Source organism: Triticum aestivum, chromosome 5D (assembly GCF_018294505.1).
Source record: "Triticum aestivum cultivar Chinese Spring chromosome 5D, IWGSC CS RefSeq v2.1, whole genome shotgun sequence".
NCBI classification, from domain to species: domain Eukaryota; kingdom Viridiplantae; phylum Streptophyta; class Magnoliopsida; order Poales; family Poaceae; genus Triticum; species Triticum aestivum.
In genome coordinates this window covers 1,683,904-1,755,992 of record NC_057808.1, presented here as the reverse complement: position 1 = coordinate 1,755,992, position 72,089 = coordinate 1,683,904, and the positions used below count along the sequence as shown (strand labels likewise).

At 45.5% G+C, this 72,089-nt stretch overlaps 1 pseudogene; it reads left to right on the top strand.

Annotated features, from left to right (window-relative positions):
* Positions 1-43,822: 43,822 nt before the first annotated feature.
* On the top strand, positions 43,823-50,944 carry LOC123124032 (disease resistance protein Pik-2-like; annotated as a pseudogene).
* Positions 50,945-72,089: the final 21,145 nt, after the last annotated feature.

Sequence of the window (72,089 nt, the reverse complement as noted above, 5' to 3'; positions counted from 1 at the left end):
CCCTCGAATCGAGGCGGTACTAGCACGAGACCAGAGCGGTACTACGGCTTGGGGCCACCAGCGGTACTCATGCTCTGGAGCGGTACTACCGCGCCCAGAGCGGTACTACCGCTTGTGGCACCCAAGCGGTACTACCGCTCCGTCCCGCGGTACCACCGCTGGGACCAGAGATAGCACACACACGGAGCTACTAGCGGTACTACTGCTCTGGGCGGTACTACCGCTCCGGAGCGGTACTACCGCTTGTACCACCCAAGCGGTACTACCGCTCTGGCCCGCGGTACTACCGCTGGGACCAGAGAGGGACACAAAGTAAGGAGAATCCAAGCCCATCAATGAAACGGAAAGGCTCGGAGGGAGGGGCAAAGGAAGTGTACGTGATGATTCCGCCCTAGCCTTTCCAAAGCGGACCCCCTCTTGATAGTACGGTGATCCCTATGAAACTAGTCCACCAAACTAATCCGAAAGGACTACACCGTCTTCGCTTTAAGTTCCGAGGGGAGGATATCGTCTCGTGCCCAAAAGAATGAATCTCTGAAAAACACTCAACGCACACGATTAGTCCGCAAAAGCATTGTCATCAATCACCAAAACACCTTAGGGATAAATATGCCCTTACAATCTCCCCCTTTTTGGTGGATTGATGACAATACGGGATTTGCACAACTGGGAAAAATCAAATGGCATAAGCAAACCCCAAGTCTCTAAAATATAGACGGGCTCCCCCTAGATGTGTGCCATCAAGATAGGTGCTTTGAGCTGCACGACACACATACTAGGATCAACACTCCCCCTGTATTTTAGAGACCAACAACCTAAGCGAGAAACAAGATAGCAGGATATATAACATAATTAAGCATATCACTCGCAGACGCAAAACCAAGCAAAACGCAAGCTCCAAGCAAAACACAAGGTATCACATAACGAAAGCACAAAGGCAAAGACACACTCGCAGACGCAAATCCCTAAACTCTCTCCCCCTTTGGCATCGAGACACCAAAAGGGGCAAAGAGCTAACCTACGGCTCCAGGTGAGAGCATCAGGACTCTGCATGATCATCTGCACTGCCGTCCGCGCCCGGAAACTGCTCGGCATCGGAGTCGGTCCACGGACAGTGCTGCTGGATCCACTCCTCCTCCTTAGTAATCTGACCCTCTGAGCCGCTAGTGACTGTCGCACCCATCTGACGCATCAGTTCCTTGTGTCGTCCTCTTGCCTTCTTCTCAGCCACATGAGTCATGTACTGACCATGAGACTCCATGCAGAACAGCTTCTTCATCTTGTGTTTCAGCTTCTTTGCCCAAGAGGGCTCTGCTACAGAAGGCTCTGTCCCAGGTGGCACATACTCCTCATCATCATCCCCGGTACCAGCCTCGTCCTCGGTCTCCATGGCAGCAGCAGAAGATGGAGCTCCAGATCTACCCCAGTTATCCTTCTTCCTCAGACGCTTGATCTCATGAGAGACCAACTCTCCAGTCTCCAGCTGCTCATCAGGATAGGTACGTCTCCAGGCCCTCTCAATAAGCAACATGATGAACGGACCATAGATTGGGCACTTGCGCTCAGAGACAGCCGCCAAAAGCTCAGACCACATGACATGAGAGATGTCCAGAGACTCGCCGGTGTTTACGTCCTTCTCACGCTGGCAGAAGAGAAGCATGTCCACAAGGTAAGAGTGCACCATGTCCAGATTCCCAATGCGAGGGAAGAGAGTCTCGCGGAAGATGCGGTGAAGGATGTCCAAATAGGTAGACAACTCATAGGTTTCCTTCCTGGTCTCAGGGTGGACCTTCCGAGTACAGTAGGGCCAGAGGGCTTGCTTGTGAGTGGAGGTGGTATTCTGGTGAGGACGAAAACCAACTGGAGTCTCAAGCCCTTGATCTTCCACCTCAAGCAGCCCCATGAAGGCCTGCCACTTGACAGCTAGCACCTTTCCATTTGTCATCCAAGTCAGAGTCCTGTCTGCGTCAGTCCCTAGGTGAACAGTGGCAAAGAACTGTGCCAGCAAATCTGCATCAAAGTCTTTGTTGAACTGCATGATCCTGAGAATGTTCAACTGAGAGCACATCTGTAGAGCATCACCAAAGTACTCAGGGTCCTTCTCCATGGCATCCGTGTTGATGGAATGAACATTGACATAGAGATTCTTCTTGGCTTTGATCACATCAAAGTATGTGGAATACTGAAACCGGTTCCAGAACGGGCGGTTGACAAGATTGGGTTCTTGTTCTTCCTCATAGGGGTTGCGCCTTCGCTTGTCCCAAAATTCCCTGCTAGACATCTCAGTCACTTTCCTGCCACTTGGCTTTGGTCGGCTGGCAATCTTCTTTGTGCGAGGAGGATTAGCACTTGAGGAAGCACCCCCTGCCGGCTGTGGAGCACTGGAAGAACCACCTGCAGGCTCAGATGAGCGGTACCGCTTCGACGTTGAACGCCCAGGGTTGACACGACGGACTTGCTGCTCAGGATGTTCATCACCTGGAACCAAACACACGGACACAAGAAACAACCAGTAGAAACGATCAAAACCAAATAAACACAACAAAGATGGATCAACATGTGGTAGGAAACAATGGAACTGGGCATCCAGCGGTAGTACCGTGCCTGCTCAGCGGTAGTACCGCTTATCCTCATAAGCGGTAGTACCGCTCCTTGGAGCGGTAGTACCGCTCCAGCGGTAGTACCGCGCCATATGGGCGGTAGTACCGCTCGAGACGGGGCACGGCGGATCCCTACTGCCGTGGTCAGATCCGGCACTACCGGGGATGCCAAATTCAAAAATAAACCTACCAAACATCAATCCAAAGAGTCTAGTTGCCTTCTCCAACCTACTCAAGCCTAGATTTGGCCAAAAATCTAGAGATGCAACTACTATTGCCCCTAAAACGCAAGATCTGAAAACTAGACACGAAGAGAAGAGGAACGGGGGCAATACCGGCATCCATGGCAAGAGAACGAGGTGGGGATCGACTCCACCGAAGGAAATGGAGAGGAATGGTCCGGAGACGGAGGGCCGCCGGAGCCTTCCCGCGGCGAGGTGGCGCTGGAGAGAGGAAGAGGAACCAGGGGACGAAGCAAATGGGTATGGGGTGGAGGAAACCACCCCTGCCCACGACTTAACCCCCTGGCCCCGCCCCTCAGCGGTAGTACCGTGGTGAGGGGCGGTAGTACCGCTTAGCCGAATAGGCGGTAGTACCGCCCTGTTGAGCGGTAGTACCGCTCCAGCGGTAGTACCGCTCCTTCACAACGGTAGTACCGCCCAGCGCAACACAAACTAGACTCTACACACATGGTGCAAAACGAAAGACGGGAAACAATGGCAAGAAGACCAACAAGAGCACTAGCAAGAGAACAAGAATCACACACCTCTATACGAGAGGGCGGTGGCCGAGGCCACCTATGTTTGAGTCACTTGGTATGGCACCGCGAAGAATTATCCTTGGGCCCATGACCAAAGCTCGTCTATGAAGCACTAGTACCATCAAAAATGGCTAATGTGGAAGAGTGAGATTAGTTTATGCATTGTGGGGGGAGGGAAAGTTCATTGAGAGAACAACACTCCCCCTACGTCCATGCCTACACCTAGACAAGAAAGCACAATGAATGTGAGGGGTGTGCAAAGGTTCAAACCACATTGCTCGAATCAATGATATTTAGCTCATGCCTTAACTCGCGAAATCTTGCTTCATCCAATGGCTTCGTGAAAATATCTGCAAGATTATCATGAGTGTTGACATAGTTGAGCTCGATCTCCCCTCGCCTAATATGATCCCGGATGAAGTGATACCGAATCTCAATATGCTTTGTCTTGAAGTGTTGCACCGGGTTGAGAGAAATCTTGATAGCACTTTCATTGTCACACCAAAGAGGCACTTTGTCACAAATGACACCGTAATCCTTTAAAGTTTGCCTCATCCATAAGAGTTGTGCACAACAACTTCCGGCCGCCACATACTCCGCTTCAGTGGACGAGAGAGACACACAACTTTGCTTTTTGGAAGACCAACTTACCAAAGAGCAACCAAGAAATTGGCACCCTCCGGAAGTGGACTTCCTATCCACTTTGTCTCCCGCCCAATCGGAGTCCGAAAAACCTACAAGCTTGAAGTTTGCTCCTCTTGGGTACCATAGGCCAAAGTTTGGGGTATGAGCCAAATATCGAAAGATTCGCTTGACCGCCACAAAGTGGCTTTCCTTAGGTGAGGCTTGAAACCGTGCACATATTCCCACACTCAACATGATATCCGGTCTAGATGCACAAAGGTAAAGCAAGGATCCAATCATAGAGCGATATACCTTTTGATCCACCGCTTTACCATTGGGATCAATGTCAAGTTGGCACTTGGTGGGCATTGGAGTGGAAGCCAGCTTGACATCACTTAGCTTGAATCTCTTTAGCATGTCTTGAGTGTATTTGGATTGGTTGATGAAGGTTCCTTCTCTTCTTTGTTTGATTTCGAATCCGAGAAAGAACTTCAACTCTCCCATCATAGACATCTTGAACTTTGAGGTCATGAGAGCGGCAAATTCTTCATTGAATGCTTTGTTAGGGGAACCAAAAATAATATCATCAACATATAGTTGGCACACAAACAACTCCCCTTTGACCTTCTTAGTAAAAAGAGTGGGGTCGATTTTCCCGATTTCGAATCCACGATCTTGTAACAACTCCGTAAGATGCTCATACCACGCACGTGGGGCTTGTTTAAGGCCATAGAGCGCCTTGTGGAGTTGATACACATGATCGGGGAAATAGGGATCTTCGAACCCGGGGGGTTGTTTGACATATACCAACTCATTTATGGGACCATTAAGAAAGGCACTCTTCACATCCATTTGTTGCAAAGTGAAATTATGATGAGAAGCATAAGCAATCATCAAACGAATAGATTCAAGACGAGCAACGGGGGCAAAGGTTTCACCGTAGTCGATACCCTCGACTTGGGAGTAGCCTTGTGCCACTAGACGAGCCTTGTTGCGAACAATGATTCCATGAGCGTCTTGCTTGTTCTTGAATATCCACTTGGTTCCAATGACATTATGATTCCCGGTTGGCCTTGGCACTAACTTCCACACTTGGTTATGTTCGAAGTTGTTGAGTTCTTCATGCATGGCGTTGAGCCAATCCGGGTCCTCAAGCGCTTCATAAACCTTTTGGGGTTCGACACAAGAAACAAACGCATGATGTTCACAATAGTTTGCTAATTGTCTACGAGTGCTTACCCCCTTTCTTAGGCTTCCAACCACATTCTCCATGAGATGACCTTTGGTGGTGAGCTTGGAAGCGATCTTAGCGGCACGACGCTCCAATTCCTCCTCGGAAGTGAAGTGAGGAGGGGTAACTTGATCATCTCGAGCATCGTCTTGAGCTAGTTCTTGATCTTGAACTAGCTCGAAGGGAAGAACTTGACCTTGGGCATCATTTGGTGGATCACCACCATCTTGAGGTTGATCTTGTTCATGAGGTTGAGGGCCTTCACTTTGTTCTTCGGAAGCGTGTGGGTCTTGGGTTGGTGATGGCTCCACTTGATTGGAGCATTGTCCTTCTCCTTCGGCCACAAGGGGTTCCTCAACGGGTAGGATATAACCAATACCCATTCTTCTTATGGCTTGGGGAGGAATTTCATCACCTACATCACAAGTACCACTTTGCTCCACTTGGGAGCCGTTATTTTCATCAAACTCCACGTTACACGTCTCCTCAATAAGTCCCGTGGACTTATTGAGAACACGGTAAGCATGGGAGTTTGTAGCATAACCAACAAATATGCCCTCATGAGCTCTAGTCTCAAATTTAGACAAACGAACACCTTTCTTGAGAATGAAACACTTACACCCGAACACCCGAAAGTACTTGAGGTTGGGCTTGTTCCCGGTGAGGATCTCATATGGAGTCTTGTTCAAGCCTTTGCGAAGATAGAGCCGATTTGAAGCATGACACGCGGTGTTGATGGCTTCGGCCCAAAAGTTGTATGGAGACTTGAACTCCGCCATCATGGTCCTTGCCGCATCCATCAACGTCCGATTCTTCCTCTCCGCAACACCATTTTGTTGAGGGGTGTAAGGTGCGGAATATTGATGCTTGATCCCCTCATCACTGAGAAACTCATCCAAGGTGTAGTTCTTGAACTCGGTGCCGTTGTCACTTCTTATTGTCAAGATCTTTGTATTGTGTTGACGTTGGGCTTCATTTGCAAAGTCAATGACTGTTTGTTGGGTCTCACTCTTCCTCTTGAAGAAATACACCCACGTGTATCTAGAGTAGTCATCCACAATTACCAAGCAGTACTTTCTACCCCCAAGACTATCAAAGGATGGAGGCCCAAAGAGATCCAAATGAAGGAGCTCCAACGGCCTCTTCGAGTAAATAAGAGTCGTGGGAGGGTGAACCTTCTCATGAAGCTTTCCTTCGATACAAGCACTGCAAGCACGATCTTTGGCAAAACTAACGTTCGTTAGTCCACGGACATGGTCCCCCTTGAGAAGACTTTGCAAAGATCTCATATTGACATGGGCTAAACGGCGATGCCACAGCCACCCCACGTCAACTTTAGCCATTAGGCATGTCGCGGTCTTAGTGGGTTGCTCCGAAAAGTTAATCACATAGAGACCGTTCTCGACATGCCCAACAAAGGCTACTTTAAGAGTCTTGCTCCACAAGAGGGCCACGGTATCAATATCAAAGAAGGTGGCAAAGCCCATGATAGCAAGTTGACGAACGGAAAGTAAATTGTATGCAAGGGACTCAACTAGCATGACCTTCTCGATCGTGAGATCATGAGAAATGGCAACTTTGCCGAGTCCCAGTACCTTAGAAGACGAGGCATCACCCCACTCGACATTGGTGGGCATAGATGGATTCTTGTGCACGTCCACCACCAAGTCCTTGCTTCCGGTCATATGATTTGTAGCTCCACTATCGAGCAACCATGATCCCCCACCAGAAGCAAATACCTACAAGAGATCAATGCTTGGTTTTAGGTACCCATTTTGTAATGGGTCCTTTGATGTTAGCAACAAGGGTCTTAGGAACCCAAATAGACCATTCAATGTACTCATGAGGAGAACCAACGAATTTGGCATAAACATGCCCATCACTAGCACGGCATAACACATAAGAAGGATTAAAGTCGCCGGCTTTGTTGGAAGGAGTGGCATTGCTCTTCTTGACACCTCCACCCTTCACATTGTTCTTCTTCTCCTTGGAAGTACCCTCTCCCTCCTTCACAAAAGTTTGCTTGAGAGGAGGAGGTCGCTTGGTCTTGTCATTCTTCTTCTTGTTCTTGGGATTGGGTGCGAACCCAATCCCCTCCTTGGCCACAACTTCCTTTTGATTGCTCAAGAGGTCGTTGAGGTTCTTCTCACCTTGTATGCATGACATGAGGCCTTTCTCAAGTTGCTCCTTTAGCTTAGCATTCTCCTCAACAAGATGCACATGCTCACAACACGGGTTAGTAGCATTTGCATTATCAATTAACACCATATGAGGAAAGGTGGCTTTCTCCTTTGTTAGCTTCACTTGGAGTTGATCATGAGACTCCTTGAGGCTAGCATGAATGCCCTTCAAGACTTTGTGAGCCTTGTCGAGGATGCCAAACTCCTCTTTGAGTCTAGCAAGATCAACCCCAAGTATAGCCTTCTCGGAGTTTAGGACACGAGACACAACAAGAGCATGATCAAGATCCTTCTTTAACTTAGCATGATCATCGTTGTATGACTCCTCAAGAGCCAAACGAAGACCACGCTCTTCGTCAAGAGCATTGGAAAGATCCGAAATCTCATCGGCATAGTCACGACTATGCCCCTCCATCTTAGAGATGGTATCTTCGTGAGCCTCGATCATGTCATTGGCTTCACCAAGTTGTTCCAAGAGAGCAACGAAGTGCTTCTTGGATTTTCCCTTGAGTTTACTCATAAAGATCTCAAACTCATTTTCCTCCACATTTGTTCCCTCATGTTCATCAATACTATCCGTCGAAGAAGGATGATTAATGATGGTAGTTTTGATGTTGGAGGTTACCTTATTGGTGGCTTTAGCCATGAGGCACTTGGCGGTGATGTTCTCATTGGGTGAGTCGAAGAGAGACACCCGTGGAGTCTTGGCAACGGCAACGGAGGCCATGGCAACCGACTCACTATCTTCATCATTGTCATCATCCTCATTGTACTCTTCTTGAACCACCAACGCCTTGAAGGGAGTCTTCTTGGTGAAGTTGCTCTTGTTGGGGAACGACTTGGCCTTGTCTTTTCTAATGAGCTTGCCACCATTGTCTTCCCTCTTCTCGTAAGGGCATTCCGCAACAAAGTGGCTCACATTGCCACAATTGAAGCAAGTCCTCATCCGTTGCTTGCCCTTTGCGCCACTTGAGTTGCTTTTGTTGAAGTTTGGCCTCGTGTTCTTCTTGCTCCAAAATTGCCTTGACGCAAGAGCCATGTGTTCATGATAGGCATACTTCGTATCTTCGAGGTTGCCCTCCTCTTCTTCCTCTTCATCCTCTTCCTCCATACTAGCCTTGGCCTTTAGAGCAAGGTTGGGCTTCTTTACTCTTTGAGAGCGAAGGACCGCATTGTCGGCGGTCTTGTCCAAGATGCTCATAGCAACAAACTCATCCAACACTTCACTTGATGACAAAGTGTGGAAGTCCGGCCTTTGACGAATTACAGAGGACATGGCTTTGTGGTAGGGCATCATTGCCTTGAGGAATTTGCGCTTGATCCAATTGTCATCCGTGTCCTTACTTCCATGATCTCGGAGAGAGACCGCAAGTTTGGTCACTCTCCGAAAAAGCTCACGAGGTTCTTCATCTTCTTTCATTGCAAACTCGTCGGCTTCATCTTGCACCACTTCATAGTTGGAGCGTTGAATGCTTGCGCTTCCCCGATAGAGGGAAACAACTTGGAGCCAAGCATCTTTGGCCACGGTGTAAGGCCGGAGATGAGGAAGATCTTCGGGCGGGATTGCTTCTTGGATGATGAAGAGAGCATTCTCATTGAATTGATGATCCACCACTTCTCTAGGAGTGAAGTTGCTTCGGTCATGCGGATAAAAGCCTTCTTCAATGATTCTCCAAAGGTTAGTGTTCACATGATTTAAATGACGCTTAAAACGATAGACCCAAGAATCAAAATCTACATTCTTCTCAATCTTAGGGGCCGGGCCGGCATGATTCAAATGAGTGGAAGGAAGCGGTCCACCATAGACGGGTGGAGGTTCCACATGGGCAAAGATGCCGGTGCCATTTTTATCACTAGAACAAGGAGCCTTCTCGCTCGAAGCTTCCCCCTTGTCGGAGGTAGCATCCGTCACCTTGTTAGCGGGATCACCCACTTTCAACGGTGCGGTTGTAAGTTTAAGCCCTTCTAAGAATTTATTCAACATGCTTTCGACCTTGGTCGTCATGGAAGTTTTCAATGTGTCCAACGCCACATTGAACTCCTCACGAGAGACCGCGGTTCCCCCATCTCCCGTAGACGAGACAGGATTTTCACCGGAGTGCTCCTCCGCACCGTCTACGACGTCAACCATACTCTTTGGACGGTAAAGTCCTTAATAAAGAGACGAGGCTCTGATACCAATTGAAAGGATCGATATAGTTGACTAGAGGGGGGGGTGAATAGGCAACTAACAATTTTTAGCTTTTCTTTACCAAATTAAACTTTGCATCAAAATAGGTTGTCTAGATATGCAACTAAGTGAGCAACCTATATGATGCAACGACAACAAGCACGCAAGTAAGTAAGAGAAACAACACAAGTAAACTAGCGAAAGTAAAGGAACAAGATAACCAAGAGTGGAGCCGGTGGAGACGAGGATGTGTTACCGAAGTTCCTTCCTTTTGAAGGGAAGTACGTCTCCGTTGGAGCGGTGTGGAGGCACAATGCTCCCCAAGAAGCCACTAGGGCCACCGTATTCTCCTCACGCCCTCACACAATGCGAGATGCCGTGATTCCACTATTGGTGCCCTTGAAGGCGGCGACCGAACCTTTACAAACAAGGTTGGGGCAATCTCCACAACTTAATTGGAGGCTCCCAACGACACCACAAAGCTTCACCACAATGGACTATGGCTTCGCGGTGACCTCAACCGTCTAGGGTGCTCAAACACCCAAGAGTAACAAGATCCGCTAGGGATAAGTGGGGGAATCAAATTTCTCTTGGTGGAAGTGTAGATCGTGGCCTTCTCAACCAATCCCGAGCAAATCAACAAGTTTGATTGGCTAGGGAGAGAGATCGGGCGAAAATGGAGCTTGGAGCAACAATGGAGCTTTTGGGGGAAGAGGTAAGTCAACTTTGGGGAAGAAGACCCCTTTATATAGTGGGGGGAACAAACCAACCGTTACCCCCCCTCTGCCCCGAAGAGAGCGGTAGTACCGCTGTGCCAGCGGTACTACCGCTTGCAACACTAAGCGGTACTACCGCCCAAAAGCGCGGTACTACCGCTTGGTCCACAGCGGTACTACCGCACAGGAGCGGTACTACGGCCCCCCACAGCCGCGGCCAGTACCGTAAAACCCGACACGAAAAATGAGCCCTCGAATCGAGGCGGTACTAGCACGAGACCAGAGCGGTACTACGGCTTGGGGCCACCAGCGGTACTCATGCTCTGGAGCGGTACTACCGCGCCCAGAGCGGTACTACCGCTTGTGGCACCCAAGCGGTACTACCGCTCCGTCCCGCGGTACCACCGCTGGGACCAGAGATAGCACACACACGGAGCTACTAGCGGTACTACTGCTCTGGGCGGTACTACCGCTCCGGAGCGGTACTACCGCTTGTACCACCCAAGCGGTACTACCGCTCTGGCCCGCGGTACTACCGCTGGGACCAGAGAGGGCACAAAGTAAGGAGAATCCAAGCCCATCAATGAAACGGAAAGGCTCGGAGGGAGGGGCAAAGGAAGTGTACGTGATGATTCCGCCCTAGCCTTTCCAAAGCGGACCCCCTCTTGATAGTACGGTGATCCCTATGAAACTAGTCCACCAAACTAATCCGAAAGGACTACACCGTCTTCGCTTTAAGTTCCGAGGGGAGGATATCGTCTCGTGCCCAAAAGAATGAATCTCTGAAAAACACTCAACGCACACGATTAGTCCGCAAAAGCATTGTCATCAATCACCAAAACACCTTAGGGATAAATATGCCCTTACACACGTCGGCAGTGCATTAAATGCATTTGTCCGACGGTGCCAGAGGATAGACTCATTCACTGTACACCTTTCCACCTCCTGTGTGCCACCTTGGCAACCCCTTTTTTCTATAAAAGGAGGCCCGAGGCGACCAGGAGGAGGATTCGGATCTTTTGGGCAAATTACACCCTGTAGCTAGCTCAAGAACACAAGAACACTCAAATACATCCACCAAAGCAGGACTAGGGTATTACGTATCTCCGCGGCCCGAACCTGGGTAAACGATCTGTGTGCTTCCTGTCAGACCTGCTCTTTGCACAACCCCGTGCCCGCCAACCGTAGAAGGGATCCCAGTGATTCCATAGGTGTTGATTTCCCCCGACAGCCGAGCGTTTCAGGAAGGAGACCTTGTACTCCAAGTGCACCAGAAACGGCCTCACAAGCTTGCTCCGTCCTGGGAAGGGCCCTTCATCATCACCAAAGGTGCTCCACAATGGGGCATATCACCTTTACAACGTAGCCAAGAAAGAAGACGAGCCATGCTCGTGGAATGCGGATCTGCTCCGCCGTTTTTACACCTAAGCACTCGGAGCGACGAGTTGTAATAAGAATCCTTCAGTTTGCTTATCAAAGACATGATTTTTGTAGTACCTTAATGATTGTCATCAAATAAACACGTGTGGTCAAATCCCCCAGTGGGTGGCTTAGCCGTGCATCCAATTCGCCTAAGTTTCAAAAAATACTCCGAGTTAAGAGCAACCTTCTCACTCGGTGGCTTAGCTGCGATCCCGTACTCGCCTAAGTTTCAAAAACATACTCCGAGTGAAGAGCAACCGTCTCACTCAGGGGCTTAGCTGCGATCCCGTACTCGCCTAAGTTACAAATAATACTCCGAGTGAAGAGCAACCTTCTCACTCGGGGGCTTAGCTGCGATCCCGTACTCGCCTAAGTTTCAAAAAATACTCCGAGTGAAGAGCAACCCTCTCACTTGGGGGCTTAGCTGCGATCCTGTACTCGCCTAAGTTACAAAAAAATACTCCGAGTGAAGAGCAACCCTCTCACTCAGGGGCTTAGCTGTGATCACGTACTCGCCTAAGTTACGAAAAATACTCTGAGTGAAGAGCAACCCTCTCACTCAGGGGCTTAGCTGTGATCCTGTACTCGCCTAAGTTTCAAAAACGTACTCCGAGTGAAGAGAAACCCTCTCACTCGGGGGCTTAGCTGCGATCCCATACTTGCCTAAGTTTCAAAAACGTACTCCGAGTGAAGTGCAACCCTCTCACTCGAGGGCTTAGCTGCGGTCCCGTACTCGCCTAAGTTTCAAAAACGTACTCCGAGTGAAGAGCAAGCCTCTCACTCGAGGGCTTAGCTGCGATTCTGTACTCTCCCAAGTTACAAAAATCATACTCCAAGTGAAGAGCAAACCTCTCACTCTGAGCTGCGCCACAAGTACAACGTCTTGTTGCACTCTGAGCTGCGCCACAAGTACGACGTCTTGTTGCACTCTGAGCTGCGCCACAAGTACAACGTCTATCCGAGTGGAGAGCAACCCACCCACTCGGAGATACAGTTGTGATCCCAGGTTCGCTTAAATCAAGAAATCAGAAAGCAATACGGACAAAGAAACTGCATCCAATTAAAGCAACCAAGTTCGGATAAATCCACGAAGGTTCAGAACCACCAGCGGAGGTACTCGGGCATTAAGCCCGAAAGAGTTTAATGATTACAAAATCACTCGGCATTTCGAGGCAAATAAGAGTAAGGTTATCAAGTTTTTCACTCAGCGAAAGGACTTGCTGGCTCGACGAAACTATACAAGTCAATGCCGTCTGCAATGCGAGTAGCTGCAGAGATAAAGGTCTCCATGAAGGATTGGAATTGAAGCTTCTTGGTGTTGGCAACCTTAAGATCCGCCAGCTTCTCTTTCTTCACTTCCTTGCAGTGGACTCGGATAAGTGATAAAGCAATATCAGCACAGCAACGAGCAGCTGACTTCTTCCACTCCTGCACTCAGTTAGGGATGCTGTTGAGTCGAGTCATCAGGGACTCGAGATCGTTCAGAAGCACAACCTCTGGCCATAGCTCCTTGTCAGTCTTGGACATTGCGACTTTCAGTCGAGCAATGTAATCCAAGACACTAGCAAGGCGAGATTCCTGTCGTAGCACGTTCATTGCGGCTTCATCCTTGACGGGGGAGTTGATGGGATCCAGACTCGTCTCAATCTGCCCAGTTTCTTCCTCGAAGTTTTGGCAGAATTCTACACGCACAGAAAAATAATGAATCGACAGTTGTATGGTGAAGAGGTTTTCTGCAAATCAGTCGGACAAGGAAAAGTACCTTCAAGCATAAGGAGCATCTTCTTGGCAATGCCACCCAGATAAGTCTCCACTTCGTCTCTCTTCTGAGTGAGAACTTCGACTTTGTCGGTCAAAACCACCTTCTCCTCCTTCAGTTGCACAACTTCTTTGTTTGCTTCATCAACGACAGTCCTCAACGTGGAGTTCTCTTCTTCCAACTTGCCGACTGAAGTCAGCTTCTTTTTAGCAAGTTCAGTTTTCTCTCACGTCATCTTCTGCGCCGCTGCAAGGTCGAGGTCCTTCTGCTCCAGAGCCTGCTTCATTTTTTCTAAAGAAATAACATTCTTCACACGAGCTTGGATTTACCGGTTTTCACTACGCACATCTGTTCGAGTTGAGCCACTCGGTTCAAAACTACATAAAAGAAAAGATGACAAGGAGAACAGTCGACAAGTCATTACCTCCCATGGCAGCTGCTTCATCCTTAGCCTTCTGTAGATTCTCCTTGGCTAGCTCCAGGTCGAGGTTGAGACTGATCTGCTTCTTCTCCAATTCAGCGAACTTGGTTCCGAGATAACAGGATTTCTGCAATGAACAACAAGAGAAGTCGATCGACAGAAACTAGATTCAGTCACTTCCGAGTGATAAGATGCAAGATCGGATTATTATGACAAAAAGTTCTAAGACTACTGCCGAATCAAATATTCAACAGTAGTTTCAGGGACTACACCCAGTGGGTGCACTTGTCATGCCCCCACTGGTTTGATTTCCCACTCGACATGGTCTGCCCAGTACGAGTGGAAGGAGTAGAAAAACAACGACAAGATTTGTTTTCAGACCACAGCCGACTGCCCGCAGTCGACCGCGGTCTCGGGGACTACACCCAGTGGGTGCACTCAGCGTGCCCCAACTGGTTCGGAGTTCACTCAACAAGATCCGTCTAGACAGAGTGGCAGTATTACAAAGAAACACTTCGCAAAAGAACCGCGCCTAATCAACATTCGACGGCGGTCTCGGTGACTACACCCAGTGGGTGCACTCAGCGTGTCCCCACTGGTTCAAGAGTTCAATCGACAAAAGCTACACAGCAAAAGTTAGAACACCCAGTGGGTGAGCGATTGCAAGGTGCAGACTCATGATAGATGCACATTAAAGGTTCCAAAACGCTCATTCATGGACATCTTACGAATAATAAAGCAGCAGTTCTGAAGTGGCATATCCTAACAGAGCAAAGATCAAACTGAACACCGACTCGGAAATCAAGCATTTACTTGGACGTTAGCTTGGAGGGCAGAGCTGGCATCATAGGCGGCCTTGCTGGCCTCGTACTTACCTTCATTCGGTCCATCATTAAGCCTGCTTGGGTTATGGCCTCCTTGGCAGCGCTTACCTGGTCCTCCGGGACCTGATGAGTGGCAAAAAGAGGTGATGGTGGAATAGTCGAGGTTGCTGGAGGAACTGAAGCATGAAGTTGCATAGTCGGAGCAGAGACCTGAACAGTCGACGCCGAAGGATGGACAGTCGACACAGGACCAGCAAAGGAAACAGAAGTCCGAACTGGATCGCCAAGTTGCGGGACGACTGGGTCTGATGCTGATGCCGTGTGGGACGCTTTGCTGGCAAGCGCCTTCTTGCCCAGAGTCCTGCCTCTTCTCCCTGTGTTCCTTTGAGGCACTTCTTCGTGATCATCATCATCTGGTAGTTCAATAATATTTGGCGGTGCTACAAAACAGTCGACCGTAAAAACATTCAGTCGATCGACATAATAGTTGACAAAGTAAGAACATGGTTGTGGAGCTATACCTGCTCGAGAGGTGGTCGCGTCTGCAGTTTCCTCGTCATCTTGCTCCTTGTCAATGTCCATGGAGGTCACAGAAGTAGCGGCACTGAAAGCTCCAAAACTCACTCGGTCAAGCAGGCGAATGAGTCGACAATAAACATAGAAGTTCCCGAGCAAAACAAAAACAGGGAGGAGAAACACTTACGCAGAAGCAACAGGAACGTCCACCTTGATCTTGGGCAGGGCCTTTTGGGGCTTTGATAGCGCGACCTTGGGCTGCTTCGCGGCCTTCTCTGACGGCTCAGGAGTAGACGTCCGAGTGCGCTTTGGGACCTGCGTACTCGGTGGGGCCGCTTTGCCACGCCCACCCATTGGGTCATGCGACTGCTTGGAACGCCTCTCGGAACGAGGTGCCGAGTCGACCTCCTCACTGCTACTTGAGTCCTCACTATCTTCATCACTTTCATCGTCAGATTTCCAGTCGGCACTGCCGCCTTCGCTCTCCATTCCCTCCGGGACTTGCTCCCCGTTTGGCATCCAGTACATCTCAGTATAAATCTGCAAGACAGGAGTTAGACAAGCATCAGTCAGATTCAAAAGCAATTGCAGATTCGGCTCATGGTCGGTGTCGAATGGCAAAACTCTCCTGGACCCGCTGGGGTTATCTTTGTTCCCAGTAATGCACCGCAGCCACTGTGCCACCATCTCCTCGGCGACCTCCTCCGGGTGGACCCGAGTGGTGTCATTAGTGCCCGAGTACATCCACATCGGATGATCGCGGGCTTGGAGAGGCTGGATGCGTCGATTGAGGAACACTTCCAACAAATCCATGCTAGTCACACCCTCGCGGTCTAATTTAACGACCTGGTCGACTAACAGAGACACCTCGCGTTTCTCTTTTGGAGTTACAGTCAATGAAGAAGGTTGGCGAATCGCTCCATGGTGAAAGGGGGAAGACCGGTCGACTGACCAGGGGTCGGAACATCACGATAATAGAACCAGGTCGACTGCCATCCCCTAACTGACTCGGGGAGGGTCATAGGGGGAAAAGTGCTTCTACCCCTCATCTGAATCCCTAAACCCCCGCACATTTGGATCACGTGCGTCTTTTCGTCAGTCGGATTTGCCTTCTTCACAGTTTGAGAACGGCAGGTGAAGATGTGTTTGAACAAACCCCAGTGCGGTTGGCAGACCAGAAAGTTTTCGCACAAAGAGACATACACAACAAAGTATGTGATGGTATTGCGAGAGAAGTGATGCATCTGAGCACCGAAAAAGTTCAAGAAACCCCGGAAAAAAGGATGCGGAGGCAGAGAGAAACCACAGTCGACATGGGTTGCGAGGACACACTCACCCTCACGCGGCTGAGGTTCAGACTCGTTCCCCGACAAGCTCCAAGATCCGTGAGCAATCAAGCCCGCACCGGCTAGATCCTCCAAGTCATCTTTCAGGATCGTGGATCGAATCCAGTCCCCCTGGATCCAACCAGGCGATAGACCGGACCTGGACAACGACCCCCGAGCCGTCGTCTTGCCCTTCGCCGCCGTCGCCGCCTTCTTCGAGCGCTCCAAGGCCGCCGTCTTGTCCTTCCCCATTGCGCCGGAGTACGCACGGGCCAAGCGGAGACGACGAGAGTAGAGGAGGATGCGGTGGAGGAATAGAGGAGGAAGAAACCGATTGGGGCGCACTGTGCATCGCATCGACCCGAGTGCTATTTATGAGGCCACTTCCGAGTGGCTGACGTGTGGGACCGAGTAATCTTATCGTGTCATGCAACAGTCGCTCACCCGATACGTGCCGAAAAAGGTGGCACAAAAATCGAGGCGCCCCTGTCTACTCTCTTCGACTAGAGGGGCACGCTCCGTCCCGCGCGCTTCTCCAAAATTTTGAAACCCCGTGAGATCCGGGAATCGCAGAGTAATCAATCGCGCCGGAGATTTCGCGCTATAACCCACTCAAAGATCATCAGCATAATTCACTCGGCGACCTCTGAATCGATCAAGGCGACTGAAACAAGGTTGAAGCTCCAGCATGATTTCTAGACTGTTGTGAAATGCCTCTGAAGTATGGAATCGAGTCGGAACCAACTTCAACCCTTCTTCATTCGGACCTCAATCCATTCGGGGGCTAATGACGATGACACATACCTAGGGTAGGGGCATAGGCCTGACCTAGACGCCCTACCCAAGGACAAAACCCTAAGAATCAAGGACATTCAATGCACAACAGGAGATACCGACTGAAACACCTTGGAGTACGATCCACTCGACCAACAATCTCACTCAGATATCCCAATTCCACTCGACGAGGATATAATCACTCGCCATATAAAGAACCACTCGGGGTACAGAAGATCTAAAGCCATCCCAGGATGGCAACGGTCAGACGTTCACTCCGTAGTGTTAAAGATCATTTATAGTCATTCATAACTAGCGTTACCTGTAATGCTCCTGTCTTAATCAACATTGAACCCTGTATAACGGGGACGGCTGGGGTCCTGGCGCACTCTATATAAGCCACCCCTCCTCTGGTACAATGGTCCGCACCCCCTGTAACACACACACCCATATTCTAGTCGACAGCATTAGGGCACTGAGACGTAGGGCTTTTACCTCCTCCGCGAGGGGCCTGAACTCGTAAACTCGTGTGTACAACCTCGCCGTAGCTAGGACCTTGCCTCCTCATACGTACCCCTATTCTTACTGTCAGACTTAGTACCACGACAGCGACCATTTGCATTGAGCACAACTGCGTCTTCTATCAGGGCAAGTGAAGTAGGGCAACTTGGGCTGGCTCAACTCAGGCCAGCCGGTCGACTTCACCAACCAATTCATGCATGGTCCTGCTTATAGGAGTACCCTGCTACCGACGGATCCTGTAGGGCGCGCAGGTCGCCCTCAGGAAATCCTATTCGACGCACTTTCCATCGAACTATCGACCAGTCGCACATAGGAAACAATCGAAGCGAGCGATTGGGCGAGCCCATCTATTGGACACGCTTAACTAAGAGACGTCCTCTTCAGCGCCGGTTACGACTACTAGCGCCCGCAGAACACGCGTAGCGGGCCGGCCCAGCAAACGTGGGGAGGAGAAAAAAGTTAATGTGCCTGTACTTGTAAAAAGAAACGGAAATCTAGGAGAACCAGGATTCGATCTGTAGATGTCAACGTACGTAGCGGAGACAACAACCAATAAGACAACAACCAATAAGCCAACTCATCTGACTGAGCATTCAGAGGACAAAAACGTGATACAAACGAAATGATAGTTCACAATAAAAAAACGTAAAGTTGAAGAAAGTCCATATATTTAAAAAGGTTTGTACAAACTGAAAAACGTACTTCGGTTTTGAAAACAATTCGGAAAATTGAAACGTTCATCTATTTGGAAAAAAGTTCATCGATTTTGAAAATTTTCATAAATTTGGAAAAAGTTCATCAATAAATATTCAAATAAAGTTCATTAATTTTGACAATAGTTCATCACATTTGAAAAAGTTCAGAAATTTGAAAAATGTTCATCAATTTCGAAAACAATAGTTCATCAATTTTGACAAAAAGTTCACGAATATCATCAAAAAGTTCATCACTTTTTTAAAAAAAATTAGAAATTTGAAAATTGTTCATCAGTTTTGGAAACAATAGTTCACAAATTTAAACTTAGTTCATCGATGTTGAAAAAAGTTCAGAAATTTCAAAAAACAGTTCATCACTTTTGAAAGAAAGTTCACAAATTCGAAATGTTCATCGATTGAGAGAAGGTTCATCTATTTGAAAAAGTTCATCGGTTTTGAAAAAAGTTCATCGATTTAGAAAAGTTCACGAATTTGAAAAAAGTTCAAATATGTTGGGAAAAAGTATATCTATTTTGAAGAAAATAATCATGAATTTGAAAAAATAATAGGAAAAAGAGACAAAGAAAAACGGAAAAATAAATGAAGGACAAAAGAAAAAAATCATTTATGTAATTACACCTGGTGAGGTGGCCTGGTGGTTATCCCATGGTACTCTGGTCTGGTTCTTTGCGTGTTCGAATCACAGCTCACACGAATTCCTTGTAGTTAGGAAGAGAAAAGAAACAAATGAAATAGGCTGGCCCATCGCGTTGTGGGGGTGTGCGCCCGTTTGTGGGAACCGAAGAAAACGGCGCCTCCAGCGCCGAATAGCATTTGGCCTTAACTAGGCTGGCCAGTCAACTTCACCAACCAATGCATGCATGGGCCTGTTACAACCGTACCCAGCCAATTTTTCACACATTCGTTCGCTCGGCTGGTGGGATACTATACAGCGCACAAGTCGGTCGCAAGCGATCTGGCACACACCCCCCTCACACGCTGAATATTCGTATGGGCCGACCGATTTTCCTATTTTTTTTCCTTTCGTTGTTTCTTGCTTTTTCTTTTTTTAATTTTCTTTGTTTGCTATTTTCCTTCTTATTTACTTGTTGTCTCATCGAATTCGCGAATATTTCCTGATTTCCTCTTTTCCTTCTTCTTTACTTTTTTTTTTTTCAAATTTGCGAATATTTGTTGTCTCATCGAATTCAAAAAATGGTTTTCAATGTAAAAAAAATCAACAATTCAAAACAAACTCATCAAATTCAACTTTTTCCTCATCGGATTTAAAAAATGTTCTTAAACTCAAATTTGTTCATCAAACTAAAACAATGCTTCTCAAATTCCAATTTTGTTCGTCGTTTCAGAAAGTTATCATCAAATTAAATATTTGTTCATCCATTTTCAAAAAATAAATTGCTCTTGAATACAAATTTTGGTCATCATGTTGAAAAAATACTGATAAGAAATTGTTCATAAAAATAAAAACCAATCACTAAAATTAGAAAAAAAATCATTCTTTTGAAACCAATCATTTTTTAATTCAAGAACTGTTTGGACAATTCACAGTATTATTAAATATTAGAACCTTTTTGTAATCTCGAATTATTTTTAACAGAGAATAATACAAAAAGTAAAAAGGAAAAGGAAAAGTAAAAATGAAAACCAAAATAACAGGGAGCGTCCCGCCGCACGCATGAGCGGGCCCAACAGGGCACGTGCTTCCACAACATCCGGCGCCAGGTCGCCAAATAGGGGCACCCGTTCAGTTGCTCCATGGCTGCGCTCGCCTTTGGTTTTCTTCAGGTCTCTCTTTTTATTTTATTTTTCTGTTTTTGTTTATTTCTTCAATAGTTTTCTTTTGGTTTTCTGTTTTTTCCTTGCTTTTGTTTACCGGTTTTCTTTTTTTCTTTTCTTGTTTATCTATTTTTCATTTTTTTATTTTTGCTTGGTTTTCTTTGTTTCTTTTTCTTTTCTGTGTCAGCTTTTCTTTGGTTTTTTGTTTTCTTTTTTCCTTTTCTCTTCGGTTTTCTTTGTCTTTTTTCCTTTTCTCTTTTCTTTTTTAACACAAAATCTACGTTTTTCTTACACCTTTAATTTTTTTTTATGTAAGACCATTTGATTAGTATAGGTTAAAAAAATTCAAACATGTGATTAACATTTTTTAAATGTATGCTTTGATATCTATTGTTCTGATACACATTGTACGTCTTCGGTATACATCTAAATATAAAGATAATTATACAAGTTTAACTTTTTCAAACATATATTTTGTGCATTTTTTATACATCCGAAACATTTTTGTACATGTTTTATTTTCCCGGCAGTCTTTTCTCTTGATGATGACGACAACAGTGAGTGAATGGAAACGAAAGTAAGAAAGAAGAAGACGACCAGCGAGAGAACAAGTGACCAATGCTGCCTGCCTACCAGTCGGCGGTAGTCGGCACAACAAGGACCCCGTCTTCTATCTGGATAGAGCAGCATGGCAACCTGGGCTCATTCAACTAGGCCGGCTGGTCGACTGCACCAACCAATGCATGCATGGGGATGCTTACAACAATACCCACAACTACTGCTTGACCCGACGACTATATATCTCACTTAGCAAACCCTAAGGTTGGCTCACCTAAAGCTTTCTCCTCTTCCCACAATATTTGGGTCAGCCAATTTTCACATGTTCTTACGCTGGCTCGGTCGCTCGATGGCTGCATTCGCCTACTTTTCTTTGGGTCTCTTTTCATTCTCATTTTTTTGTTTCTCGTTTCATCACTGGTTTTCTTTGGTTTTTCTAGTTTTTGTTTTTTACTTGTTTTGTGTGTACTTCTTGATTTCCCTTTTTTCATTTTTCTTTGGTTTTTATGTTTCTTTCTCGGTTTTCTTTTCATTTCATTTGTATCTTCATTTTTATTTGTTTTCCCTCTTTTCTTTTTTCCCTTTTTTGCAACGCATGTCTACATGTTTTTACACATTGTACATTTTTCATATACGTCATGGTCATCTTTTTACTGTACACAGTAGGGCAAAACCCCACTGCAATTTTTATATTATAAAAAGGGACAAAAACAAAAAGTTCCACTGTACATAAGGCTTGAGATAAGCCAAAAGAACAGAAAAGAAAAAGAAAAACAGGGAAAAAAACTAGCTATTATAATTACAACACAAGATTATCAAGCCACGAACAGTAGACAGCAGCATAGCTTTTCTTAATTCTAAATCTGAGTAGGTTTAGCTCCTCCAAGAAGATAGCTTTCCATCTCTGAATGCTAGGATTAATTGTTTGGAAAATCAAGTTGTTCCTTGAGATCCAGATAGCCCAAGAAGCAAGGATGATTATTTCCATGAAAAATGGCACATGAAGTTTCTGCTTGAGATCAAGAAAAGCTTCCAGAACTAAAACATTTGCCTGTCTTGAGGGGCATATCATGTCCCAACACTGAGCTGCAAAAGGACAGGTCCAGAAAAGATGCTGGAGAGTTTCCTCCTGTGGGCAATTGTTGACAGCACAGTTATAGTTTTCCAGATGGAAAGTTTTCCTTCTCAGAAGATTCCTAGTATTGAGCCTGTCATGAAGTAGCCTCCAAAAAAACACCTTGTGTTTTGGCTGACAGGAGCTGTTCCAGATCCAGTTGAATTGTTGTGGCACAATTTTAACTCCCATCAGAACTTTATATACTTTAGCAACTGAAAATTGCTCATTTCCCCAAATGTAACTCCAGGTGTTAGTGCAATCTAGAGTGTCAGAGGCCCTTAAAGCAATGCAAATGTCTTCCATAGCTTCAAATTCCTAGAAAGCTTGCACAGTCAGAGGTAAATGGAATAGATCCTCCAAGTATTCAGTGTGAATAATGGTGTGGACAGTAGGAGTCTTGTTCTTCACAAAGGAGAATAAGTGAGGGAACATGTCTTGCAAACAAGCTGAGTGCCAAAGATCAGTCCAAAATAATGCACTTTTGCCATCACCTATGTTGCATCTGGCCAAGGACTTATAGCTATTAATAAGCTTAAGCTTTGCCTTCCACCAAAAGGATCCAATCCAGCTACTACCAGGCAATGTATCATTGTTGTAATATGATTCCCATATCAAGTTGACCCAAGGAATACGGTGTTTGTTATAGAACTTGTGCAGGTTCTTAAGAAGCAGGGCTTTATTCTGAACAAAGATATCGATCACCCCCAAACCACCCTGATTTTTTGGTCTGCAAACAGTGCTCCATGCCACCATGGCAGGCCTATGGTCCTCCAGGTCAGGGCCTCTCCAAAGGCAATGCCTCAAATACTTGATGGCTTGGGTTTTAATAGTGACAGGCACATCAAGGCATCCCATGAGATAGATCAACAAAGATATTAGGACAGATTTCACCAGCAACAATCTCCCAGCCATTTTCATGAAGGAAGACAAACCCACAAGCTTCTTCTGCAATCTTGTGACAAGAGGGAAGCATTGCTCAACAGTAGGCTTATGGAGACCTAAAGGTGCTCCCAAATATTGGATTGGGAAAGATTCCTTTTTGAAGTGAAAAGTGTTTATCAAAATCTCCACCTTCTCTTCTGGCACATTTATTGGGATCATACTTGATTTATTATAGTTCACTTTAAGGCTAGTGGCATTGGAGAATTGGAAAATCAGGACATGACTCCACTTGCAAGGGGGAGTTTAGCAAACCCAGGTGCATGGCCTTATTTAGAACTGACTGAAGTAGGTCTGCAGCAAGCACAAAAAGAAGAGGGGACAGAGGGTCCCCCTGCCTGACACCTCTAAGGCAATAAAACTTCTTGCCAGGAACACCATTGAGCAAGATAGCAGATGAAGCAGAGGTGAACAGCATTTTGATCCATGTAATCCATCTGTCTCCAAAACCTTTTGCCTTTAAAATATCCAGCATTGCCTGGTGTTCAATGGTGTCAAAAGCCTTTTCAAAATCCAATTTAAGTACAATGATTTCTTCCTTAGACTTATGACATTGGTGTAGATATTCATATGCCCAATCCAAACAATCATGAATGGATCTTTCTTTAAGAAAACCATATTGATTGATGTGAACTAACTTGAGAATCACCTTCTGTAACCTGTTTGCCAGCAACTTAGTAACAAGCTTCAGACAGCAGTTCAGTAAAGAGATTGGCCTAAAATCATTTGCTGTCAAGGGGGTACTCCCTTTGGGAATGAGAGTTATGAATGAAGTATTTAAGCTCTCAAGTGAAATTTGCCCTGCATGAAAATCATATATGAATTTGAGCACATCTCCCTTAATAATGTCCCAGCAAGACTTGAGAAATTCATTGTTAAAACCATCAGGGCCTGGTGATTTGTCAGTTGGGAGATCTTTGACCACAACCTCAATTTCTTCTTCAGTGAAAGGTAATTCAAGGTTATCAAAGATTTCAGAATCCTGTCTCTGTCCAAACAAGGAAACCAAATCAAAGTGCATAGAAGTTTTGTGAGATGTGCCCATTCTTTTCTTATATGTATCCAAGAGAATTGCAGCTTTCCCAGCATGGTCAGATATCTCAACTTGGTCATCATTTTGAAGAACAGCAATATGGTTATGCCTATAGTTGATTGAAGCTTTAGTGTGAAATTTTTTGTGTTTTCATCCCCAAACTTCACCCCCTTGATTTTCCCCCTTTGCTTCCAGTAAATCTTCTGATTTCTCAACAGAATGAGCAGATGTTCTTGAAGAATAGCCCTGCAATTCCATTCATGAATGTCCAACTCCCTGAATTCCTCAAAGAAATCCCACAGAAATATGAGCTCATTTAGCTTTGTAATTTGAGTTTTGAGACAGGACAAAGATTTTGCCCACAGCTTCAAAGCTCTTCTTAAGTTTTTAAATTTAGCATTCAAAGTTTTGACAAGATTTCCCACAGGGATATTCCAAGCAGCAGCAACTACCTGCTTAAAATCAGAATGTTGGAGCCAATAATTTTCAAATCTGAACACTTTTGCTTTTGGGATGGAAGTACCAACTTTTATAACACAGGGCAGATGATCTGATATAGGCTTTGCAAGGGGGAGCACAATGGTATTTGGAAAAGATGTCATCCATGAAGCAGAAGTGAAAAACCAGTCAAGCTTTACTAGCAGAGGATCATGTTGCATGTTACTCCAGCTGAACTTTCTACCATGCAAAGGCAATTCAACTAAACCTTGATTACTAATTGCCTCATTGAACATAAGCATATCATTAACATCTCCACCAGGTCTGTTTCTATCTGAAGGTGCCCTCATAGGGTTGAAATCTCCCATTAGAATCCAGTCAACATCATCAGGCATGTGAATATTCAAAAACCAGTTAATAAATTCAATTTTCTCTTGTGGATCACATGGCCCATAATATTTGAAACAATCCAAGACTGATTAGAGAGCAGACTGGTAAACTGTACTGAAAGAGAGAACCTGTTATGTGCAATAACTTCTCCAGAAAACTGAGAACCATTCCAAGCCACAAGAAGCCCCCCAGAAGCTCCAACAAAGGGGAGGAAAGCAAATTTATTAATTCTATTAGGGCATAAGTTTTTAATGTAGGCTGTGTCAAAAGTCTCTCTCTTGGTTTCTTGAAGACACAAAATATTGCAGTCACTCTCATCAATTTTCTGCCTTAAAGCCATCCATTTGTCATCAGAATTCATTCCTCTAATGTTCCAATTGAGAATATTCTAGTTTCTGTTTGTGTTATTCATTGAAACACATGTTGGTTTTGTACCAGAGATCAAGCACCAGCACTTGATCAACCAAATATAAAAGAAGATGGCACAAGGCCCTGATCCACATCACACCACATGACCAGCAGAGCATCCAACCATATATCACATAAGTACTATTAAAAGAGTACATCACCAGACACACAAGTTTCATAAAGTGCCAGAATTCAAGTCTTACACCAGTCATAAATATTTCCAAAATAGAAAGGGGGATACCACACATACAACCCCACAACACATTACTCCAACTTAAGGCCTCAAACATCATGAAGAGTTGGGGGTATGTCCTTCTCCTTTGGCCAAGGACACCTTGTCCAAAACATCCTCTTGCCTTCTCTTGGGCTTCTTAGCCAGCTTGTCCTCCAGCTCCCTCTCAGCAACCTTACAGAAAGAGGCAGTGAGATTTTTAACAACTGATTTTTGTATGATGGGAGGGGCAGCATTGCAAGGTAGACAGTTATTATTAGAGCAGGAGTCTCTCTTGTAACTAGCATTGTCCTTCTTAATTCTACCACTTCTCCTTACCTCTGTTTCAACCAGTGGAGTTTTTCCACTCCTTCTCTTCCTAAGGTTATCTTGGCCAAAAGGATGCAGAAGGGCCTGGGACTCCACATCCTGCATATTGGCAGTCACTCCAATATTTTCTTTGCCCTTGTCCTTATCACATTCCTCCATGGCCTGACAAATAGGTGCATGTAAGGTAGGACATTTATCAGGTATGTGAAACAGAATGGCTTGATCCATATTCTCCACAGTAGTGAAAAGTTCCCACATTCCAGATTTTAACATATTGACAGTCCAGGCAAACTTATCAGGGGACAGAAGAAGGTGGACAATAAAATCAAACCAACTTACAGGAATGTTGGTAGAGAAAGAACTCTTGTTTTCCAAAGATTGCTCTTGAAAGTGTTGTTTCCATAGCAGCATGCCTTCTTCAGAAACAGTATGATCATTGTTAGCAGTTGCAGCCATCTGAATGCTTTTCAAACCAAGTAGAGAAGGTGCTATGCTAAAATGTTCATTTATTTGGTTAACCCAATTACCTTGGAGCCCTGATTGAAGATCCTCCAAGTTCTCAACTGGCTGTAGGCTTCCTCTAGAGGTATTTATATGATCAGAACTGCAAACCAAGACTTCACTGGAAGATCCACCAGCAAGGGAGGATTGAATTTGCTCAGCAGTTGCCACAGCATCTAAAGGTAAAGCAGGGCCCAAAACAGACTCCAATGTATACTTGCAATACAAGAGGAAGGGGATCCACATCTTGATCTGCAGAGACATCTGTCCCATGAATAGTGGGTGCAACATGTTGCAGTTGGTCTGCAACAATTTGATTATGCAGGTCAACATCAACCATAGCAGCATCCTGGATCTGCTCATGCAACAAAGGAGGCTCTTCATCATCTGACTGATAGGCCTGGATGATGTTTTGCAGGCCATTGGCAGTCACAATAGCAGGAGGAGGTAAAAAAGCAGGTATTGCAGCCCTAGGAATCAAAACCTCCACTGCAACAGGAGGCAAAAGCATATTTGTGTTATCTCCTTCAGAGAAGGACATGTCTGAAGATAGACTACTGTTGCTAGGTGCTGGAAGCAGTTCTTCCCCATCTGCCCAGGCCAATTCCTCCTGCTGCACAGCATCCAGGAGGTCCTCAAGATCTGCATTCTGGTTATTCTGCTGATTCACTTCCCAGTTATCCCAATTCTCTGCAATCTGAACATCCATAGGATTGTTGTTGACAGCATCATCATGAAAACCATCACCAGGCTCAGCATTTTCAGGCAAAGGGTGCGGGTCAAGGTCATTTTATTAATACATGTTTACTTTTTAAAAATAAATAATTAACATTATTGAAAATGCATGTTTTGATGTCTATTGTTTTCATACAGATTGTAAGTGTCCGTTATACATCAAACATTTTTTATACAAGTTTAACATTTTTCATATACATGACTAACAGTTGTTCAAATATATGTTTTGAGGTCTGCTTATACATCGTTTATTTTCTTATACATCCAAAATACTTACCATTTTTCAGAATTACATGAATCTTTTTTTACATTTTATAACTATTTTTTGAAAAGTCCTTGTACATTTTTTTGAAAAGTCCTTGTACATTTTTTTGAAATGCGTGAACATTTTTTAAATGTCACAAAAATCATATATGTCAAAAACATTTTTAAATACATGCTGAAAAATATTAAACACATGATTAATATTTGTCCAATATATAGGTTTTGATGTCAATTATTTGCATACACATTGTATATTCTTTGTATACATCTAAAACCTTTTCATATTTAGTTTTAACATTTTTTATATACATGATTACCATTTTTCCAAATATGTATTTTTGTGTCTACTTTTTTTACACATCGTTAATTTTTCTTAGACATGTCACATTTTTTATATATGTTTAACATTTTTATATACATGATTATTATTTTTGAATATATATTATGGTGTCTAAGGTTTTTCATACACATCGTATATTTTTCGTATACATGTGTAACATTTTTTTAAAATTACAGGAACATTTTTGTACAATGTATCTGTTGAGAAACGTAGCTTGCAATTTCAAAAAAATTCCTACGCTCACGCAAGATCTATCTAGGAGATGCACATCAACGAGAGGGGAAGAGTGTGTCCATGTACCCTCGTAGACCGAAAGCGGAAGCGTTTGACAACGCGGTTGATGTAGTCGAACTTCTTCTAGCTCCGACCGATCAAGTATCGAATGTACGGCACCTCCGAGTTCTGCACACATTCAGCACGATGACATCCTTCGCCCTCTTGATCCAGCAAGGTGACGAGGAAGTAGATGAGTTCCGTCAGCACGACGGCGTGGTGACGGTGATGGTGATTTGACCCGCGCAGGGCTTCGCCTAAGCACTATGAAGATATTTCCAGAGGCGTAAACTGTGGAGGGGGCGCCGCACACGGCTAGGAATAGATGTTGTGTATTCTAGAGGTGCCCCCCACATATATATAGGTTGGAGGGGAATAGAGGCAGCCAAGGGGGCGCCCCAAGTAGGAGAAATCCTACTTGGGGTCCTCCCCAATTCGGCCTCCCCCCTTTCCATGTATGCATGAAGGGGATGGAAAGAGGGGGGAGGGGGTGAGGGAAGGAAGTGGGAATCCTAATTCACACTTTCCTTTCCCTTCTCCCCTTTCCTTCTCCTCCTATAGCCTTATAGGGTGCACCAGCCCCTTGTGGGCTGGTGTGTTCCTTCACAAGGCCCATATGGCCCATAGGATTGCCGGGGTTACCCGAAACACCTTGCGGTGACCCGATAAGTACCTGATACCCTCTGGAACACTTCCCGTGTCCGAATACCATTGTCATATATATCAATCTTTACCTCTCGACCATTTAGAGACTCCTCGTCATGTCGATGATCTCCTCCGGGACTCCGAACAACATTCAGTCACCAAATCATATAACTCATATAATACTATATCGTCATCGAACGTTAAGCGTGCGGCCCCTATGGGTTCGAGAACTATGTAGACACTCTCCGTTCAATAACCAATAGCGGAGCCTGGATGCTCATATTGGCTCCTACATATTCTACGAAGATCTTTATCGGTCGAACCGTAATGACAACATACATTATTCCCTTTGTCATCGGTATGCTACTTGCCCGAGATTCGATCGTCGGTATCTTCATACCTAGTTCAATCTCGTTACTGGCAAGTCTCTTTACTCGTTCCGTAATACATCATCCTGCAACTAACTCATTAGTCACTTTACTTGCAAGGCTTCTTATGATGTGTATTACCGAGAGGGCCCAGAGATACCTCTCCGAAACTCGGAGTGACAAATCCTAATCTCGATCTATGCCATCCCAATAAACACCTTCGGAGATACCTGTAGAGCATCTTTATAATCACCCAGTTACGTTGTGACGTTTGATACAAGGTATTCCTCCAGAATCCGGGAGTTGCATAATCACATAGTCAAAGGAATATGTATATGCCATGAAGAAAGCAATAGCAATAAAACTTAACGATTATAATGCTAAGCTAACGGATAGGTCTTGTCCATCACTTCATTCTCCTAATGATGTGATCCCGTTCATCAAATGAAAACACATGTCTATGGTTAGGAAACTTAACCATCTTTGATTAACGAGCTAGTCTAGTAGAGGCTTACTAGGGACACTATGTTTTGTCTATGTACCCACACATGTATCAAGTTTTCGGTTAATACAATTCTAGCATGGATAATAAACATTTATCATGATATAAGGAAATATAAATAACAACTTTATTATTGTCTCTAGGGCATATTTCCTTCAGTATCGCGTTCACATATTTTAGATGTCCCAAAAAGAGCTATCAATATTTTACAAGTGATGCTAACAAAAACTTTACACTGCATTAACATTTTAAATACAATCCAAGACTGTATATTTTAAATGTTTGTATTTACTAAACATTTCAAAACACTCATGGCTTATATTTGAAATATTGTTTTTCAAAAAAGTAAGTGAACATTTCTACAAAATTGGACAACCATTTTATTACATACCTCTATATATTTATTTTGTGTGCACACAAATATTTGTGTGCCATGAGGTTAATATTTATGTACCACACATATTTATTAACCTATAGCATGGCATGGGGCCTGGTTTACAGATTTTTTTTAAAACAATACATGCACATGAATATTTGTAAACTACGAGGTAATTATTTGTAACACATGAATATTTGTATACCGAGGTAATTATTAATAACAGATGAATATTTGATTTTAAATTTAATTATTTTGATTATCATTTACATACATTTAACTTTTTTTAATAGGCCATTGGCTGGAGCCCATTTAAACACGAGAAGCCTATATATCAGTAATAAATACATAAATTATGAGGGGTCATCTTTATCATTGAAACCGCTAAAAAAAAACCTCTTCGTTGGAGTGGCAAGACCGTGCGTCCTCAAAGCAGCAGGTTGCCTGGCGGTTCAAATTTTGTCAAGATCGATTTTCAATTTAAATTTTCATTCTGGACTGACAGATGGGACCCACTAAGCATACATACATATAATACTCAAATAATCATATTTCGTCATTACAAAGTGGACCCATGCCACATCAGCATATTATACGTTTATGGATGTGTTTTGTACTGTATTTGCACGCGACGGCCAAGTTTTAGAAGCAATTCGATGTATTTTTCAAGTTATGGCATTAAAATGAACATTCATGGCAAGTTCAAGCATCAGCTATGTAAGTACCTCTATTCTATAAAACCGATACGCATTTGGAGTGAAGGGAAGTTCTGACTTGAGAATTGCCTCAAAGACACGCATGACGCGGCGGAGGAAGAGGACAAGGCTGCGTGGAACACGTGGTTAGCCAACTTCAAAATTGTATCTTTTCGGTTATGCCGTGGGTGAAAAAACAAAACGAAACAAATCAAAATACTCCGTCCATGGATATACCGATCATTGGAGAGACAAGCTAAAAATACGGTAGGAAACAAAAACCGTGGTTGTCCCCACAACCCCCTCCCCCCACCCCTCCTCGCTGGGTGGTAGGGTACGGCGGTTGCCCACTGTGGATGGCAGCCACGTCCATTTCATCCCGCAAAAAACTATATATTTTCCGTTGCCACGTTTATCCCTACCCCTCCCGTCTCCTCCGTGGACTCCTCCACTGTACCTTACCGGAGGCCAGTCATCAGAGGTGAAAGTGATAGGGAAAACCAGTACAAGTTCCTCCAGCGACAAGTATTGTGGCACATAGGGAGTAGATACTTTGCTACCCCCTCCCACCCTTCCTTCCCTCTCTCTCAGGTCAGGTCAGGTCTTCCGGAGAATTTAGTCAAGGAAACACCTAGAGTCCACCCGTCCAGATGCGTAGGGGGAGCAGGCAGCCAGGAAGCCGAACACCACTCCGACGATGCTGTCGCGGCGGCCCCACCCCGGCGGGGGCAGGGGCACCTCCTCCGTCGCTCCCTGCCGCTCAAGGTCCCGCTCTGCTCCCTCCTCCGGGCCGCATCGGTCCCGTGCGGGCTCCAATTCCGGTGGGCGCTGCAGCTCTCGCTGTTAATGCCCTACATCCAAGAACTCGGCATCCCGGGCGTCAAACGCGTTAAGCAAACGGTTCATGTTTTTGCGAGGTCATTACGAAAAAGGGTTCCCCTCCGCTTTGTATTACAAAGCAACCACCGATACAACCAACGATAGGGGTTGGGGCCGCAGCATAAACAAGCCCAAAGAAAAATAGAGAAAAAAGAAAGAGAAACTAATGCCAACAACGGCAGATCAACGAACGAAGACGACCGGCGACCGCTGCACCCTCCAGAGAAGTACCACCACGCTCCCAGCACTCTGAAGCGCCGCGTACCAAGCAACACCTTCAAGAAGGAGACGACGACGACGCCGCTGTTGCCCAGACTAGTCCTAGGGTTTCCCCCGGTACGCGAGGGGGGGGGGGCAGTGGGGGGAGGGTGTACCCGACGCCCTTCAGGAAGGTCCGGCGGCACCCACAGGCGTCGCCGCGTCGGGGCGGACGAGCCGCCAGAGATTTCTCCCAACCCAAACCCCCACCACCACCCCAGACGAATCATAGTGCACCGCCCATCACGCCGCCCACCAACATGTGCCACCACGGTCACCGAATCAACAAGAAAACGACGCGTGTCTATTTTTTACTCTTAGTTCGGCTTAAATGTAGCAGAGTACGCCTAATTATGTAAGAACAAGAAGATAAAATAAAGGCAAAGGAGATTACGTATAAGGTGGAAAGAAGAACGGGCCGACTAAGAATCGATAAAAGCTAGCTGGATGATCAGGTCTGACTTCTAAATTGTGCAGCTTGCGTATGTTGTGGCACACATGTGCTCACTGATGAATCTCAAACGTGAACATATAATACTAGCAGCTAATTTTGCCATCATGCCAAGAAAGGCCTCACATCTTCCTAAATTTTGGTTAGAAATGAAGACTCTGTAGACCAAATGCAACTAGGCATATGTTTATGGAATATCAACTTCTCAAGGAAGTACGAGGAGCCTTTACCCACTTGACCATCAACTTGCGAATTTGTGGTTACAAGATACCCTGCTACTAGATGTTTAGTCTATATATCTCGTCGATCTCGAGATGAGTTTTTTTAAGATCAAGCACGATGACGAGGAGTACTGTGGTTAACTAGCCAGACCTAGATTTACTTAATAATCAATATATTATATTGAAGGTATCCTGCTATCTACGTGACGTGACATATTACATGTATATACCGTCTCTCTTTGTGGGAACCGGCTCCTCTACCGTGCCTTTGAGCACGGCACGGCTGCCGTGCCTTCTTCGGACGCTCGTGGGCGCATTGGCATGGGCCAGAAACTTACCAAAAACTAATCAGCCCAGTCTAGCCGTTAGTTGTACACACGTCTGAATTAATTAGCTGTCTAAAAAAGCTGTTTGGTTTTCTCGACAATAATTCCGAAGCTCACAATGACCGCTAGGCATTCGCTTCTTGGCTACTGTGTAATTTTTGCCCTAAAAAACTAGTCCATCCCATTTCATATTATCTGTCTAGATACGGACCATAAATCTAAGACAAATAATATGGGTAGGTAGCAGTAGTTATTTTTAGTGGAACTGATTAAGTAATTAATTATAATTAATACATGACCAACACTGTAAAACAAAAGGCGAGCGATAGGCGCTGGTGCACCGGCTGAAATTTCGGTTGGTCGCACCATGGACATCCGATCTGGCGTCCTCCACGTTCGTCGCCGCGGCTCGCCGCAGCTCGCCATCACCACCGTCGTATGCCCTTCCAATCTCACCGTCTTTCCCAACGCCACCCATGGAGCTTGCGGCCAAAGCCGGTTCCATCAGCTTGCGCATCCCATCGAAGCACGGTGTCACTGCCTTCGGCTCACCATCGTCGTCGATTTTGCAGCACTATGTTCCAGCAAATAAAATTCTGAGCAACTAAGAAAACCATGGACCTTCGTCGCCGGAACGTACCAAAAATTTTGGTCGGTCGTAGCAAAAATAAAAGATGGTTCCAGCGCACACTTCATGAATGTCGTCTCTGTCGTCTTCACCAACACCCTCATCTAGCGGTGAACATGGTTATTGAAGTAATGAAGATTACTGCATTTTTTGCGGGCGGTCGCAGACATGTTGGATCCGCCTCTCGTTGAGGACGTTGGTGAAGACGACATAGGCCGGAGTGATTTAGAACAGCGGTGCTCGACGATGGCGTTCGTGAAGTGGGCGCCGGATGGAGGGATTTAGCGTGGTGATCCTCGCTGACGGCCCAGTGCACACCTGGATTATTTTCGTTTTACAGCGTTGGCCATTTATTAATTATTTTTAACTTAATTATTTAATCAGTTCCGCTAAAAAGATAAAAAATTGAGCAACGCTAAAACGACAAATAGTTAATCAGTTTAGGCGTGTGCACATCTAACAATTGGACTGGGGTGACTAGTTTTTGTTCAATTTCTGGCCCATGCCAATGCGCCCATGAGGGTCCGAAGAAGGCACGGCAGCCGTGCCGTGCTTAGAGGCACGGTAGAGGAGCCGCCTCCGGCAGCCGGCATGTTAATTGTGCAACTTGCGTTGGTTCGCCGAATCTTAATTGTGAACACTTCGTACTGCCACTGCCAGTAAACTTAATTTAGTCACCCAGTTGGCCAGTAGTACCGGGAGGGAGGACCTCGTACTGCAGCTTCCTAAGACCATAGTTAATTTATTTTAGAATGTACACTCGTGAAGGGATTACACAAGACCATCGTTACACGCACCGAACCATAAAAATCCAAATGTATTCGGACCTTGCCAACTAAGTTAGCCACTTGGCCATCAGTGCCAAGAAAGACCCGACGTGCTTCCAAAATATTGTTAAAATTGAAGACTCTACAGACCAGACCAGATGACAGTAGGCATATGATCATCGAATCTTGAGGACGAGGAGACTTCAGCCACTTGTCCATCAACATGCAAATTTGTGGTTAGGTTGGTTATAGTGGGGAGTAACTTAGACTAGTAACATGCATATGTTACTAGTCTATGTTACTACCTCTATAGTGCATGGTATCATAGATTACTATTATAGATGGTCTCATTTATTGCCATGCATGACACATAGTAGCATCACATTTATTATGTTATGGTATCTATCTATGTTACTATAATCATCTTTTTTTTAATTCCCTACCACGTAAGCATGTTTGCGAGTCCCAAATGCATGATACTACTTATGTTACTCCCACTATGGCCAGCCTTAAAAGATACCCTCGTACTAGATGTTTATTATATGCATTTCATTGAATCTTGAGGATGAGGAGTCATGTGGCTGACTAGGAAGACCTAAATGTATAGCCTATATATTTTATTAAATAATTCAGTAGCAACTTCTTTTTACCATGCATGCATTCAAGAATATACATGTACATACACAACGTCTCTGTTTTGGCCGCTCCCGCATCGCGTCGCCTCCCACGCGGGCGGCTCGGGAGGGCTCAGCCGCCGCCGCCGCCTAATAACCCTCCAGCGCCCTTCTCCCCCTCCGTCGCTACCGATGGTCGGCGCCGGGCAAAGCCCGTGCGTGCGACGGCGGCAGCGGAGGGTCTCTCATCCCTCTCCCGGATCCGCGGCGGCGCGGGCGTCCTGATCTGCGGGTGCGGCCCTCCCGACGGTGTGGCGAATCCCGGAGGCGGCGGGCTCGCGGCGGTGCACGGGCGCCCAAATTCATGGGTGTGGGACTCCCGGCAGCGTGCGGGCTCCCGGCGGCGGCGAGATCTGTCGACGGCGGGCTTGGGCGATGGCGTCAGCCGCGCGGTGCCGGATCTCGTCGCTCGTGGCGGATCTCGCCACTCCGGCCATCGTGGAGGAACCTGGACCTGGGGCGGCGACCCCGTTAGGCATGGCGACGGCGCCCTCGGCTTGCGACGTTCACGGGGGGTGGATGGACGGCATCTTGACCGCGTGGGTGGTGAGTTGCCGGTGGATCTCCTCCGCGCTGCAGGCTCTCTCCCGCAGCACTTGGTGGCTTACGATCGCGGTCGGTGGCCCCGGTGCGTTCGCGGGGGCTGGTAGAGGTGACATTGGACCGCAGGAAACTCTGGATGACTCGTTCATCCCGACGATGGAGACGACCAGGGTCGCCGTTCTCCTTCTTGCAGCCGCCGTCGAGGTCCCTGCCCTTTACCCCAACCCCATACCCAGGTGAAAACCCAAAATCTCCTTAGATTGGGCGGTGGCGACACTGCGTGTGTCATACCCTTCTTGGAGGCGCCGCTTGGGGCGTTTGGGTGCTCGGTTAGAGGAACTGGAGGCGGAGGGGATGGGACAAGTGGCAGCAGGTGGTGTTCGCGACGGAGGAGCGGCGTGGCATCTGACACGTCGACAATAGTGGGTCTCAGCGGCATGGAACAGCGGGGTCTCGCCGGTGGGCGTTAGATGATGGACAAACGCAGGATGGTGGCGTTGTCTGCGTCATTGTGGCGTCGGCGGCAGCTAGACCGGGCAAGGTAGATGCAGCAGTACAACACTAAAGATGGATTGGTGGCAGGTGGCTGCGGCGGCCTCATACCCGGCAGGCGTCCTGGTTGAGGAGTGCGCCGGACTGGTTGGTGCCCCATACCCGACAGACGTCCTGGTTGGGACCTCAGGTCTTAGATGTTAGGTTTGGCTGCGAGGTCTGTTTGGTATTAGGCCCAGACTATCAACATCCCTTCATCTACTGGTTAGGAGTAGCGACAGATGTTGCCTAGACGGTGGCTTTAGTCTTACTGTTGTATGACTTTGTAAGGTCTTGTATGAATAATTAATAAAATAACTGCATGCATCGTTCAGATGCAGAGGCCGAGGATCCTTCTACTTTTCTAAAAAAAAAAAACAATGTCTCTGTTTCTGCATCTATTCTGTCCATGTAATGTGACTCTCTGGTTATTTTCTTTCTGCTGAAGACGTGAGTAGATTCATTGTTGCCCTCACGGGAGGACGTGGCAGCGGATTGCAGTACTACTTTGGAGGAATGGTAGAAGCAGTAAGCGTTGGCTTTCTTTTGAACATACTCCCTCCATTTTAAAATAAATGTTTTTGATTTAGTAAAACTTTATAATATTGATGGTGGTGTACAAAATGCAAGAATGAACAAAATAAAAATAAGGAGAAAGTAAAATCTACTTGGATGATCACTTGATCAGGTCTGAGATTTCAATAGTTTAACTTGAGCTAGCTCACTGAATTTCAAATGTGAACGGATCATACTGCCAGCTAACTTATAGCTTAGCCAATTGGCCATCAGTTCTAGGGTGGGAGGACCTCACAGCTTCCATAAACTTGATTAGCACTACAAATATATCAATCCAGACTCTGAAGACTGACTATATGTCGGTGGGCACATGTCGATCGAATCTCGAGGATGGCGAGATTTTAGCCACTTAACCATTAACTTGCAATTTTGCGGTTAGAAGTCAGGAAGTGCATTTCCAAAGCGACCCTCAAACCTTCATTATATGTTCAGACCGTAGTGTCTGTACTATCTTTGTCATCCAACATGGTGTAACGCCTCGGACACACCCGTCGGTGGTCGTTACTCCTGGCGGGATCTAGACTGGCCTCATAGATCAATACTTGTCTTTTCTGTGCACTTTGTCCTCACTCGTGCGCATCTGGGAGCAACTTTCCGATCAGTCAACCATCCTGAAATTACTTCAAGCTGAGCACGCTTAACTTTGAAGTTCTTTCCGAATGGGCTTCCAGAAAAGAAGGAATTCCTTATTGATATGAGTAGTCTATCATCCCTAATAAGCCTATCACATACACCCCCACTCAGAGAAACCGACGTCCTCGTCGGCCACATGAACGTTTCCTCTTGGCACATACGTCTGTGCATCCAGTCCGGCACATGTGCCATGCTGTGTGCCACGACGGGCCACAAACGTCATGCACAACATGACCGCGCACTTGTCTGCAAACATCCGTGTAACCGCGAGGGTCGGCTCTGATACCAACTTGTAACGCTCCGGACCCACCCGCCGGTGCTCGTTACTCTTGACGGGATCTAGACTGGCCTCACAGATCAATACTAGTCTTTTCTGCGCACTTTGTGCTCACTCGTGCGCACCCGGGAGCAACTTCCCGATCGGTCAGCCACCTTGAAATTACTCCAAGTTGAGCACGCTTATCTTTGGAGATCTTTTCGAATGGGCTCCTGGAAAAAAAGAATTCCTTATTGATATGAGTAGTCTGTCATCCCTAATAAGCCAGGCTAACACACATGGATACTTATAATTTCGTTTAGCAGTCCCAGCGTACATATTCCCACGCCCCGCCATGAGCGCCGAGCAGAACGTGACCGCCGGCCGGATCCGAGCGGCGCGACCGGTGGCTATCGAAGGAAAACCAGGACACGCAAGTCGGGGAACCCTAACTAGCGTACGTGCACGCGACGACGACTCGCGACCTGAGACCCCTTCATGCAACTTCGCCAGGCGAAACGAGCTAGGAACGGTGGGTTGGGCCTCCAGCTGGGCCATATGCCCAGTGCATTCGGAGTCCAACACCATCATGGTTACTGTCGGCCCGTCCTGGCCCAGTAACAAATTCAAACGAGCCCTTCTGGCCGCCTGAATGTCCCCATCTCCGATCACTACCGGCGGCGACGACGGCAACGCCACCCGCCCTTCTTCCCCTTCTTTCTCCGCGTGACCATCCTCCACGCCTCCGGTAAATAATCCGACAAGGTTACCGGCGACAGACTTACTTTCGGGATCGGACGGATCCACGGCTTAACTCGTGGCGATGGCAACGCACTGGAGTTGACTCGCAGCGGCGGCGACAAACTGTGGTTGACAGGCGCCGCCAAAATCATGCCGACGGCCGGCCGCATCCCGCGATCCAACCGCCTCCCGGCGATCGCCGCTGACGTGTTCGGCAGCGCCACGAGCGACGACATCTCCTTACACACATCCATAGCTTCATCATCTGCATCCTCGTCTTTGTCATCTACGAGAACCCAAAATCTGCCCCCAAACCGTAAATCCGACTTCACCTCATCGATTCGGACGTCAAGCCCACGATCTTGATCTGATCCGTCGCGATGAACTGAGCCTGCAAAAACTTAACGACAACAACGTCATACACATCAATCGTCAGGCGCATACCTTCTGAGATCCGCATGCCTTCGTCCAGGTACCGGCCGGTGAGGATGTCGTCTTCATGATCCCTCACCGTCGTCCAGCGAGACCGTGGATTCGAATGAAGAAATCCCTCGTGCCATCCCGCGGATCCCCGAATGTCGACGTATCGAATCCGCCACCGTGCCGGCTCCCCCCCTTGAAGCACCACCCCCTGATCGATTGCATCAACCACGGATGATCCGTCTCCAACCCCATCCCTCGGTCGCGCCGGCCCGCTGTGGATGCCGACGGTGCCGACGACGAGTGTGGCGGATCTGGTGGCCCTATGCGCATATACATATTTTCTTTGGAAAAGGATGCGCATATACATATACGAAAACGTATGATCATTATCCTTTGCCCTGATGTTAATACAACTTTATAGTAGTGATGATGGTGTACAAAATGCAGGAATGAACAAGACCAAAATAAGGAGAAAGTAAAATCTACTTGGATGATCACTTGATCAGGTCTGACATTTCAATAGTTCAACTTGCGTGAGCTCACTGAATTTCAAATGTGAACAGATCATACTGCCAGCTAACTTATATAGCTTAGCCAATTGGCCATCAGTGCTAGGGTGGGAGGACCTCACAGCTTCCTGAAACTTGATTACCACTACAAATATATTAATCGGGACTTTGTAGACTGGCTATGTGTCGGCGGGAACATGTTGATCGAATCTCGAGGATGGCGAGATTTTAGCCACTTAACCATCAACTTGCAATTTTGCGGTTAGAAGTCAGGAAGTGCATCTCCAAAGCAACCATCAAACCTTCACTATATGTTCAGACCGTAGTGTCTATACCACTTTTGTCATCCAACATGGATCCTTATATGTCCGTTTAGCGGTTCGAACATACATATCCGGGTATCCTAGTAACAGGGGCTTTGCCGGAGTCCAGACATGCACTTACCAACACAAAGCCTCTATGTGGTCCTCCTCTCTTTTCTTTCTCTTCACATGCATGATCCCCCTCGCCTCTTTTTTATGCCAATCGAATTAATTTGTGAATAGCGTTGAATGAATCTCTCCCAGATCATATCCATGGACCATGTCCGTACATAAAAACGGACATTTACAGTGTCCATTTGCATAACAACTTTGGAGATGCCCTAACCCTTGTAGTACTAGATGTTTAGTTTGTATATTTCATTGGATCTCAAGGACAACAAATATTTTTTTTCTTTAGACCAAGGACGTGAAGTATTTTGGCTGACTAGATAGACCTAGATGTGACGAAGTTGATCCCAAATGATAACTGACACACCTGTGATACGAAGCAATCTTGGCCTGACGTTTTTCACAACTAAAATTGCCATCCAAAAAAAAAACAAAGCCCAAAAAAATTGAAACTTGCAATGCTTGACAACTAAAGTTGTCATCCTCAGGTTACTAAACTTGCCATAAAAAATGTTCGGAGTTAGTATGTGCTCGTGTCACACGTGTGGCATCTATCAGGGTCCAAGTTGATTTAGTCAGTTGGATGTAGGCGAAGTATGTGTGAACATCAGAAAACTTGTGCACTGGGCCGTTGAAAGTGTCGGAGTATAATGTCCGACCCTCTCCCTCAGATCGGTCTTTTGATTGCATTGGCTAAAGCATGCATTTCTAAATGGTATCGGAGCCAAGAGGTCTTGAGTTCAAGACCCGGCTGGCGCAATTAAATTGCAGCCCACTTTCGATACACGTTTAGGCATGATGGAGCCACACGTGAGGGGGAGTGTTGACATACAATATGCTGCCTAGTCTCTTCCATCAGATCGGTCTGATGGGTGAACTGGTTAGGTGCATAAACCTACAACCAAAAGATTCAGGGTTCAACCCATTAAACGTAACAAATAATTGCGGCCCGCCCCCGCTTCCGCTTCCCGCGTCATATCCCTCCAAGGGAGCATAAACATGAGGGGGAGTGTTGGAGTATAATGTCCGACCCTCTTCCTCAGATGGGTCTTTTGGTTGCATTGGCTAAAGCATGCACTTCTACAGAAACACCAAAGAATAGCACAGATCAGAGGTGCGATTATAAGTAATTCCCTAGACAATGTTCTGCACGTAAAGTAACCTCTAACATGGACCCTCAAAACAGACACAATATTTATCCATAAACATGTCCGAAGACGTCTGCGAACAGTGATACGTTAGCGGGTCATCCAACACTTGCCCTAATGGTGTGCCTACAACACAAACAATTTATAACGGACGCGGATTTCATACGTCAGGTTGGCGGCACCTCCTTCATTGTCCGTGCCGTCGTCATCATCAGAGTGGTCCTTCCGACGACGGAAGGGCACCAGGACATGGCAGCCCTCCCAAGCCGCCTCCTAGCACTCGTGAAGGAGCCACACTGCTTCCTCTTGCACCATGCGGAAGGGCCGCCTCGGCCAACGCCTACCCTGGATCCATGCAACTTGGCGTTGGATGTATTACAACATCGCGCGTTGGTTCACTGAACCCGTGGCAGGGAGGGAGCATCTCTTACCGGAGTTTTTTCTTAGACAAAGTACATAGTACTGCAGCTTCCTAAACCTTAGTTAACACTGCACTGCAAATGTATTCGGGACTTCTGAACCATGCAACCAGCGTACGTTCCGGCATGCATGCATGTGCTCACTAACGAATCTCGAACGTGGGCATATCATACTGCCAGCTAATTTATCAGTTCCAAGAAGGACCTGACGTGCTTTTAAACATTGGTTAGAAATGAAGACTCTACAGACCAGATGACAGTAGGCATATATGATCATCGAATCTCGAGGACGAGGAGACTTCAGCCACTTGACAATCAATCAACATGCCAATTTGTGGTTAGAAGATTGTTACCTCTTAGTACTAGATGTTTAGTCCGTATACTTCATCGGATCTCAAGGACAACGTGTATTTCTCTCTCTTTAGATTAAGGCTACATAGACCTGGATGATAGTGTGCATATTTTATTTAAGATGAAGTTGATTTGGCCAGTTGGATGTAGGCGAAGTATTCAGACGTGTGTCTGTGTGGGTCCTACTTGTCAGTCTGGCATGGCGGACGCACCCAGGCACGAGGGCGGGCCTCCTCATATCCGCTCGAGATATAGGTTGGATATAAGGGGTTCCGGTTAGCCCAGGTGTACAAGACTGATACGAGGAGTGTGCGTCCAAATATACGGACGTATAGGGGCTGTTTAAGGAGCCCGGCTGTTGATACTCTAATAAGTAATAACATACCATTAGGAATGAATAAGAGAGCTGGGTAGTGCCGGAGTTGGAGACGGGGAAGTTCGTCGTCGGTCTCATTAAACATGGAATTTCCTTAGCAAGTGTGTAACTAGCTAATAGTGTTGCAAAAATACGCAAGAAAAAGCTCAGATAGCCAGATATTCCTTTTCGATCAAACTGCTCTCCTTATAGATACAGTAGAAGCGAGGCCAGCAATTGCCATGTACTACTACGTGCTACATGATTTTGAGAGAGAAAGCTTGTAGGATTGAGAACGCGGCGTCGATCACGAGCAAGTTCGGGCAGGCGCTAGTGGATGAGCTCCATGAGATCCGTGGGGTCGGCGACAAGGTGATCCACCCGAGGGACAAGCGCCCCATAGCACAATTAAATGGGCCGGCACTTTGAGAGCGCGCGTAGGGGTTCAAAGCGTTAATGCTCGCAGCGGGCGAGCGGGCGATACATATCAGTTGCACCCACTACTGCTGCTCCAGGATTTTGACAAGTAAAAAAAATTGCAACCATGCCTATGAATAAAGTACTTGAGGGTGTGTACGATGGCCTTGTAGTGAAGGTAGTTGTACATCGATAAAGTGACAATAATGTTTTTAGTTTGCATTTGGTCGACTCGTTAGAGCGCAACCTACATCCTATGAGGACAGTGGTTGAGAGTGGTGCTTGGCGCGTAGAATGCCTGGAACAATGTGGCTTCCAAAGTATCAAGACTCTCCATAGTCGAGGGTGCGAGCCGTCCCGATGTCTTAGAAGAGATGATTCGGGCTTCGGTGCCTACTCGGGGGTCATCCCCTCGACAAGCATGCTTCAACTAGACCTGCTGGAAACACCGTAATTCAAAATGAGTGTAGCTTAGATGATTATGTTTCTAGTGGTGGAACCTGGTCAGAGTTGAAGTCCTATATCTCATATCGGTCCTCGCATTCTTCTAAATTTATTTCAAATATTCCGACGATATTTGTGTAGTGAGAGAGGACCTCCCATCAATCCTACGAGACGCCTGTGGTGAGTGGTGACTTGAAAAGACTATACTATAGAGGCTGGCCAATGCGGACAGTTATAGCTAGAAGCTATCAAGCCAATCACCCATTAAAGAAGGGGAGATCGAGTATGCTGGTTGATATTTTTCATTAAACTTATTACAATGATGATTAGTTTCTACTAATCCCAAACATAGAAATTAGCTTTGTTTGGGAAAAACAAAGAAATCACCTAGCTAGTAGAAATTAGCTTTATGGAATTACTTAGCACCATATGACTGTCCACTAGTCTAAGAGTAGTACATTTGTTTTTAGGACGTGATTCGGTGGATGCATTGAATATCGAACGTGAACAGATCACAACGCCAGCTAATGTAGCCAGTTGGCCATCAGGGTAAGGACTCACGAGTTTTTTTTTTTTTTTTTTTTTTTTGCGGGAACGAGTTTCTAAACAATGGTTATAGACTTTAGCCACTTGACCACCAACTTGCCAATTTTTGTGGTTAAAAAATACACTCCTTTGATATCTAAGTAATTCCATAAAAAAATTGAAGGATTTGAATCCTTTGAAAGTTTTCCTACATTAGTCGTTTGATTCACAGTATTGTACTAGTTCTTAGAAATTCTTCTGAAAATCCATTTGCCCTCTGTTTTGGACGTTGGTTTCCATCCACTGAAACATCGTGTTGTTCGGGAAAAATGAATAGTAAAATATACTTATAAACCTTAGACGGTTAACAAAACGACTTGTTTTGGAACTTAACTTGTGGATGGAAGTATGTACCCCTCCTCGTCAGATGTTGGTCTCATGCGCACATGCTTCTGCCTAATACAACAAAACTGCTATGAAACTCAAATATAACTGCCCCTCTCTGTTAACGCGAGTCCCACCTCTGCATATGGCTCGAGAGGGGAATGGAAAAATCGTCGACGGGAGCGACGCTCGAGAGGGGAATGGAAAAATCGTTGGTGAGGTCAAACAAGATAGCAGTTGCAGAACCATGATATAAAGCACTAAGCAGCCGCTCCCACATGCTAGCCAACACGAATGGGCTCCACCCATGTGTGAACTACGTAGTAATCCCGCCCGTATTACACCATTATTATAGTAACTTATTGTTTCTTCTAATCACCAAACGAACAACAGCTATTAAGATGGTTGGACCGGAGATGGAGATGAGCAAGTTTCTCAGCTATAGGTACTTCCTCACCACCACTTGTGAGAGGCTCATTGCCGTCTACTATTTCCACTGCCCGTTATATGCAAAATCGCAAGCCCAGAGCAGCCAGCAGCCATCCACCGTCCTGAGATCTTGCTGTGAGAGAGCAAGCTAGCAGGATGGAGAACGCGGCGTCCATCGTGAGCAAGTTCGGGCAGGCGCTGGTGGAGGAGCTCCAGGAGATCCGCGGGGTCGGCAACAAGATCGTCCACCTCAGGGACGAGCTGTCCTCCATGAACGCCGTGCTCCGCATGCTGGCCGAGGCCGACGACGACTGCGTCGATCACCTCGTCCGAGAGTGGACGAAACAGGTGCGCGAGCTTGCTTCCGACGCCGAGGACTGTGTGGATATCTACAAGCTCCGCGTCAGGCGCCCTCTGCCACGACTGCCCGTCGACCCCGGCGCGCCGTTCAACTGCGCCAGGCGTTTACTCGGGCACGCCAGGCTCCTACCTGCCATTGTCCGGTACGGACCTCCTCCCCCTCCTCCCCCCTCCCTTTCCAACTCAAGGTCTCTTTTGGTTTACAGGAATTCTAGACGATAAAATTTTTATTTGGAGCGCTTTTGTGTGTAAGAATGGATTTCTATTACTATGTAGGAGAGGAATCAATCTTTCACATTACAATGTATAGCATTTGATTGAGATGCATGTCTTCTCACTTTCTATGATTTAGAAATGGAGTGATCTTTATTTCCTCGCTGCAGGCATCAGTTTTTGAAGCTTTACTTGAAGCGTTGCCTCGCCGCCGATCTGCCAGAACTCCTCGATCGGATGGTCATCATCAACGAACGGCGCGCTCGTTACGGCGTCGACCAGGAGGCACTACGCAGATCGGCCACCTTTGCCACTGTGTCACCGGCCACCGTGTCTGCCCGTGCACTTCGCCCGTCAAACGACCACGACCAGTTCATCGGCCTGACGGATCAGGTCAACGCCCTGGCCGACAAATTGAGGTCAGGGGATGACAAAGATATGAAGGTCTTCTCCATCGTTGGGTTTGGAGGGCTCGGAAAAACTACGCTCGCCATGGAAGTGTGTCGGGAGCTAGAGGTGGACTTCCCACACCAAGCCCAAGCGTCCGTGTCCCAGGCATTTGATGGTGGAAAGGACCTGGAGGGATTGCTTAAGCGCATGCTTCATCAGATGGCGAAGCAGAAATCCGATAACAAGGATGGCATCAAGGAAGAAGACGTTGCTGGCATCGACGGTATGGATGTGCCCGGGCTGACCGGCAAGCTCCAAGATCTTCTCCGTGACAAGAGGTACTAGTATACTATACTTCTCCCTCTTTATTACTTCCTCCGTTCCTTTATATAAGATGTGTTAGGTTTTTGATAAAAATTTCACAATGTAACGTGCATTTCTTCTAATTTCTCATAAAACTTCTCTCGTGACGCAATACTTGTGAACTTGGATCAACTTTACCTCTAGCGCAATACTCTCTGTATTTTTAGGCCCAACACAAGGACATCTTTGTTCTCTAAAAAACATAGACCAATAGATGCGCCTCTTTTACTCCTCCACCCCCCCTTTCAAACTCAAGTCCTCCACCCCCCTTTCAAACTCAAGTCCTCCATTGAATTTAGAGGTGTAGGATTCGCATCCACTGCCCGCCATGCCGAAGAAGGATGGAGATCGCCGGATGGGACTTAGGTGCCGGAGTGGAGTGGAGGGGGTGGAGTCGAGTAGCTAGGGTTTGGTCAAGGGAGTAGACATGTCCGCCTTGCGCTGCCGCTCTCGGGAGAAGGCCGCCCGACAGGAGCGCTCAGACTACTTCCATCAGGAATCCATTACGTCCGCCCAAATGACACATGGATTTGCCGCGAGGTGTGTCGTCGCTGCCTCATCGAAGGTGGTGCGGTCTGTCTGGCGTCCGAACAACGTGGCGGATGCGCAACCGCTTTGTTGGAACGCCAAGGCGCAGGTGAACACATGGGCATTGACCGATGCAAATATGGCGCGGGGTGCTCGCCATTTGAGGCAACGGGCACGGGAAATTGTGGAAGCCCCGGCGGCAATGGATGTTGGCAAGGCAGAGTCTTATTCTTTGTGCCTCGTTTGGTGCACCAGACCGTGCGCCGCCACTGCGTCGTGGTGGTCGTCACCGGTTCCTCCCAGGATGAATCCATCATCGATCTCACGTCCATCGGCACTGTGAAGGCTCCGGACTCCGACGAGGAAGAGTAGGGCATGGGAGACAGGGATGCCTCCCGTGAGTCGGTGCATGTCCTATGTCCTACTCTACCTCGTCGGCGACCGGAGCAACACTTCGAGTTGCACAGCGGCCACCGGACATGAGCACGATGGAGCCAGACGATCTCCGCTTCATTTAGGTATCATGTTGCATGTATCCGTATGAATTTGAGGTTTCCTAATTGAAATATCCGGTTGTGGAAGATATAATTTAAGGCGTGTTTGGCCACTGTCCACGAACGTGCCTCGACGCGTTAGCGGGTGTTTGAGGGGTCAGATTTATTGTATCTGGTTGTAGATGATCTAAATGAGCGCCATGTACGGTCCACCAATACAGTTAAGCATGGGCGCAAGAATACCTTTTACATGTCCACATTTCATTATACCCCCTCCATCCCATAATATACCGAGCATTGGTTTTGGTGGAAGTCATAACTTCACAAACATTGAGTGGGTTTATAGATCAAATTATACAACAACAATAACACCAACAACAACAACAACAACAATTAGTACCAAACAAGTTGGATAGGCCACATGTGAAACCCATAAGATCTTGCAACCAACTCATGGTTCTGGCACATGGATATATAGCAAGTTGTCACTCACCCCTATCCATGGCTAGTTCTCTGGCGATACTCCAGTCCATCAAATCTCTCTTGATAGACTCCTCACATGTCAACTTCGGTCTACCCCGACCTCCCTTGACAATATCAGCATGCTTTAGCCGTCCACTATTATTTGCACTTCTGGAGGCATGCGCTGAATATGGCCAAACCATCTCATAAGACGTTGGGCAAGCTTCTCTTCAATCGGTGCTACCCCAAATCTATCTCGTATATCATCATTCTGGGCTCATTCCTTCCTTGTGGGTCCACACGTCCCTCTCAACATGTCTGCCATACCTAACTGTTGAATATATCGCCTTTTAGTCGGCCAACACTCAGCATCATACAACATTGCGGGTCAAACCGCCATCCTATAGGACTTGCCTTTTAGCTTTTGTGGCACTCTCTTGTCGCCGAGAATATCAGAAGTTTTTCAACGCTTCTTCTATCCAGCTTTTATTTGATGGTTCACATCATCGATATCGCCATCCTTCTGCAGCATTGATCCCAAATATTGAAAGATGTCCTTCTGGGGCACCACCTGCCCATGAAGGCTAACCTCCTCCTCCTCCTCGTGTCGATAGTAGTATTGAAACCGCACCTCATGTACTCGGTTTTAGTTCTACTAAGTCTAAAACATTTGATTCCAAGGATTTCCTCCATAGCTCTAACTTCCTATTGACCCCTGTCCGACTATCAACAACTAGCACCACATCATTCGCAAAGAGCATACACCATAGGGTATCTCCTTGTATATCCCTTGTAACCTCATCTATCACCAAAACAAAAAATGCAAGGGCTCAAATCTGACCCCTGGTGCAGTCCTATTTTAATCGGGAAGTCGTCAGTGTCGCCATCACTTGTTCGAACACTTGTCACAACACTATCGTACATCTCCTTGATGAGGGTAATGTACTTTTCCGGGACTTCGTGTTTCTCCAAGGCCCACCACATGACGTTCCGCGGTATCTTATCGTATGCCTTCTCCAAGTCAATGAAGACCATATGCAGGTCCTTCTTTTGCTCCCTATATTTCTCCATGAGTTGTGGTACCAAGAAAATGGCTTCCTTGGTCGACCTCCTAGGCATTAAACCAAACTAATTTTTTATCACGCTTGTCATTCTTCTTCAGCGATGATCAATGACTCTCTCTCATAGCTTCATCGTATGTCTCATCAACTTAATTGCACGGTAATTCCCAAATTATCCACATCTACAACGCCAAATATGTACCATTTCAAAATATATTTAATGAAACTAAGGGTAATGATTTGGCATGCTAAATCTTGATAAGTTTTTCTATAAACTTTGTCTTACAAAGTTTGACTTTAAAAAAATCTAATGCACTGTATTTTGGGATAGAGCGAGTATTTTCTAACTGTATCAGGTTACTTTTTTTGTACCGCTCTCCACATCCGATACAGCCTCAATGTTCGATCAATTGATGTTGCAACCATGGGCGCATGTTAGTACCATAGTGTAATATAAATTCCTAATTTTCTGTTGGTAGCATATTCCGTATATAGTCAAAATCCTATCTAGAGAGTTTGGTATGTAATTGCCTAATGCCTATATATGAATATATTGAACAGCAGTGACATGCGATTCTGCAAAACTTCTTTCACAAAGTAATAACTCCATATAATGACTAGAGGTTTAAGCCAAGATACAACTTATCAAACTTCATATATTTAGGAATCAAGATAGTAAATTTAAATACCATATTGATGTCTTACTGGAAAGAATATATAGCTGATAAAAGTAAAATCGAGAACTTCTCCAAACCGGGCAAAATAGAGTTTCGTGATTGAAGGCAGTCATTTTTCGTCCTTAGATTGGCTTTACAAATTGTTTTTATAATTTATAGATCAACTTCAATACATTTTAAACAAGGGTACATCAATTTATGTAAATTGATAAACAAAAAAACTGGTAATGTTTCATTTTTTGCAGTTTCAAAACCGATTGTTCTAATTTCCGCATGTATAACATTTTATTTTATTTAAAACCAGGTACCTCATAGTGATCGATGATGTATGGACCATACCAGCATGGGACGCTATCCGCTCCATATTGCCAACTGACAATAAATACAAAAGCAGAATAATTGTGACGACTCGGGTGGACTCGGTGGCGAAAGCTTGCAGCTCAGTTAGTGCGGCTTTAAGGGACTATTTTGTCCATGAAATGAAGCCGCTGGAAAAAGAAGTGTCTAAGCAGTTGTTCATCAATAGAGTGTTTGGCCCTGAGGGTGCCTGCCCCGAAGAACTGAAATCCAGCATGTTGAATATCTTGAGGAAGTGCGGTGGGTTGCCATTGGCGATTGTTAGCATGGCCAGTCTTTTGGCTAGCTACAAGTCGCCAGGAAGCAAGGATATGTGGGACAAAATATGCAACTCCATCGGTTCTCAACTGGAGAGCAACCCTACCTTGGAAGGGATGAGGCAGATAGTTACACTCAGTTACAGCCACCTGCCTCACCATCTCAAGACTTGCATGATGTATCTCAGTATTTTTCCAGAGGACTATGAAATCAAGAAGAAACGGCTACTAAGTAGATGGATAGCAGAAGGTCTGGTCGCCGAGAAGCGGGGGCTGACATTGCTAGAGGTGGCAGAATCCTACTTCGATGAGTTGGTGAGTAGAAACATGATCGTCCCAGCCAACATAAGCTATGATGGGAGGGTGAAGTCATGCCGCGTGCACGATATGATGCTCGAGGTTATGGTGTCAAGGTCCATGGAGGCAAACTTTGTGAGCCTGGTTGGAGGTGAACAGCACGAAGGAGAGTCGCTTGGCAAGATCCGGCGGCTCTCTATCCAAAGCAGTGGTGGGCCAAAGGACGAAAGGAGCATGAAGCATGTCCGGTCGCTCAGCACGTTTCATCCTGAAGGGCACCACCAGCTGCTGGAGAGACTAGGCGATTTTACCCTCCTACGGGTACTCGACCTTGAAGACTGCAAAGCCTTGCAAAACAAACACATGAAGCATGTGTGCCGGATGTTTCTGCTCAGGTTCTTGAACTTGAACGGCACTGACATCAGCAAGATGCCAAAAAAGATCGGCAAGCTTGTGCACTTGCAGACACTGAGCCTAAGGAACACACTTCTCCATTACCTCCATCAATCCGTGACGGAGCTGGAGAAGCTCGAGTCCCTCTACTTCCTTAAGAGGGCGTCGTATGAGGGCTGGAGGCTTCCCTGTGGACTAGGGAGAATGAAGGCGCTTCGCGTGATGGATAAGATGGCGCTCTATGATGATGATGATTCTGACGCTGCCCGAGAGATCGGCGAGTTGACGCAGTTGAGAAAGCTTAATATAACTGTCAACTGCTCCCAAGAGGTACTTCAAGTGCTCATCACCGCCCTGAACAGGACATATTCCCTTCGACAACTCTCAATCTTCGACCGCGGTGATGGGAAGATAATGAACATCCTCGGAGAGATGACCTCGCCACCGCTGCTCCTCCGGTCCATGAAGTTGCGGGGCGAAATCGATGGGATGCCCGAGTGGATTGGGTCACTCATGCACGTTGTCAAGCTACATATCACATTTAGAATGCTTAGCTGCGACGAGATACTTGGCATCCTGTGTGAGTTGCCAAACCTACTGCGCCTCACCCTCGCGTACAGGAGCTGCATCAATGATGCGCTAGTCATAAGCGCCAAGTACCGATTCCCAGTGCTCAAGCAGCTGAGTGTTGACAAACCCTTCTCTCGAGAAGAAATCATTTTTGAGCAAGGGTCCATGGCAATGCTCGAGAAGCTGGAGGTAGGATTCGGTTATCAGGAAACGAGCCTTTCCAGCATCGAGCATTTGCCAAGTCTAAAGGTGGTGGTGCTCGTTTGTTTCAGATCCAACCGTACACTGAATCAGACGGTGCTGCAGCTCAAGTTGGAGAGCGACCGACGCCCCGTGCCAAATCAGTTCAAAGTTGTAGCAAGGTACGTCAGGGAAGGGTTATAATTAAAGGGGCGTGTACCGCCAGCCCGGATTCCTTCACTATTGCTTTCTTCATTGTCTTTTGTTTTAAGGGATGTGTACCGCCAGCCCCGGGAGAAATTTCTTTTCCACTACGGATATCATGCCTTGTGTTCTAGACTAGTAGTCTATTGTAAGCACGGACCGCTCGGACGACCTCCCTTGAGTACTATACTAGTCCGGTGTGTGTGATCTTCGCCGGTTTCCTTAATTAATTCTGCCATGTATAATTTTTAGGTCCGGTTTACCTTATTAACCAGACCAACTCTTTTCTTCTTAATGTAATGCGGGAGCTCTCCGCCCTCCGACAAGGCTCCGTAAAAAAAAGCACCAACCGTGCGTGCCCGTGTACCCAGTTTGCTTATTAATTCGCATTGTAGTCACTCGTTCTTATTATTTAACACCCCTCTTTATCCCAAAGTAAGTGTCGTTGATGGAGTATAACTTTATTTTGAGATGGAGAGAGTAATAAGTAATAAGTAAATAAAGATGTCGTTGCAGGAAATATGCACTAGAGGCAATAATAAAGTTGTTATTTATATTTCCTTATATCATGATAAATGTTTATTATTCATGCTAGAATTTTATTAACCGGAAACTTAGTACATCTGTGAATACATAGACAAAATGAGTGTCACTAGTACGCCTCTACTTGACTAGCTCATTAATCAAAGATGGTTAAGTTTCCTAGCCATGGACATGAGTTGTCATTTGATTAACGGGATCACATCATTAGAGAATGATGTGATTGACTTGACCCATCCGTTAGCTTAGCACGATGATCATTTAGTTTGTTGCTATTGCTTTCTTCATAACTTATACAAGTTCCTATGACTATGAGATTATGCAACTCCGAGGAACACTTAGTGTGCTATCAAACGTCAAAACGTAACTGGGTGATTATAAATATGCTCTACAAGTGTCTCCGATGGTGTTTGTTGAGTTGGCATAGATCGAGATTAGAATTTGTCACTCCGATTGAAGGAGAGGTATCCCTGGGCCCTCTCGGTAATGCACATCACTATAAGCTTTGCAAGCAATGTGACTAATAAGTTAGTTACGGGATGATGCATTACGGAACGAGTAAAGAGACTTGCCGGTAACGAGATTGAACTAGGTATTGAGATATCGACGATCGAATCTCGGGCAAGTAACATACCGATGACAAAGGGAACAACGTATGCTATTATGCGGTTTGACCGATAAAGATCTCCGTAGGAACCAATATGAGTATCCAGGTTCCGCTATTGGTTATTGACTGGAGATGAGTCTCGGTCATGTCTACATAGCTCTCGAACCCGTAGGGTCCGCACGCTTAACGTTCGATGACGATCGGTATTATGAGTTTATGTGTTTTGATGTACCGAAGGTTATTCGGAGTCTCGGATGTGATCACGGACATGACGAGGACTCCAACTACGGAAGAGGGAATCCTACTCCCAGCGGGAGTAGTACTCCCCCCTTCGGCGCGCCATGAGAGGGCCGGCTCTCCCCCTCCTCCACTCCTTTATATACGGGGGAGGGGGCACCCCATAGGCACATAAGTTGATTGTTTAGCCGTGTGCAGTGCCTCCCTCCATAGATTTCCACCTCGGTCATATCGTTGCAGTGCTTAGGCGAAGCCCTGCGCCGGTAGCTTCATCATCACCGTCACCACACCGTCGTGCTGACGAAACTCTCCCTCGACCTCAGCTGGATCTAGAGTTTGTGGGACGTCTCCGAGCTGAACGTGTGCAGATCGCGAATGTCCCGTACCTTCGGTGCTAGGATCGGTCAGATCGTGAAGACGTACGACTACATCAACCGCATTGTCATAACGCTTCCGCTTACGGTCTACGAGGGTACATGGACAACACTCTCCCTTCTCGTTGCTATGCATCACCTAGATGGATCTTGCGTGTGCGTAGGAATTTTTTTGAAATTACTGTGTTCCCCCGTAGTGGCATCCGAGCCAGGTCTATGCGTAGATGTTATATGCACGAGTAGAACACAAAGAGTTGTGGGCGATAATAGTCATACTGCTTACCAGCATGTCATACTTTGATTCGGCGGTATTGTTGGATGAAGCGGCTCAGACCGATATTACGGGTACGCTTAAGCGAGACTGGTTCTACCGACATGCTTCGCACACAGGTGGCTAGTGGGTGTCTGTTTCTCCAACTTTAGTTGAATCGAGTGTGACTACGCCCGGTCCTTGTTGAAGGTTAAAACAGCAAACTTGATGAAAAATCATTGTGGTTTTGATGCGTAGGTAAGAACGGTTCTTGCTCAGCCCGTAGCAGCCACGTTAAACTTGCAACAACAAAGTAGAGGACGTCTAACTTCTTTTTGCAGGGCATGTTGTGATGTGATATGGTCAAGACATGATGCTAAATTTTATTGTATGAGATGATCATGTTTTGTAACACAGTTATCGCCAACTGGTAGGAGCCATATGGTTGTCGCTTTATTGTATGAAATGCAATCGCCATGTAATTGCTTTACTTTATCACTAAGCGGTAGCGATAGTCGTAGAAGCAATAGTTGGCGAGACGACAACGATGCTTTGATGGAGATCAAGGTGTCAAGCTGGTGACGATGGTGATCATAACGGTGCTTTGAAGACGGAGATCAAAGGCACAAGAAGATGATGTCCATATCATATCACTTATATTGATTTCATGTGATGTTTATCCTTTATGCATCTTATTTTGCTTAGTTCGGCGGTAGTATTATAAGATGATCTCTCACTAAATTTCAAGGTATAAGTGTTCTTCCTGAGTATGCACCGTTGCTACAGTTCGTCGTGCCGAGACACCACGTGTTGATCGGGTGTGATAAGCTCTACGTTCACATACAACGGGTGCAAGCCAGTTTTGCACATGCAGAATACTCGGGTTAAACTTGACGAGCCTAGCATATGCAGATATGGCCTCGGAACACTGAGACCGAAAGGTCAAGCGTGAATCATATAGTAGATATGATCAACATAGTGATGTTCACCATTGAAAACTACTCCGTCTCACGTGATGATCGGACATGGTTTAGTTGATATGGATCACGTGATCACTTAGATGATTAGAGGGATGTCTATCTAATTGGGAGTTCTTAAGTAATATGATTAATTGAACTTTGATTTATCATGAACTTAGTACCTGATAGTATTTTGCATGTCTAGGTTGTTGTGGATAAATGACCCGTGCTGTTGTTCCGTTGAATTTTAATGCATCCCTAGAGAAAGCTAAGTTGAAAGACGATGGTAGCAATTATACGGGCTGGGTCCGTAACTTGAGGATTATCCTCATTGCTGCACAAAAGAATTACGTCCTAAAAGCACCGCTAGGTGACAAACCCACTGCAGGAGCAACGCCAGATGTTATGAACGTCTGGCAGAGCAAAGCTGATGACTACTCGATAGTTCAGTGTGCCATGCTTTACGGCTTAGAACGGGGACTTCAACGACGTTTTGAATGTCATGGAGCATATGAGATGTTCCAAGAGTTGAAGTTAATATTTCAAGCAAATGCCCAGATTGAGAGATATGAAGTCTCCAATAAGTTCTATAGCTGCAAAATGGAGGAGAATAGTGCTGTCAGTGAACATATACTCAGAATGTCTGGGTACCACAACCACTTGACTCAACTGGGAGTTAATCTTCCTGATGATTGTGTCATTGACAGAGTTCTTCAATCACTGCCACCAAGCTAGAAGAGCTTCGTGATGAACTATAATATGCAAGGGATGGATAAGACGATTCCCGAGCTCTTCGCAATGCTAAAGGCTCCTGATGTAGAAATCAAGAAGTAGCATCAAGTGTTGATGGTCAACAAGACCACCAGTTTCAAGAAAAGGGGTAAAGGGAAGAAGGGGAACTTCAAGAAGAACGGCAAGCAAGTTGTTGCTCAAGTGAAGAAGCCCAAGTCTGGACCTAAGCCTGAGGCTGAGTGCTTTTACTGCAAAGGGACTGGTCACTGGAAGCGGAACTGCCCCAAGTATTTGGCGGAGAAGAAGGATGGCAAAGTGAAAGGTATATTTGATATACATGTTATTGATGTATACCTTACTAATGCTCGCAGTAGCGCCTGGGTATTTGATACTGGTTCTGTTGCTAATATTTGCAACTCAAAACAGGGCTACGGATTAAGCGAAGATTGGCTAAGGACGAGGTGACGACGCGTGTGGGAAATGGTTCCAAAGTCAATGTGATCGCCGTCGGCACGCTACCTCGACATCTACCTTCAGGATTAGTTTTAGACCTGAATAATTGTTATTTGGTGCCAGCGTTAAGCATGAACATTATATCTGGATCTTGTTTGATGCGAGACGGTTATTCATTAAAATCAGAGAATAATGGTTGTTCTATTTATATGAATAATATATTTTATGGTCATGCACCCTTGATGAGTGGTATATTTTTACTAAATCTTGATAGTAGTGATACACATGTTCATAGTATTGAAGCCAAAAGATATAAGTTTAATAATGATAGGGCAACTTATTTGTGGCACTGCCGTTTAGGTCATATTGGTGTAAAGCGCATGAGGAAACTCCATGCTGATGGGCTTTTGGAGTCACTTGATTATGAATCACTTGATGCTTGCGAACCATGCCTCATGGGCAAGATGACTAAGACTCCGTTCTCCGGAACAATGGAGCGAGCAACAGACTTGTTGGAAATAATACATACTGATGTATGCGGTCCGATGAGTGTTGATGCTCGCGGCGGGTATCATTATTTTCTTACCTTCACAGATGATTTGAGCAGATATGGGTATATCTACTTGATGAAACATAACTCTGAAACATTTGAAAAGTTCAAAGAATTTCAGAGTGAAGTGGAAAATCATCGTAACAAGAAAATAAAAGTTTCTGTGATCTAATCGTGGAGGAGAATATTTGAGTTACGAGTTTGGTCTTCATTTGAAACAATGCGGAATAGTTTCGCAACTCACGCCACCCGGAATACCATAGCGTAATGGTGTGTCCGAACGTCGTAATCGTACTTTATTAGATATGGTGCGATCTATGATGTCTCTTACTGATTTACCGCTATCATTTTGGGGTTATGCTTTAGAGATGGCTGCATTCACGTTAAATAGGGCACCATCTAAATCCGTTGAGACGACACCTTATGAATTGTGGTTTGGCAAGAAACCCAAGTTGTCGTTTCTTAAAGTTTGGGGCTACGATGCTTATGTGACAAAGCTTCAACCTGATAAGCTCGAACCCAAATCGGAGAAATGTGTCTTCATAGGATACGCAAAGGAGACTGTTGGGTACACCTTTTATCACAGATCCGAAGGCAAGATATTCATTGCTAAGAATGGATCCTTTCTAGAGAAGGAGTTTCTCTCGAAAGAAGTGAGTGGGAGGAAAGTAGAACTTGATGAGGTAACTGTACCTGCTCCCTTATTGGAAAGTAGTTCATCACAGAAATCAGTTCTAGTGATTCCTACACCAGTAAGTGAGGAAGCTAATGATGATGATCATGAAACTTCTGATCAAGTTACTACCGAACCTCGTAGGTCAACCAGAGTAAGATCCGCATCAGAGTGGTACGGTAATCTTGTTCTGGAGGTCATGTTACTTGACCATGACGAACCTACGAACTATGAGGAAGCGATGATGAGCCCAGATTCCGCAAAATGGCTTGAGGCCATCAAATCTGAGATGGGATCCGTGTATGAGAACAAAGTGTGGACTTTGGTTGACTTGCCCGATGATCGGCAAGCCATAGAGAATAAATGGATCTTCAAGAAGAAGACGAACGCTGACGGTAATGTTACTGTCTACAAAGCTCGACTTGTTGCGAAAGGTTTTCGACAAGTTCAAGGAGTTGACTACGATGAGACCTTCTCACCCGTAGCGATGCTTAAGTCCGTCCGAATCATGTTAGCAATTGCCGCATTTTATGATTATGAAATTTGGCAAATGGATGTCAAAACTGCATTCCTTAATGGATATCTTAAAGAAGAGTTGTATATGATGCAACTAGAAGGTTTTGTCGATCCAAAAGGTGCTAACAAAGTGTGTAAGCTCCAGCGATCCATTTATGGACTGGTGCAAGAATCTCGGAGTTGGAATATACGCTTCGATAGTGTGATCAAAGCATATGGTTTTATACAGACTTTTGAAGAAGCCTGTATTTACAAGAAAGTGAGTGGGAGCTCTGTAGCATTTCTGATATTATATGTGGATGACATATTGTTGATCGGAAATGATACTGAATTTCTGAATAGCATAAAAGGATACTTGAATAAGAATTTTTCAATGAAAGACCTCAGTGAAGCTGCTTATATATTGGGCATCAAGATCTATAGAGATAGATCAAGATGCTTAATTGGACATCCACAAATCACATACCTTGATAAAGTTTTGAAGAAGTTCAAAATGGATCAAGCAAAGAAAGAGTTCTTGCCTGTGTTATAAGGTGTGAAATTGAGTCAGACTCAATGCCTGACCACTGCAGAAGATAGAGAGAAACTGAAAGTCATTCCCTATGCTTCAGCCATAGGTTCTATCATGTATGCAATCCTGTGTACCAGACCTGATGTGTGCCTTGGTATTAGTTTAGCAGGGAGGTACCAAAGTAATTCAGGAGTGGATCACTGGACAGCGGTCAAGAACATCCTAAAATACCTGAAAAGGACTAAGGATATGTTTCTCGTTTATGGAGGTGACAAAGAGCTCGTCGTAAACGGTTACGTCGATGCAAGTTTTGACACTGATCCGGATGACTCTAAGTCACAAACCGGATACATATTTTTATTGAATGGTGGAGTTGTCAGTTGGTGCAGTTCCAAGCAGAGCGTCGTGGCAGGATCTACGTGTGAAGCGGAGTACATAGCTGCTTTGGAAGTAGCAAATGAAGGAGTCTGGATGAAGGAGTTCATATCCGATCTAGGTGTCATACCTAGTGCATCGGGTCCAATGAAAATCTTTTGTGACAATACTGGTGCAATTGCCTTGGCAAAGGAATCCAGATTTCACAAGAGAACCAAGCACATCAAGAGACGCTTCAATTCCATCCGCGATCAAGTCAAGGAGGGAGACATAGAGATTTGCAAGATACATACGGATCTGAATGTTGCAGACCCGTTGACTAAGCCTCTCTCACGAGCAAAACATGATCAGAACCAAGACTCCATGGGTGTTAGAATCATTACTATGTAATCTAGATTATTGACTCTAGTGCAAGAGGGAGACTGAAGGAAATATGCCCTAGAGGCAATAATAAAGTTGTTATTTATATTTCCTTATATCAAGATAAATGTTTACTATTCATGCTAGAATTGTATTAACTGGAAACTTAGTACATGTGTGAATACATATACAAAATGAGTGTCACTAGTATGCCTCTACTTGACTAGCTCGTTAATCAAAGATGGTTAATTTTCCTAGCCATGGACATGAGTTGTCATTTGATTAACGGGATCACATCATTAGAGAATGATGTGATTGACTTGACCCATCCGTTAGCTTAGCACGATGATCGTTTAGTTTGTTGCTATTGCTTTCTTCATAACTTATACATGTTCCTATGACTATGAGATTATGAAAGTCCCAAATACCGAAGGAACAATTAGTGTGCTATCAAACGTCACAACATAACTGGGTGATTATAAAGATGCTCTACAAGTGTCAACGATGGTGTTTGTTTAGTTGGCATAGATCGAGATTAGGATTTGTCACTCCGATTGTCGGAGAGGTATCTCTGGGCCCTCTCGGTAATGCACATCACTATAAGCCTTGCAAGCAATGTGACTAATAAGTTTGTTACAGGATGATGCATTACAGAACGAGTAAAGAGACTTGCCGGTAATGAGATTGAACTAGGTATTGAGATACCGACGATCGAATCTCGGGCAAGTAACATACCGATGACAAAGGGAACAGCGTATGTTGTTATGCGGTTTGACCGATAATGATCTTCGTAGAATATGTAGGAACCAATATGAGCATGCAGGTTCCGCTATTGGTTATTGACCGGAGATGAGTCTCGGTCTTGTCTACATAGTTCTCGAACCCGTAGGGTCCGCACGCTTAACGTTTGATGACGATCGGTATTATGAGTTTATGTGTTTTGATGTACCGAATGTTGTTCGGAGTCTCGGATGTGATCACGGACATGACGAGGAGTCTCGAAATGGTCGAGACATAAAGATCGATATATTGGAAGGCTATGTTTAGACATCGGAATGGTTCCGGGTGAGTTCGGGCATTTACCGGAGTACCGGGGGGTTACCGGAACCCTGCGCGGAGTGTATGGGCCTTATTGGGCCTTAGAGGGAGAGAGGAGGAGGCGGCCAAGGTGGGGGCGTGCCCCCCCAAGCCCAATCCGAACTGGGGCGGCGGTCGGCCCCCCTTTCCTTCTCCCTCTCTCCTCCTTCCTTCCTCTCCTACTCCAACTAGGGAAGGTGGAATCCTACTCCCACCGGGAGTAGGACTCCCCCCTTGGGTACGCCATGAGAGGGCCGGCCCTCCCCCTCCTCCACTCCTTTATATTCGGGGGAGGGGGCACCCCATAGACACACAAGTTAATTGTTTAGCCGTGTGCGGTGCCCCCCTCCACAGATTTCCACCTCGGTCATATCGTTGCAGTGCTTAGGCGAAGCCCCGCTCCCCCTCCTCCACTCCTTTATATTCGGGGGAGGGGGCACCCCATAGACACACAAGTTGATTGTTTAGCCGTGTGCGGTGCCCCCCTCCACAGATTTCCACCTCGGTCATATCGTTGCAGTGCTTAGGCGAAGCCTTGCACCGGTAGCTTCATCATCACCGTCACCACACCGTCGTGCTGACGAAACTCTCGCTCGACCTCAGCTGGATCTAGAGTTCGTGGGGCGTCTCCGAGCTGAATGTGTGCAGATCGCAGAGGTGCCGTACCTTCGGTGCTAGGATCGGTCGGATCATGAAGACGTACGACTACATCAACCGCATTGTCATAACGCTTCCGCTTACGGTCTACGAGGGTACGTGGACAACACTCTCCCCTCTCATTGCTATGCATCACCTAGATGGATCTTGCATGTGCATAGAATTTTTTCTGAAATTACTGCATTCCCGAACAGTCCTTACTCCTAGACTCCTAGTACTCGCAAAACAACCTCATTCATGGTCGTGCTCGCTCCTGCATACATGTCGTTGGGGATAACTTTTTCGACCAAACAATTATTACTCAGTTACCAATCATTGCTCAATCGAGTATGGTTTCACCGATTGATTGATTAATGCATGAGCTCAATGTTTGAACACAAACCCTAGTAGAAAACGGCCCATTAGCCCCGGTTCCAGAGGCCCTTTAGCCCCGGTTCTAGAACCGGGATTAAAGGGTCGGGACTTAAGCCCAAAATCTTTAGTCCTGTTTCACTTATGAACCGGGACAGAAGGGGCTCCACGTGGCCGCTGCTTGGCGCCCAGGCAAGAGGACCTTTAGTCCCAGTTGGTAACACCAACCGGGACCAAAAAGCATCCACGCGTCAGCAGCAGGCAGGAGCTGGGGTTTTTGTTTTTTTAAGAGGGGGTTTAGGGTGTTTAGGAGGGTTAATTTAGGGGTTTCATATATTGCGTTAGCTAGCTAATAGAGAGAAGTGTCCTCTCTTTCTCCGTGCTTGGTCGACGCTAGCTACTATATATATAGAGAGAGAACTCGACACGCTAGCTAGCTAGTAAGCAAATGAAGGAACCATTAATTACACAAGATCGTCATGAACATATACAGAGAGGAGTGACCTCTCTTTCTCCGAGAGATTGGTCGAACAACAAGTTTTTGTATATCTATCCGACGCTACTAGATACATATATACAATATAAGATCTCTTACATTCCCTAACATCTCATGTCTATTTCAATTTCTGCATGGTATTCTCCGGCTTTATGTATGACGTGGTCAAGAAAGAAACCTGCCAATTCCTCTTGAATTGCTCGTATGCGATCATGTGGTAGGAGTTCATCCCGCAGCTGCCAGACCTAATTTAAAGAAGGGGGTCAATACATATATATGAATGAAACTCAACACAAATGAGGGTAATAAAATAAAATTGTGAATATTATTGCTTATGCACTTGATATTTTTTTCGGAGTAGCCACGCAGAGAGGTTGTGTTGTAGATGAACTCGCAAACGTAGTATCCACAAAAATCATTCCCGGCTTCCTGCCACAAGCACTTTACGAGAAATAGAGTTTAATCAAACTGATAATCAAGCATGATATATGGTATTGATGAAACTAGCTAGAATCAATGGGAGATGTGCGGAACTAGGAGTAGTACTTACTTTCGGGTGTGTAAATCGTAGCTCCCTCGGCAGTCCTGGAACAATTGCGGTGAACTCTTTCCAAACCCTGCCAGACAAAGAAAATAATTACTTGATATCAGGAAATGAACAAAGTTGCCGATATGGTGCGATAATGATCGATTGAACTTACTTCTGTAGCATTTCAGTCATGTCCGCATAGTCCTGGGGATCTCTTCGTCTCGAGTCTAAGACGGTTACTACTCACCGTTCAAGCTTAATCTCTAGCAGAATAAAGTGGAACCTATGCACGCATGCATAACTCATCAGTTACATTACTATAACCTCAAGTAATAAGGGAAACCAAATATGCACAAGACAGTAACACTCACTTGAAGTTGTAAGGAAAGAGTATTTTATCTTTGTTTTGATTTTTAAGCAACGATTGTAGCAAGTTTTCCCCGGTTTCTGTGACATTCTTTTGAACCGTCCATTCATGTATGATATTTTGGTTAATGAACCCAATGTCATAGATTTGTGCTTTTCTGCATTCGACGATCTTCAATCTGCATAATATAGTGAGGATAATTATATATACATGGAATGAAAGAGCTGAGCTATATATAGAGACTTAATTAATTACAGAAGTAGTACTTACAGACAATAGCAAGTCACGAGTGTTTTGTCGAGGGCCTTTTGATTGTATAACTGGAATAACTCGTCAAATTCAATAGACAGCAAACCAGTTCCAACGAGGTCGTGCTCCTCTTTAATTCTGAGTGTCAAAGTATCGTTCCCAGACTCCCTGCAGGTTTTCATGTACCATTCATGGAATCTTCGCATCATCGTTGTTAGAGGAGGATGATCAGGTTTGACGAGAGGCTACCCGTACTGGTATCCGAATTTTTCCACCTCCATTGTTTCAAACTCTACATCATCGCTAAGGTAATCAGCAGGATTGGTACCAGGCTGAAGGAAATATGCCCTAGAGGCAATAATAAAGTTATTATTTATTTCCTTATTTCATGAAAAATGTTTATTATTCATGCTAGAATTGTATTAACCGGAAACATAATACTTGTGTGAATACATAGATAAACAGAGTGTCACTAGTATGCCTCTACTTGACTAGCTCGTTGATCAAAGATGGTTATGTTTCCTAGCCATAGACATGAGTTGTCATTTGATTAACGGGATCACATCATTAGGAGAATGATGTGATTGACTTGACCCATTCTGTTAGCTTAGCACACGATCGTTTAGTATTCTGCTATTGCTTTCTTCATGACTTATACATGTTCCTATGACTATGAGATAATGCAACTCCCGTTTACCGGAGGAACACTTTGTGTGCTACCAAACGTCACAACGTAACTGGGTGATTATAAAGGTGCTCTACAGGTGTCTCCGAAGGTACTTGTTGGGTTGGTGTATTTCAAGATTAGGATTTGTCACTCCGATTGTCGGAGAGGTATCTCTGGGCCCACTCAGTAATGCACATCACTATAAGCCTTGCAAGCATTGTAACCAATGAGTTAGTTGTGGGATGATGTATTACGGAACGAGTAAAGAGACTTGCCGGTAACAAGATTGAACTAGGTATTGAGATACCGACGATCTTCTCGGTTTCCTTCTCAGTCCTCTCATATGCTAAATTTTCCAGAGGCTTGAGAGGTGGACCGTATCTGAATTGCCTCCCGCCTCTGCTTGTACTGCTAACCGCCGGAGCCGCAACGTCTCTCTTCCGCCATTGCTGACAAGGAAGAGAAGGAGGCGGAGTGCTCCGACGCACTAGAGGAGCTGGAGCGGCGGCGGCTGTCTTCCGCCGTCGCTGACGAGGCAGAATGCTCCGACGCGCCGGAGGAGGCGAAGGAGGAGCCGGAGTGCCCTCACACGCCGAAGGAGCTGGAGAAGGAGGCGGAGTGCCCTGATCACTCGCCGGAGGAGGTGGAGGAGGAGGAGGCGAAGTGCCATGACTCGCCGGAGGAAGAGGAGGAGGAGGAGGCAGAGGAGGCGTCCAGTTTGGAAGCTTGATGTACTCCTTCCGCCATAGACATGTACTCCTCAGAGCACAAACCAGCTAATTCTCCCCTTCACCTGTAGGGTGGTCAAGCTCGAGCTCCTCAAATCCCTCCATTATTTCATCCACCGTCACAACAGCATAGCCATGTGGAATCGGACGGCAGTGAAAAGTTCCGTCGGGTTGAGGAGGTGCAACAGAGCCGACAGCCATCTTCAAAGTGAGGTTCTGCCATTTCGTCATAAGCTGGCAATGTTGAACCTCCGTGATAGTATCCACGGGGTAGCGAGGAGCCGTGAAGTCAGGCTGAACGAGCTCCATGGAAGCCACACTGCTTCTCCGCTGAGATGGCGGGGTAGCTTCGTGCCGCTGAGATGGTTGGCCGGGAGCTGCAAGTTCCTCTAGCTTTACTAGTCTTGCATTGGGCTTCTGCATTTTGCTCAGCTCTGCTTTCCTCTTTCTCTCCCGGCTTCTGTAACCGCCTTCACCGGGAAACCCAACACTACAAAAAAAGACACTTCCGTGATGATACGTGTTTGTCACAGTAGGTCACGTTTTCTGTGATGCATGTACATCCATGACAATTTTATGACAGAATCAAGATAGTCATACCTGTGCTATCGTAGAAGTGTTCCATGACATTACCAAAATTATCATCATGGAAGTGTCCACTTCCATGATGATAAATCGCGCGTCACAGAAGTGCTTTCGTCAAGGGTGACCTACACGTGGCATCCACCGTAATGGGTCGCCGTTAAGCTATCGGGTCCGGCTTTGGATCCGATAACCCGTTAACAGCCCAGACCAATGGGACATTTCCACGTGTAAAATTCTGATTGGCCGGAGGAAACACGTGTCAGCTCGTCAGTGGGTCAGATAGGCGCCTATGATATGTCGACACGTGCGATAGCCCACCACCGGCCCATTTAGCTTACAAAGGTCGGCCCGTTTGACTTGGTCAAAAGTTAGCGGGCTAGCACATGAAAAGCCCTTTAACGGTCTCTTCGCAAATAGCCCATTTTACGGCTCGGTAACTCAAGGCCCGTTAGGGCCTACCCGAAATCGGCCCAACAACGTCATGTGGGCCGTCGAATATAACACCAGCCCGTTTCACTTTTGGCCCATGTATGGCCCACGACATCTTTCGGCCCATATGAGTCCTTCGTATCTTTAGGCCCTTTAGAGGCCCACGGTGATTCTAGCCCATAATGAAGAGTAAATTTCTTTGTACCCGTTAACGGCCCATGATTCACATGGGCCGTTTCCACCGCATGTTAGCTTTCGGCCTACTGACGGCCCATACGTTCTTGGGCTCCTTTCCGGCCCTCGATTACTTCTGGCCCGTTACTGGCCTGTTCCCCTAATGGGCCAAATTTGGCCCGTGGCAAGAGTCGGCCCGTTTCTGGCCTGTTAACCCATTGCGCCGTTTCTAGCCCGTCCTATATTCTGGCCCATTAACGAACCTTTATGCCTGTGAGAATTAATCCTTTGCTGACCTCCGGCCCGTTAATGGCCTGTTACCGTGCAGGGCTGATACTAATTACCCCCCGTTTACGGTCCATGTAGACCCATTTATCCGACGGCCCGAGGCCCACCGATTCTACGGCCATGTTGGAGGCCCATTTAAAGATGGCCTGTAGGAGGCCCATGGATCCTACGGCCCATAGCAGGGTCAAGGTTACCACGGTCCGTATATGGCCCATGGTTGTTGCGGCCACTAGCAAACTAGGGAAAAAGAAGACTAGGAAATAAATAAGCCCGAAACTAATGCTAGGCTATTAAGGCGATTGCACAGATTACATCCACTGGGCATCAAAGATCGCCACCAGTGCAATATAGGGAACACCCTACACTATACAAACTAGGGAAAAAGAAGACTAGGAAATAAATAAGCCCGAAACTAATGCTAGGCTATTAAGGCGATTGCACAGATTACATCCACTGGGCATCAAAGATTGCCACCAGTGCAAATATAGGGAACACCCTACACTATACAAAAATGGCTTGTTGTTTTCTTCAGCCGGTGGCTGCACGTTAAGAACAAATTTTGTATCACAACAAAACAAATTACAACTATAAAACAAAAGGAAGGTTGGCATAAAAGTTAACAGTCTGGCAGATAAATGCACCACCAGAAGTTCAGAAGCTCAGTTCATTTGACCTGACTCTTACGTTTTCATGTTGTATTGTCCGATGGAGCACCATAACCTTCGCCTTCATTTCTCCTAGGCTCCTGAACAACATAGCAAATGTCTGATAGTCTGTTTTCAAAAACATGCATATCTTGACGACATCGAACAATGACTGTCCTTGTTTCACAAAGGGTCTTTGTTAGGGAACGGACTTGTGTCTGGAGCGCAGATATAACATTGTTTTGAGCTTGCATATCTTGATCATGAGGCAGTTTGGACGAGATTGCCTTAATTAACAACCAACCTAGTATTACGCAAGAACGTGCTTTGGCACTGTTAGTGGATAGGTACTGACCCACTGCAGCAAGAGCTGACATTGCGGTTATAGTTGCCTCGCCACCTTCAGAAGGTGGCGGTTCCACAATTTTTTCCATAGCTTGCTGAAAACTCGAGTTTTTACATTAGTAGTACCCGAAAAGAAGATATTAAGGAGGCAGCAAAACCAAACAAAATAGCTTTGGTCTATATACAGAACTTATTCTAGTGAACCCATGTAAAATATGAATTGTATTTTACTGCAAAGTACATAATAAAACAAGGTTCCAAACATATGACCATGTACCATGGCTAATGTATTGTCTATTTCTTCACATTGTATTGACAGCTAAGGATAAAGAGACAAAGTTCATAATACGGTAAGCATAGTATGACATCATTCATATAACAAAACAACTGAGAACAGACAAACAGGCAATTGTAATGTTGTGCGGGCAAGTCCAGCACGGAACTAGATTACAGGTCAAGATCAAAGGAACATCACTCCTCTCTTTTAAACCTTGTAAGGTGCAATGATACGCTAAGACAATTGTGTATAAAATTGAAAAGAGTAATAGACATTGGCTGCAAACCATGCAGTTCAAGGCACAAGTCAGAGTAAGTAGTAGTTAAAAGGCATGAGGATTAAGGACTTACAACAGCGGCTTTGACTGGTGTAGTCATGCCCTTCGTCTTGCTGGTGTGACAGTCCTTGAAGATTTCCACGACATTTAGTTCAGGTACTTTTTGGTCCTTGCGGGCTTTCCTCTGCATTTGGAACAAGTCAATATAGATCTGATAATATGGTAAAGCAAAAAGAGTGAAACAACAGCTAATTACAAGAGCCTCACAGTGTGCAATATAGCTACGAGATCCTGTCGTGTGTTGGAATTTCACTTTCATACGGTTGGCCTTGTTGTTTGAACAGTTCACCTACAAGAAGATAGAATTGTGTGGCACATGCGTAAATAGGACTTCAACATGTGATCTGATCACATATATATAATGTACCTGATACTTTGGATCAGACCAGTGTTTAACGAGGCCTCTCCAGTCTTCATCCGATATATTTTCCACTTGAGATGTTTGGGCAAGTCACTGTTAGCCTTGCCTTCAAAGTGAGTTTTCCTCATGTTATACCGATACTGTCGCAGAGCAGACTTGAAAATATGGGTGCAAGATTGTCTGGTTGCATCATCTTGGATATCCAACTTGAACCTCATCTGTTGAAAATTATGGGAGTCTCATTATCAGCAACCTAGAAAGTATTGGATAGAGCAAGACGGTATTACTAGTTTCCATACATAACCATACTTACAGATAAATGGTCGAGGAAGGTGTTGAAGTGGGTTTCATCTTTGTCATTCCTGTACTGAATCCATCTTGGGAGGATACGTACATGACACCTAACGGCAACCGCTGCCTCTGATACTAACTTGGCTGACTCTGTAGCATCACGTGGTCTTTTTAAACCTGCCTCAAAACGGATCTTCATTCTTCCTCCTCTAGATTTAGTGAAACTATCGAGCATTATCCCTGATGTTTGTTTCCTCTTGCGCCTAGGTGCTAGTCCAACAACGAACATAGGAAGTGTTAGTGTACATTAAACTATGAGACTACATATAAAGAAGCATGCAACTGTAACTTGACTCCAGCAACTACCTTCTTGCTGTTGAAGCTCACAAAGTTCATCTGATCTTGCCAACTCATATTGTGTCAAGAGTGCTTCGGAAGTAGTGTCAGGTGGCAAGGGAGCTTGGGAACGTGCTGCTAGCTGAGTTGACCAACGAGTAAATCGTGCAGCTGGTGGTACTGTGGAAGGTGTTGCAACAACTATGGCTGTCTCTGCTTGTTTGGTGGCAGCTATTTGTTTCTGTTTGGCTTGTTCTGCCGCTCGTGTAGCACGGGATACCCTGTCGGTACAATTTTCCACCGGACTTTGACCTTCTATTGCACCATCAATACCAGCAGAATCTGTAGAATTCTTCCGCTTCCCGCTCCCTGTCGTTCTGTGTTGCTTCCTCTTTCTCTGTGCCATGTTAAGTCAAGCCAACAAGAAAAAAGAATAACAATTTAGTTCTTCAGAACAAATTGATGCGTGATACAGACGAACTAAACTTTGATGTTAGACAACCACATGATAGGAGGATGTAATATGTACGAAAAACAGGACGGCATGAGATAACCACAACTATGATGTGTAAACTAAGCAGAAGACATTTCACTAAATTAGAAGCAATGCAATGGAAGGTAGACACCATATGAAAGATGCTACAAATATCGCTCTACCAAGTTAACAGTGTCTCATCATCAATGTCGTTTAAACAAATGTGAAGCAGTACAAGAAATAAATCATATGCAAGATGCAAACAACATCACACTACCAAGTTAAAGGTCTCTCGTCATTAGTGCCATTGCATATTCACAGCATTGCATATTCACAGCTTATGATGTGTAAACTAAGGAGAAGGCAATTCAACAAATTAGAAGCAATGAAAGCTAGACACCATATGAAAGATGCAACAAATATCACTCTACCAAGTTAAAACTATCCCGTCATAAGTGCCATTTCAACAAATTATAAGTAGTACAAGCTAGAAAAGAATGCGAGATGTAATCTATATCACACTGCCAAGTTAAACGTGTCTTATGATAAGTGATTGTTGCAGGTTTCACAACAGTAGTACTTTGATGTAAGAACATGGTGTGATAGACAGATATTGTATGTTCTAGAAACAGGAACACGTGTCTTAGTCAGAAGTACTCCCTCCGTTCCAAAATAGATGACCCAACTTTGCACTAACTTTGTATTAAAGTTAGTACAAAGTTGAGTCATCTATTTTGGAACAGAGAGAGTATAATGTGTAAAGTAAGCAGATGAAATTCAACAAAATTAGAAGCAATACAAGCTAGACATCATGTATAACATGCAACCACAGATAACAGTGCCAAGTTAGAGGGAGCACCTGTGATGGTGCACTAGGGGAGACGTGCTCATCACCAACACAGCTATGTTGAGTGTCTATGCATGTGTTGTCTTGGAAATCATCTTGGGGGGATGGAGGAGTAGAATCTGTAGAGGCCCTTGCTACCTCTTGAGCACTGCGTTGGTTTTCCCTTGAAGAGGAAAGGGTGATGCAGTAAAGTAGCGTAAGTATTTCCCTCAGTTTTTGAGAACCAAGGTATCAATCCAGTAGGAGGCCACGCACCAGTCCCTCGCACCTACACAAACAAATAAAATCCTCGCAACCAACGCAATAAAGGGGTTGTCAATCCCTTCACGGTCACTTACGAAAAAAAGATCTGATAGATATGGTAAGATAATATTTTTCGTATTTTTATGATAAAGATGCAAAGTAAAGAAAGCAAAATAAACGGCAGAAGAAATAGCTTGTTGACGGGAGATTAATATGATAGAAAATAGACCCGGGGGCCATAGGTTTCACTAGTGGCTTCTCTCGAGAGCATAAGTATTACGGTGGGTAAACAAATTACTGTTGAGCAATTGATAGAATTGAGCATAGTTATGAGAATATCTAGGTATGATCATGTATATAGGCATCACGTCCGCGACAAGTAGACCGACTCCTGCCTGCATCTACTACTATTACTCCACACATCGACCGCTATCCGGCATGCATCTAGAGTATTAAGTTCAAAAGAATAGAGCAACGCTTTAAGTAAAATGACATGATGTAGAGGGATCAACTCATGCAATATGATATAAACCCCATCTTTTTATCCTCGATGGCAACCATACAATACGTGCCTTACTGCCCCTACTGTCACTGGGAAAGGACACCGCAAGATTGAACCCAAAGCTAAGAACTTCTCCCATTGCAAGAAAGATCAATCTAGTAGGCCAAACCAAACTGATAATTTGAAGAGACTTGCAAAGATAACCAATCATACATAAAAGAATGCAGAGAAGATTCAAATATTGTTCATAGATAATTTGATCATAAACCCACAATTCATCGGTCTCAACAAACACACCGCAAAAGAAGATTACATCGAATAGATCTCCACAAGAGAGGGGGAGAACATTGTATTGAGATCCAAAAAGAGAGAAGAAGCCATATAGCTAATAACTATGGACCCGAAGGTCTGAGGTAAACTACTCACACATCATCGGAGAGGCTATGGTGTTGATGTAGAACCCTCCATGATTGATGACCCCGCCGGTGGAGCTCCGGGAAAGGCCCCAAGATGGGATCTCACGGGTACAGAACGTTGCGGCGGTGGAATTGGGGTTTTGGCTCCGAATCAGGTAGTTTGGGGGTACGTAGGTATATATAGGAGGAAGAAGTACGTCGGTGGAGCAACATGGGCCCCAAGAGGGTGGAGGGCGCGCCTAGGGGTGTAGGCGCGCCCCCTACCTCGTGCCTTCCTGGTTGATGTCTTGACGTAGGGTCCAAGTCCTCTGGATCACGTTCGTTCCGAAAATCACGTTCCCGAAGGTTTCATTCCGTTTGGACTCCGTTTGATTTTTTTTTCTGCGAAACTCTGAAATAGGCAAAAAAAACAGCAATTCTGGGCTGGGCCTCCGGTTAATAGGTTAGTCCCAAAAATAATATAAAAGTGTATAATAAAGCCCATTAATGTCCAAAACAGAATATAATATAGCATGGAACAATCAAAAATTATAGATACATTTGAGACGTATCAAGCATCCCGAAGCTTAATTCCCGCTCGTCCTCGAGTAGGTAAATGATAAAAACAGAATTTCTGATGTGGAATGCTAGTTGGCATAATTTCAATGTAATTCTCTTAATTGTAGTATGAATATTCAGATCTGAAAGATTAAAGACAAAATTTTAATATTGACATAAAAATAATAATACTTCAAGCATACTAACTAGGCAATTATGTCTTCTCAAAATAACATGGCCAAAGAAAGTTATCCCTACAAAATCATATAGTCTGGCTATGCTCTATCTTCACCACACAAAGAATTTAAATCATGCACAACCCCGATGACAAGCCAAGCAATTGTTTCATACTTTTGATGTTCTCAAACTTTTTCAATCTTCACGCAATACATGAGCGTGAGCCATGGACATAGCATTATATGTGGAATAGAATGGTGGTTGTGGAGAAGACAAAAAGGAGAAGATAGTCTCGCATCAACTAGGTGTATCAACAGGCTATGGAGATGCCCATTAATAGATATCAATGTGAGTGAGTAGGGATTTCCATGCAACGGATGCACTAGAGCTATAAGTCTATGAAAGCTCAACAAAAGGAACTAAGTGGGTGTGCATCCAACTCGCTTGCTCACGAAGACCTAGGGCATTTTGAGGAAGCCCATCATTGGAATATACAAGCCAAGTTCTATAATGAAATTTTCCCACTAGTATATGAAAGTGATATCATAGGAGACTCTCTATCAAGAAGATCATGGTGCTACTTTGAAGCACAAGTGTGGTAAAAGGATAGTAACATTGTCCCTTCTCTCTTTTTCTCTCATTTTTTTGGGCCTTTACTCTTTTTTTATGGACTTTCTATTTTTTTTTATTTTTTTTATTTAGTCCGGAGTCTCATCCCGACTTGTGGGGGAATCATAGTCTCCATCATCCTTTCCTCACTTGGGACAATGCTCTAAAAATGATGATCATCACACTTTTATTTACTTACAACTCAACAATTACAACTCAATACTTAGAACAAAATATGACTCTATGTGAATGCCTCCGGCGGTATACCGGGTTATGCAATGAATCAAGAGTGACATGTATGAAAGAATTATGAACGGTGGCTTTGCCACAAATACAATGTCAACTACATGATCATGCAAAGCAATATGACAATGATACACTACTAGGAAAAGGGCTATAGATGAAATGGCCACTAATGGCGCAACAGACATGTGGTGCGCCACTACTATATAGCAGTGGCGCACCATGTGCTGGTGCGCCATTAGTGTGAAAGACACTAATGGCGCAACAGACACACGGTGCGCCACTAGTAACAATTTTTTTTCCAAACATACTAATGGCGCACCAGGGCACAGTGCGCCATTACTAGTTCTAACTAGTAATGGCGCACCAGACACATAGTACGCCACTACTATATATTTTTTTATTTTTTTGCAAAACTACTAATGGCGCACCACTAGCAGGTGCGCCATTAGTAACCAGGGTTACTAATGGTGCATTTGTAGGTGGTGCGCCATTAGTAACCTGGGACCAGCTAGATATTTTGGACAGCCACACCTACCCACTCACTTTCCCCACTTCATTCTCTCCACCTCCTCCTCCAAGCTTGTCACGGCTGCCTCCTCCTCCTCACCTCATTTGCACCATAGATTCATCCAAATTAAGTGGTTAAATTACCTTTTTTGATAGGTAAGTAAGGGGGAAGCTATCTTTATGTTGTTCTCCCTCCAACAACATGCACATGCACTTTTTATGGCCTAGCTAGATCTATGTATGTTTGTGGTGTTGCATATGTTTGTGGTGTTGCATATATGTTTGTGTTTGCAGGTACCGGTATTTGAAATGCGATAGTTGCCAATATTTTGCCGGAATGTTGATTCATTTCCGTTTCGGCGAGAATTTTGGCACTATGCATTCTTTTTGGTCCTATTTTTAGGGAAAGTCATGCCAAATTTTTTCTTGGTTCTAAAATATCGTTTTGCTCTACCCCGCAGGCGACCATGGTCCGCACGATGACCGAAGGCATCGTGAATAGGTTTTTGAGCTCCGCAAAGGCCCAGATGCTTCAAAAGAACGAGACAGAGATAAGATGTCCGTGTCGAAGATGCAAGCTGAAGAGCCTTATTGCGGACCCGGATTCCGGGCAGGTGCGGG